The 72,089-nt window shown below is 46.1% G+C and overlaps 1 protein-coding gene across 2 annotated transcripts; it reads left to right on the top strand.

Moving 5' to 3' along the window:
* Positions 1–29,347: 29,347 nt before the first annotated feature.
* LOC543248 (superoxide dismutase [Cu-Zn], chloroplastic) lies at positions 29,348–62,243 on the top strand. Of its 2 annotated transcripts, XM_044578041.1 has the most exons (9): positions 29,348–29,651; positions 30,140–30,201; positions 30,277–30,316; positions 44,505–44,600; positions 44,709–44,740; positions 44,845–44,920; positions 44,998–45,051; positions 57,950–58,033; positions 61,979–62,243. In XM_044578041.1, exons 1-9 carry the CDS (start codon positions 29,432–29,434, stop codon positions 62,002–62,004), a joined length of 690 nt encoding a protein of 229 aa, XP_044433976.1. In that variant the 5' UTR covers positions 29,348–29,431; the 3' UTR covers positions 62,005–62,243. The 2 variants fall into 2 exon arrangements, with proteins under 2 accessions (XP_044433976.1, XP_044433977.1); XM_044578042.1 differs by lacking the exon at positions 57,950–58,033 and having other exon boundaries at positions 29,349–29,651.
* Positions 62,244–72,089: the final 9,846 nt, after the last annotated feature.

Here is a 72,089-nt window from a genome sequence, read left to right as displayed (position 1 = left end):
CTCGTTTAAGAGTTTTTGCAGGAAAACTTCTCTCTAAATGGGAAGGTCCTTGTGTTATCGAGGAGTTCTATCATTCTGGTGCCATAAAAATCAACAACTTCGAAGGCACAAGTTCGAGGGTGGTGAACGGTCAAAGAATTAAACATTATATTTCAGGTAATCCTATCAATGCTGAAACTAATATTATTGAAACCGTAACCCCGGAGGAATACATAAGGGACACTTTCCATAACATTCCAGACTCCGAAAAGGAATACGTATGTGGTACGGTAAGTAAACCGACTCCAAAACAACTCCAATGGCAATTTTTATTAGTTCTGGAATATTTAAGAATGTTAGGAAGAAAGAAGTAGTCCGAAAGGGACACGAGGCCTCCACGAGAGTGGAGGGCGCGCCCTCCCTTACTGGGCGCGCCCCCCTGTCTCGTGGGCACCTCGTGTGCCTCCCAAACTCTGTTTTCTTGCACGTTACGTATTTTGGTCGGTAAAAATTCATTATATATACTCCCGAAGGTTTTGACCACCGTATCACGCAAATATCCTTTATTTTCGTTTCGAGCTATTTCTGTTGCAGATCAAGAGCACCATGACGTCGCCCTCCTCCAACAACGAAGACAAGGATGCTTGGCTATTGAAGATAGAGCTGAAAAGAGAAGAACCGGAAGAGATCCACAAGGATGAAGGGATCAAGAAGGCCATGGAGGTCCAAGCTCCAGCGGTGAAAGAAGAGAACATCCCTCAACCTTTACCTAACCTCTTTACTCCAACAGAGATTGAAGCTTTCAAGATGATTGAGTTAGCTCGCATACAGAACAAGTATCTCACACAGGAGAATATTCTGTTGAAGGATCATATCTCCGGACTCAAGGGCATTATCCGCAAGTTGGAGGAGCTTTTATGCTCAATGTGTGATTATCCACCGTCATCATCACCACCTTCATCACCTCCGAGGACATAATCACATGGGTATGGGCACTCCCCTTGCCAACTGCCAAGCTTGGGGGAGGTGCCCCGGTATCGTATCACCATCACTCTCCTACCTTTACCGTTTTATTTAGCTCGATCCTTTTAGTAGAATCTTGATCTAGTAGATTGAAATTTTGATATCAAGTAGTTTTGAGTTTTGCTTTGTGATCTCTTTATGTAATCGAGTCAGTGAGCTATCTATAATAAAGATTAGTGTTGAGTCAAGGGCTTTGCTATGTTGCTATGATCTTGAGGAAGTAGAAAGAATAAAAGAGTTCATATTGATCTTATGGTTAGTGATGACTTCACACATATAAAGTATGAGGCATAAAAATTGTTGAGAGTTGATAAACATAGTCTTGGTCATCGTTGCAATTAAGAGGAAGTGATAAGGGAAGAGAGGCTCACATACAAATGTATTATCTTGGACACCTTTTATGATTGGGAGCACTCATTAAGTATGACATGCTAAAAGAGTTGACGTTGGACAAGGAAGACAACATAATGGTGTATGTTTTCTCACATCTCAGTTAAAGTACATTGTCATTGACCTTCCAAACATGTTGAGCTTGCCTTTCCCCCTCATGCTAGCCAATTTCCTTGCACCAAGTAGAGATACTACTTGTGCTTCTAAATATCCTTAAACCCAGTTTTGCCATGAGAGTCCACCATACCTACCTGTGGATTGAATAAGATCCTTCAAGTAAGTTGTCATGTTGCAGGCAATAAAAATTGTTATCTAAATATGTATGACTTATTAGTGCAGAGAAAATAAGCTTTGTACGATCTTGTCATGGAAGTAATAAAAGCGACGGACTGCATAATAAAGGTCCACATACAAGGGGCAATATAAAGTGACGTTCTTTTGCATTAAGATTTTGTGCATCCAACCCTAAAAGCACATGACAACCTCTGCTTCCCTCTGCGAAGGGCCTATCTTTTACTTTGTGTTTTTACTTTATGCTTGAGTCAAGGTGATCCTCACCTTTCCCTTTTTCATTTTATCCTTTGGCAAGCTCCTCGTGTTTGAAAGATCATGATATATATATATATATATATATATATCCAATTGGATGTAAGTTAGCATGGATTATTATTGTTGACATCACCTGAAGGTGAATACGTTGGGAGGCAACAATAAGCCCCCATCTTTCTCAGTGTTCGGTTGAAACTCCATAACCACAAGTATTGCGTGAGTGTTAGCAATTATAGAAGACTACATGATAGTTGAGTATGTGGACTTGCTGAAAAGCTCTATTGTTGACTCTTTCTGATGTTATGATAAATTGCAATTGCTTCAATGACTGGGATTATAGTTTGTTAGTTCTCAATGAAGTTTTTGAACCATACTTGACATTGTGAATTGATTGTTACTTGAGCATAAGAAATCATATGATAAAATCTATATATGTTGTTGTTATAAGAATGATCACGATGCCCTCATGTCCGTATTTTATTTTTATCGACACCTATATCTCTAAACATGTGGACATATTTATCGATATCGGCTTTCGCTTGAGGACAAGCGAGGTCTAAGCTTGGGGGAGTTGATACGTCCATTTTGCATCATGCTTTTATATCAATATTTATTGCATTATGGGCTGTCATTACACATTATATCTCAATACTTATGGCTATTCTCTCTTATTTTACAAGGTTTACCATGAACAGGGGGAATGCCGGCAGGTGGAATTCTAGCTGGAAAAGGAGCAAACATTGGAAATCTATTCTACACTGCTCCAAAAATCCTGAAACTCCACGAAACCTATTTTTGGAATTAATAAGAATTATTGAGCAGAAGAAATACATCAGGGGGCCCACACCCAGTCCAGGAGGGTGGGGCGCGCGCCCACCCCTACTGGGTGCGCCCCTGTCTCCTGGCCCCCTGGTGGCCCCCTGGTGTCCATCTTCTGCTATATGAGGGCTTTTACCCTGGAAAAAATTGTGGGCAATCTTACGGGACGAAACTCCGCCGCCACGAGGCGGAACCTTAGCGGAACCAATCTAGGGCTCTGGCGGAGCTGTTCTGCCGGGGACACTTCCCTCCGGGAGGGGGAAATCATCACCAACAATCCTCTCATCGGGAGGGGGTCAATCTCCATCAACATCTTCACCAGCACCATCTCCTCTCAAAACCCTAGTTCATCTCTTGTATCCAATCTTGTATCAAAACCACAAATTGGTACATGTGGGTTGCTAGTAGTGTTGATTACTCCTTGTAGTTGATGCTAATTGGTTTACTTGGTGGAAGATCATATGTTCAGATCGTTAATGCATATTATTACTCCTCTGATTATGAACATGAATATGCTTTGTCAGTAGTTATGTTTGTTCCTGAGAACATGGGTGAAGTCTTGCTATTAGTTGTCATGTGAATTTGGTATTCGTTCGATATTTTGATGAGATGTATGTTGTCTTTTCCTCTAGTGGTGTTATGTGAACGTCGACTACATGACGCTTCACCATTGTTTGGGCCTAGAGGAAGGCATTGGGAAGTAATAAGTAGATGATGGGTTGCTAGAGTGACAGAAGCTTAAACCCTAGTTTATGTGTTGCTTCGTTAGGGGTTGATTTGGATCCATACGTTTAATGTTGTGGTTAGGTTTACCTTAATACTTCTTTTGTAGTTGCGAACGCTTGCAATAGGGGTTAATCATAAGTGGGATGCTTGTCCAAGTAAGGGCAGTACCCAAGCACCAGTCCACCCACATATCAAATTATCAAAGTACCGAACGCGAATCATATGAACGTGATGAAAACTAGCTTGACGATAATTCCCATGTGTCCTCGGGAGCTCCTTTCTCATTATAAGAAATTGTCTAGGCTTATCCTTTGCTACATAAAGGATTGGGCCACCTTGCGGCACTTTATTTACTTTATTTACTTGTTACTCGTTACTATTTATCTTATCACAAAACTATCTATTACCTATAATTTCAGTGCTTGCAGAGAAAACCTTACTGAAAATCGCTTATCATTTCCTTCTGCTCCTCGTTGGGTTCGACACTCTTACTTATCGAAAGGACTATGATAGATCCCCTACACTTGTGGGTCATCACCCCCCCCCCCTCATTTATAACCGGAGGGAGGACAACCGCCGGCCTCCATGATCCCGCGCAATGATGTCTTCTCTGCATGCAGCATCGACTCGTCAAGTCAGGCAGTTGCCGAGGCAGCATGGGGAAGTGGAGACGCCCATGTCCCATTAATCGCCACACGTTGCCCAAGGCCGCGGGCGATTAGGGTCCGTGGTGCTCCGCACTTGCCCTTTGGCTTCGCCTAGAAGCCAAGTCCGAGTGCGCCTTGGGCCCGAGGGCTACTGTCAGCGTTCTGGATACAGGGGTACCCAGACTTGCCTACCCTTGGCCCATGGCGTGGCTCCATCGGCGGCCTGGTACGGCCCGGTTTCGACATCAATGACTCAAGACCCTCGCGAGGGGCCAAGCCTCGCGAGACGAACGACACCAAGACCTCCAAGGGGATCAGCCTCCTCAGGCTGGCTCCTGAGGAGCGGAGATTTCTATGCAAGGCTCACCTCGTGAGGTTCGGGTGACATGAGCCATGACGATCAAGGCCAGGCGGGCGCCAGCGGGCCAGTGTACCAGTTTCCTCTTTGGTGCAAAGGAGGCAAGCAGCAGACGCGGAGTCCCGAGGAAGCAGCCAAAGGTTTCCGTTCCCGTGCAACAAGACCAAGACCGCCAGGATGGCAGGACAGAGGTCATTGCCGAGCCCACCGCAGCGTCACGACCAGAGGCTTTTGCACGCGAAGACCACTTCAGTTAGGATAATATGTACTTGGTGTCCCCCTTCAAATTTGGCCGTTGTGGAATCCCTTCCTGCTTCCATTCGGGAAGAGGACCAAGGCCACTATAAATAGGACCTAGCCACCACCAAGAGGGGGATCGGATCCATTCCACCCTCACCAGCTCACTTGAGCCCAAGAACACGCCTCCCGAGGTTGTTCTCCACTGTACTAGTTCTTCCTCAGCCCCTCGAGGCAAATCCACCACAAAGTAGGAGTAGGGTTTTACACCACAAGGTGGCCTGAACCTAGGTAAACTGCTGTGTCCCATTTCCTTTGAGTTCGATGTGTTAGGATGTGAGATTAGTGAGTCAGTAGACAGGGGAGAGTGAGATCTTCGTACGCACCCCAGAGTTCAAACCTCTCAAGGGTTTGCGGAACCCATAATCTGACAATGTTCCAAGCTACAATTGGTCAATATGAAGCATCCTCGTCCCTAAAAGGTCCAACGGCTTAGCGACTCTGGCACCATTCAAGTGGAGCACACCATTCAAGTATCCTTCAAGATTGGAGCATACAAAGACACCTTGGAGTGTGATGTGGTTGCTATGTCCATTTTCCATCTCCTACTTGGATGACCATGGTAATTCGACCGCGGTGTCATCCACAATGGGCAAACCAATCACTATAGCTTCAAGATGAAGGGAAAGGAGTACGTGCTACGACCTATGTCACCAAGTCAAGTGATCACCGACAAGCAAGCAACCACCCATCATGGAGAGAATAGTGAGAGAGAGAGAGCCACCAAAAAGAGAGTGAGCCCCACAAGCCAAAATTGACTGCCTCCATGATGAGCGACAAGAAAAACTTAGTGCTATTTGCTACCAAAAGTGAGATGAGAGAAGTGTGTGAGAACCCATCAAGTGTTATGCACTATGTCCTAGTGTGCAAGGATGAAGCGACAAGGACTAACACCTCTCACCATCTACCTTTAGTGCTGTCTTCTTTATTGCAGGAATTCAAGAACATATTCCCTGATGAGCTACCTCTGGGTCCACCTCCACTACGAGGCATCGGATACCGAATCGACCTCATTCCCGGTGCACCATTACCGAACAAGGCACCTACCGTGTCAACCCCGAAGAAACAAAAGAAATACAAAGGCAAGTACAACAACTCATTGAAAATGGGCATGTACGTGAAAGCTTAAGTCCTTGTGCCGTCCTAGTTATTCTTGTGCCCAAGAAAGATGGTACTTTTCGCATGTGTTCCGATTGCCGTCCAATCAATGCTATCACCGTTCGCTATCGACACCCTATTCCTCGCCTTGACGATATGCTGGATGAGTTTAGCGGAGCCACCATTTTCTCTAAAATTGATCTTAAAAGTGGCTACTACCAAATCTGATCAAGAAGGTGATGAATGGAAAACCGCTTTCAAAAACAAGTTTGGCTTGTATGAATGGTTGGTCATGCCAATGGGTTTATCCGAAGCACCCGACACTTTTATGCGTGTGATGCATTATGTTCTTCGCCCGTACATTGGCGTATTTGTTGTGGTCTACTTTGACGATATATTCGTGTTAAGTTAATCTCTTGGAGATCATGTCACCCATCTTAGAACCGTTTTGCGAACTCTTCAAAAAGAGCAACTTTATGCTAATATGTACAAATGCCTTTTTGGTGTTGATAAGCTCATTTTCTTGGGTTTCATTGTGTCTTCTAAGGGTGTTCATGTAGATGAATCTAAAATTGTTGCTATTAAAACTTGGCCACAACCAACTAACTTGCAACAAGTGCGAAGTTTCCTTGGCTTAGTCGGTTTCTACCATTGATTCGTTAAGGACTTTAGCACTATTGCATCTCCTTTGCATGCTTTGAGTAAAAGAATGCACCATTTGTTTGGGGAACATCCCAAGATACCGCATTTCATGAGCTTAAGAATTTGCTTACACATGCTCCTTTGCTTGCCTTGCCCAATTTTGACAAAACTTTTGAAGTTCATTGCGATGCTAGTGGCAATGGTATGGGAGGTGTGTTAATGCAAGAGAAGCGCCCAATTGCTTATTTTAGTGAAAAACTTTCCTGCGCGCAACTCAATTGTCCCATCTTAAAGAGCTATATGCCTTAGTACGAGTTTTGCATGTGTGGGGACATTATCTCCGCCTTCATGAATTTGTCATCCATACGATCATGAAACGCTTGAGGGTCAAAGTAAACTGAATAAGCGACATGCCAAATGGAGTGAGTTTATTCAGTCTTTTCCTTATGTCATCAAGTACATTAAGGGTAAAGAGAATGGTGTGGTGGATTCTCTTTACCGCAAATGCATGCTTATTACTCAAGTTGAATTGAATGTCATTGGCTTTGAGTGCATAAAAGACTTGTATGCACATGACCCTACTTTTGCTATTCCTTATGCCAAATGTTTGACTCATACATCTTGGGAACGCTATTACATCAAAGATGATTATCTTATGAGAGCTAACAAACTATGTATCCCCGAGTCTTCTCTTCGTTTGTTACTTTTGCAAGAATCTCATGGAGGAGGACTTATGGGACACTTTGGACGCAACAAGACATTCGCTACACTCTCCAAGAACTACTTTTGGCCCAAGATGTTCCGCGATGTCTCTCGCTACACCAACCGATGCTCTACATGTCGAAAAGCTAAGTCTAAAGCTCAATCCCATGGTCTCTATATGCCACTTCTTATTCCATATCACCCATGGAAGATATTAGTATGGACTTTGTGCTTGGTTTTCCTAGAACTCGAAATGGCAAAGATTTTGTGTTTGTTATTGTGGACCGTTTGTCTAAGACGACACATTTTATTCCATGCAACAAGATAGACGACGCTTCATATGTTGCCAATCTCTTTTGTAGGGAAATCCTGCGTCTACATGGAGTGCCCAAGACAATCGTGTCGGACCGCGGCGTCAAGTTCCGGAGCTACTTTTGGAAGACGCTATGTGCCAAGCTCGGAATCAAGGTCCTGTTCTCCTCGGCATACCATCCACAAACCAACGACCAAATGGAGGTCACGAACTGGATGCTATCTACTCTCCTACGTGTGTTGATCAAGAAGAACATCAAGGAGTGGGAAGAGTCCTTACCCATCACCGAGTATGCCTACAACCGCGCAAGACATTCAACTACCAGCAAGTCCCCCTTCGAGGTCGTCTACAGTTTCAACCCATTGTCCCCATTGGACATTCTACCACTCCCACTACAAGAGCGCATCAACATGGACACGAGCGCACGAGCGAGCTATCTCAAGAAGGTGCATTAAGATACAAGGCACACCATCGAGCACCAAGTACAACACCTCATGACCAAGATCAACATCAACAAGCAATCCATAATATTCAACATTGGAGATCTCATGTGGATAGACCTTCACAAGGACCGCTTCCCCAATGAACGGAAGTCCAAACTTCTACCTCGAGCCGATGGACCCTTCAAGGTGCTAGCACACTACAACAGCAACGCCTACAAGATCGACATCTCACGTGACAAGTACTCTGTGAGCGACATCTTCAACGTCAAGGATCTCTCTCCCTACCATGGTGATGAGGCTTTCGATCCAAGGTCGGATCTTTCCCTGGGGGGCGGGGATGATGTCGAGCATCCTATGGTCATGCCCATGGACCTACCTTCGTCTCCCACGACACCACGTGGACCAATGACAAGATCTCAAGCAAGGGCTATCGAATCCAAGGTGAACTCTCTCCTCTCCGAACTACCACTTTCTACATGTGAGCCATGGCTACTACCTCAAGTGGAGACCCTATGTGTGATCAGGTACTTAGATGGAAGCCACAGAGCAACTATATCAATGGACAAGACAACAAGGACACCAAGTAGAAGGACCAAGAAGAAGAGCTGCCAAAAGCCTACAACCACCGGACATCCGACGCCTGGAGTCTCCACCAGCCTGAAGAGCCAGCCCGCGAACGCTATAGCGGCCCGAACGACCGACGCCTCCCAGCGCCCGGATGACCGAGCCCCTCCGGACAACCGTTGCCACATCACATAATGGAAATTAATGAAAGTACGAGTCCTCCGGTTGATCGATCACCTCTAGATGTCCGACGCCGCCTGATCCAAGCCGGAATGCCGGAAGTCTGGACTCTACTGGACAACTGGACCCTCATGAGCCACCGGACGTCTGGTAGCTGCCAGACGACCAACGCCTGTCCGCGCACCGCGTGTTGGGCCGAGGCCCATGTACCTCTTCGCCCACTTAGACTATATATACTCCTCCTTCCTCTTTCTAGGGTTAGCATTGGTTTAGCTCATTTTAGAGATAGAGCTTTGCTCATCCACTTGATACATACTCCATTGGAGATCGAGGCCTCCGCGGAGAAGATCCCAAGTGGATTCAAGACCCCGAAAGGGACGATCCCCTAGTGGATTCAAGACCTCCTCTTGGAGATGAACTAGCTACTTGTATCCTTCCTTTGTTGTCTTTAGATCTTTGTGACCTCTTTGTGTTCATGAATCTAGCGCATGTGTGATCGTGTCCCATTGATTTGAGTGTTTCCTCTTGTTTCCCCTCGTGCTTCCCCTCGTGTGTTCGTCGTGTTCTTCGTGGGATCCCCTCCAAATTGTGAAAGATCGGCCCTAGGGTTCCACCCTACATCAACATATTTCATTACTTAGCATTGCCACATAATGGATCAAGTCGATATCTCTTTTCTTATTTTTGGATAGGATTAGGATTTGTGTTCCTTGTGTATATACAGATTTACTACTACTACTACTACTACTACTACTACTACTACTACTACTACTACTACTACTACTACTACTACTACTACTACTACTACTACTACGGGATCTGGTTTGATCCTTCCTATATGTAATTGTGTTTGTCGTGACAGATAGAGATACCCTATGGCATTGCATTGCATTTGTTTGCAAGACAAATTTGAACTAGCTTAGTTCCTCTAGTATTTTTGTTCTCACCTAATTTTTCTTGTTACTGTTTTGTCCAAGAGAGGAGTATAGATTCCATTGTACTACTCCATCCATCAATGTGTCATACTTGCATTGTTGCGATAGAAGAGTTCTCTTGCGGACATATTGCGGAACAGAATGCCTGCAACATTTATGTTGGCAGATAATGCAGGGCATTTCATTTGGTACAGAAACAAGCCAACAACAAGTTGAGGATTCTTCTTACTTAGAAACAAAATAAAACCAAGTTGGGGAGAGAGAGGGTCAAGAGGTTTTGATATGGGGCTAACCCGGTGTAGGCCGATCTTTCACGATTGGAGTGGGATCCCTCCAAGAACACTATGAACACGGGGAAGAATGGGGAGAAATCACAAGGGGAAACACTCAAGAACAAGTCCAATCACACATCCACTAGACAATCAAACACACAAGATCCACAAGGTACATGAACAACAAAGAGAAAGATACAAGGTAGAGTTCATCCCAAATCCTATGAAGGATATGAGGGCTTGAATCCTAGAAGGATCTTCCCACGAAGGGGGCTTGAATCCCGCGGGATCTTCTCACATGGAGGTCTTGAACTCCATGGAGTGGTAGTCTCTCTCTCTCTCTCAAGAGTAGAGGTAGGAGCAAAGCTCACCTAAGAATGAGCTATCATATTTGCTAACCCTAGAAAGGAGGTGGAGGTGGTCTATTTATAGTCTAAGCCACGAAGGGGTAAGTGGGAGAGGGATACAAGGCCAAAGGCCCGCGGCTACGCACAGGCAGGGCGGTAGTACCGGACACATGAGCGGTAGTACCGCTTGGAGGGTCTGAGCGGTAGTACCGCCCTTTCTGGACTGGGCAGGTCCTTCTTCTTCTGTCTTCGCTTACAGGCTTCCCTCGCGGATGGTGTAGTGGTTCCTTGGCGCTTGCACTCCTCCTCGACATCTGTGAAGCTCCAACAATACCTATGCATGCACACGGGAGAAGTGTCAAGTAGTATACCATCCTCGAAGGGGTCAAGTGAACACGTGTAAAGGAGAAGATTCACCTTTATGTATGAGAAGTAGAGGTCGCATGTGTCACTTACCGAATGGACTCTTGACATGGTGATGACCGTAGGATGCTCCGCATCATCCCCTCCCCCTTGGAAAAGATCTGACCTCGGATCGAAACCAAATCACCATGGGAAATAGATGGCATCACCATGTAGGAGTGGTCAATCACCAAGTTCTCGTCATCTTGAAGCTCGAAATGGGCACTCTCCAATGTCGTACCATCTTGTGATTCCTTCAAAAGGAGCAAATAGAACAAACACTTGGAAAAACAAATGTGTTTAGCGTTAGTGCAAAACCAACCATTCAAGAGGTGATTCACCAAATATGTGTTGTCATCAAGCATAACATAGGGTGTGACAAAGGATTGTGACATGGCATGTAAGCATATCAATCGAGCACAAGCAAAGATATCATGGGGACAAGCATGTAAATGTGAGGTAGAGATGCAAATATGTGTGACAAGAGCATAAGCATCCACCTCAAGGTCATAGCAAGCATGCATAAAGCGCTCGACAAATGGTCAATGGTAGGCATAGGAATCATTCACAACACCAAATAAGATGAGATGTCTAAACACATGGGTCAAGTGCAAGACAATCCAAGCATAATGTGCATAGGGTGTAGTGAATATAGTGTGGCACTCAACACAATATAAAGAGCAATTGTTCATCAAGTGTGAGGCAATCAAGTGAATCGTGTGACAAGCAAAGGGACATGGCATATGTGAAGAAATGATATTGGTGCAACCAACCATATGATAGTAGCACGTAGTCCAAGAATTGGATGCAACACACAAGGTACATATGTCATGAAGAATGGAAATGTGGCAATCATGGGTGAAAGCAATATCTCGACCATGCATGCAAATGGTGCAAGCAACACATGAAGTATGATCCACAATATCCAAGGTCAAGAAGGATGTCACCTTGAAAGCGTGTCCTTGTGCATTCTTCACAATGCCGAAGTGGAAGCAAATACGGTGTAGAAGCGAGTCGTGGTAGGATGTATGAGGCTCGCTCTCAAGAGCTCTAATGGTCAACTCACGTGAAGTGGAAGTCGACACAAAGTCCAAATATCCTACACATGTACAAAACAAAACAAAGAACGTATGCGCATGGTAGATAAACACATCATCCATCATGATGGTTCTCTTCTCTTGCACATAACCATTAGAAGCACAAGTGCATGAATAATATGATGCAACAATGGCTATATTCATGGCACTAGGTATATGGTGCAAAGAGGGAAGACAAGCATGCTTCACAAGGAATATGTCAAAATCTCCAAATATATGTGAGAATGCTATGGGGGCAATCTCATGAGCAAGATTAACATCATTGTTGCACTCTATACATGGCAAGTCATTTAGCATGGGAGATGCAACACATGGAGATATATGACAAGTAGCAATATGAATCATGTGCAAAGCATATAGATGGTTGTCATCAACCGCATGAGATGAGCAAGTATGAATCATGGGTGATGCAACATAAGCAAGCATAGTAATCAAATCGTGTAAACTAGTGGAGCGAAGATGTAACACACTAGACTAAATCATGGCAATCATGTCGTGTGAGCAAATACTAGGCATAGACAATGCACATGACATATCGCAAGCACGGACACAAAGTAAGATGAAAGTATCATCATAGAAATGGGTCATGAATAGAACATGGCAATAACAAGTGATATCTCCACCAAGCTTGCAAATACACATACAAGTACTAGAGTCAATCGTCATGTGTAAAGCAAAGCATGGGTCACAAATGCATGGCAAAGGCATATTAATGAGCATATCATGCAAAATGAACATGGCAATATGTGCAAATGATACAAAATGGACAATGAGCCATAACCAAGTGAGGGCCATGTAGAAGAAATGCGTGAAGTCTTTGCGTGAAGAGAGCCGTGGGAAAGACAATTCATGGGATCCCAAGTCCTCATTGCTCTCTAGAGCTCTTTTTGTCAACTCGTGGGATTGCGAGGTTGACAAGTATTCATGGGTACCTACACAAAAGAGACACAAACCAAAGAAATTGTGCGCGTGATAAATGTACACATCATCCATCATGATGTGTATGTGCACATGAGAGTTAGCACAAGATAAGCATTGCTCAAAGAAATTTGATGCATGGTATATGAACATGCCATCCATCATGAAAGAATAGTTATTGTGTATGACACGATGGGGACACAAATTGAGAATGCAAGTATATGGCACATCAATAGCATGTTTCTTCATGGGGAGCATGTGGTGCACACAAGTATGGGGATCATGCAATGAATGGGATGGATCAAAATCTCCTAAAATGTACGAGGAAACTATGGGGTCCTCCTCATGAGCAATAGCGAAAATATCATATGGAGAAAATGGACAACATCCAAAACAATTCATATCCGAAGCTAGATGGGCATGGCATGGCATATGAGATAAATGATGCAAAGGGAGCATATCAATATCATCACAAGAAAAACAAATGCCAATAACCATGGGCTTGTCATCTATGCCATATGTGCAAATTGGGTTTATTTTAATGGCATATGCATAGTCACTATGAAGAGATTGCAAATAAGACATATGATTGATCTCATGCATAGCATATGACAAGTCAAGCAGATTAGCAAACATGAGGTGACCTAAACAATTGTCACAAGAAATCCTATGTAACATGGCATCACTACTAATAGACTCCACATGAGAATCATCATACTCATCATAAATGGGCAAATCATCATATGGGGAAATCATACTAGCATGAAGCATGGTACTAGGTGGATCAACATCATGCAAGCAATCAATGTCAAAAATGTCCACTAGTGGGACTAGAGCATCACCTTCACCTATGTTACCTTTGTCATTCCACTCAAGTGGTGTAGGTGAGGTGGGAAAGACCAAATGGTGGTCATCATCATCTTGATGGAACCATGTGGGGGGTGCATCATATTCCACCATGGCCATCGTCTTGTCCAAAGGGAGGACGAAGTCGTCGAGGATCGACACGTCATCATAAATGGGACCTAGCACCAAATGAGAAGACACAATAGAGGTAGAGGTCAAGTTGTTAGAAATGCAAATGGCCTGACGAGACCTATCAACTATCTCACTCTCTCTATGTGGTGGTTCACTCACTCCCTCAAATAGGTGCACTCAAAGTCACATATGGTGGAGTCACTCATCTCACTCAAGTGGTGGGGGTTGTGGCTCTCCTCACATGGGATTTGTGGCAACACATCATATATAAGGCTAGTGGTGAAGGCACTCTCACTCTCAATATGGTGGCACAAGTCACTCAAGTCATCATACGTCGCCGTGGTCGAGGTGAAATACTCAACCATCTCGTCGTCGTCGCTGTGGATGAAGGCCAAAGATGGCACATCATCACTCTCCTCCATGACCGAAGGGAAAATCCCATGCTCGATCATCTCATCACCGTCGTGGATGAAGGCCGAAGATGGCACATCATCACTCTCGCCTCCTAAGATGGAAGCATCATCCTTGCTCGCCACCTTGTCGCTTGCCTCCAAAGCATGGTCCTTGAAGGTCTCCGTAGTCGTACTTGTCGCCGTACCATCTTGAAAAAGAGTCAAGGTAGACTCGGCATCATCAATGCCACAAAGAGGGATGGCGGTGAAGTCACACTTGGGAGCATCGTCTTGGAGCTTGTCGGGCTTGGACATCATGGTGGTACTAGCCTCATGCTTGTCGTAGAGCTTGGTCGCCGTGAAGTTTGCTTGGGGTGGAGACGCCTTGGCCTTCATGAGTTCTTGTTCCGCCTTGAGAGCACCAATGTAGTAGTCGTCAATGGACTTGTAGTTCTCGAGGAAGTTAGTCTTGGAGATGTCGTTGTTCAATCCCATCATGAAGTGGAACTTCATCGAAATGGGGTCGTCCACGCCGGCTCGTCACAAGGCAATCTTCATCTCCTTGAAGTACGCGTTGATGGACTTGGATCCTTGGATGGTGTCCTCCAATTGGCGTCGAAGTTGTTCCGTGTAGGTTGGAGGCACGAACTCTCGCTGCAAAGCTCTCTTCGTCTTGGGCCAACTCATGTCATAGCACTCCAAAGGTGTGTGAAGCCACCATGCCAATGTGTAGTCGTGGAAGTTTCTTGTGGCGCACTTCACTTGATCTTCGGGGCGAACTTGATGTAGCTTGAGGTAGTCGTCCATCAAGCGCTCCCATTCGAGATACTCCTCGGGTTCTTGTGTTCCATAGAAAGGAATCGTGTGGTCGATGTCGAGGTTGTACTAGCTCGTGGAAGTCGCGGACTTGAGCTTGGGGAGCTTCTCTTGAGCATAGTCTTGGGGTGCTTGTTGGCGAAGATGCCGTATGTCCATAGGCGAAGATGCCTTGAAGTCGCTTGGTGAAGATGCCAAGGGAGATGGTGAAGTCGTTGAGCGGTTGTTGGTGTTGAGCTCTTGACCTTCACGTTCTTGTTGGTGATGGTGTCGATGCCGATGTGATCTTGCCAGAGATGGTCGCTCGGAAGGATGTGCTCTTGAGCGTCTTCTCGAAGATGAGGAAGATCGCTTGTAGGACTTGATGAGGGCTTTGATCTCCTCCATTTTAGCTTGCATCTTGGCATTGTAGTTGTTTTCCGTGGCATCAAACTCGTCGTTGTTGTTGTAGACCGGAGGTGAAATGCCTTGCCTATCCATCACAAGACTCGAGCAAAGGTGAGTAGGAAATGAGATAAACAATACCAAGTTACCTTTTCCCAAAGTTGAGGATGTATCCCGTTTCACTCAATGTGAGATGAAAGAATAGTGGAATTTGTACCGGACTTGTTCACTCACACCTATCAAGTAAAGATTATGGTAGAGCTCGGTGAGGATAGTGGCACAAAAATTTGATGCAAAATGTTAGCAAGAGTCAATAATGTTGAAAGAGATTCACAAATTTGCAAGTGAAACAAGTAGACCAATAGCAATATCTGGCACACAGAAACACACACACGGATAGATAAATGGGGTCGTGCAACCAAGGAATGAGCACAAAATGTGGAATCCACGGAAAACACTCGTGTTGCACAACTCAAGAGAGACGCTAGCACGATTGCTCAATAGGCGGATACGACACTTGTGCACAACCTATAAGATGCAAAATGGATAAACTTTCTATCCCAAGTATGCTATATATGTATGGTTCCCGGTGTTTCTCACACAATGATCCAAGATGATCAAGTATGATACCATATGATATATTTTGATGCTATGGCTATTGCTTACAAGCTCTTTGCTCTCTCTTTTTCTTTGCTTAAAAGCTTATTCTTTTTCTTTTTTTTGATATGGCCATTTTTGCACAATGCACAAACCAAGATAGCAATTGTGTATATGTGGGAACAAACTTGTGACACAAGATATGATACCAAGATGATATGGTATGTATGCTATGGGAAGTATGATCACTAATGTGCACAAGTAACGTTGCCGGCAATACTCAAAGGGCTAGTCTCGATAGGCAAGTAACGCAAAATGGGCTAAGGGGTTATCAATGCAATTGCAAGGGTAATGCACAATGGTGTCATCGAGGTTACCGTCCTTTGCGATGATGAGTGGCGGTGTTCTTGATGTAGAAACCAAGATGATGGAGACTCGTTCCTAAGTAGCCGAAACACCTTAGGAAACGGAAAAACCGCAAACTCAAAATCTCCAAAGGCAAAATGTCAAATGGTGGTAGCGAAAAAGCGGTGGTGGTTTGCACTTGGCAATGCGGAAGTGGAATGATGGGCTATACACGTGTCGGAGTTGAATTTTCCGTCCCTAAGTAGCCGAAACACCTTAGGAGACACAAGCCACAACTCAAACAAAATTGGGTTAGGTTTGGGTTATTGGTGGTGGTAATGTGGATGATATGGTGGAGGGCCTAGGCAAACTTTCCAAATTTTGGAAAAGTTGATGGAGTCAAATGGTGTTCGAACCTATCTAGATGGATGGGGGATGTCAATAGCTTCTCAACGAGCTAAATAACGCGAAAATCGGACTCCAGATGTGGAAGTTATGGGCAAAACGGTGAAACTCGGAACGCTGAAACTGGCCTAGGTGGTAGTACCGCTCGGATGGGCGGTAGTACCGCTCGTGTCGGGATTTTTCGACTGTTTCGGCTGAAACAGGGCCTAGCGGTAGTACCGTTCGCGGGGCGGTAGTACCGCTTGTGGTTCTCAGTGGTAGTACCGCTCGGAGGGCGGTAGTACCACTCGTGTCGGGATTTTCTCGATTGCTCGAATCGTTGCGCAATTTTGGGGCGGAAATGGATGATTTCGGGGTCAAAATTCGATGGATTTTGTGGATGGAAAGAGGTGAAACTTGGGGAGATGCTAGATCGACTCGAAACCAAGCAAATCCATGGATCAAAATCAACAAAACATCATCAAACCAACAAATCACAAAAAAAATTGGGGCTATTTTTGGTGGGGATTTTCGAATTTTAGGACGAAATCAAACAAAAGAAGGCTAGAAAATGGTGGGAGGGACTCCAAATACACGATAAACCTGGCTCATGATACCATATGATATGGGGCTAACCCGGTGTAGGCCGATCTTTCACGATTGGAGTGGGATCCCTCGAAGAACACGATGAACACGGGGAAGAACGGGGAGAAATCACAAGGGGAAACACTCAAGAACAAGTCCAATCACACATCCACTAGACAATCAAACACATGAGATCCACAAGGTACATGAACAACAAAGAGAAAGATACAAGGTAGAGTTCATCCCAAATCCTATGAAGGAGATGAGGGCTTGAATCCTAGAAGGATCTTCCCACGAAGGGGGGCTTGAATCCCGCGGGATCTTCTCACATGGAGGTCTTGAACTCCATGGGAGTGGTAGTCTCTCTCTCTCAAGAGTAGAGGTAGGAGCAAAGCTCACCTAAGAATGAGCTATCATATTTGCTAACCCTAGAAAGGAGGTGGAGGTGGTCTATTTATAGTATAAGCCACGAAGGGGTAAGTGGGAGAGGGATACAAGGCCAAAGGCCCGCGGCTGCGCACAGGCAGGGCGGTAGTACCGGACACATGAGCGGTATTAGCGCTTGGAGGGTCTGAGCGGTAGTACCGCTTGCTTTGGGCGGTAGTACCTCCCTTTCTGGACTGGGCAGGTCCTTCTTCTTCTGTCTTTGCTTCCACGCTTCCCTCGCGGATGGTGTAGTGGTTCCTTGGCGCTTGCACTCCTCCTCGATATCCGTGAAGCTCCAACAATACCTATGCATGCACACGGGAGAAGTGTCAAGTAGTATACCATCCTCGAAGGGGTCAAGTGAACACGTGTAAAGGAGAAGATTCACCTTTATGTATGAGAAGTAGAGGTCGCACGTGTCACTTGCCGAATGGACTCTTGACATGGTGATGACCGTAGGATGCTCCGCATCAGGTTTCCGTTGGTTCCCGCCAATCGCTCAAACTGATGGAATTAGGGTTTCCGGGTGTGGGCACCTTGGTGGCGGCGACATCCACGTTGTGATCATTTAGTCGACTTTGCTAAAGATAATCTTAGAAAATTATTGTTTTCTAGATTTTTAAATTAGTAAATTATGATGTAAACGTGGTTGCAGTTCTTGTTGTTTTGACGCCCATTATTCAAGTCACATGCATGAACAGATGAGCTTGGGTTACAGGTATGGACCTACTAAATATGAATGTCAAAAATACCCTTGAAAAATATGTATCCAAAATTTACAATATTGGGTGTTTGAACCCACTCCACTATATTATAAACATGGCAAGTTTTGATTCCAACTGCAACGCATGGGAACTCACGTGACGTGAGCGGGGATGAGCCACATGTGGCTTTTAGGCTCGTGATTCGGCAAAATTGACAAATTTGACCTCAAAGCGAAAGTATTTCATAGACTGAACTATTTTTGAAAAAAATTCACACCGCCGTCTCTTTTGTGCAGCACCCAACAGCAAGACGTTGCACTATACTGTGCAACTCCTTACAGCTAGCCGCTGCACGGATGTGGCGCCTTAGTGTTAGGTGTTGCACAGTAGAATGCAATGTCTTGTTGCCACGCTGCATATTAGGGATCGGCTGGGTGAAATATTTTTAAAAATAGTTTAGTTTGTGAAACAGTTTCGCACAAGGTCAAATTTGTTCCTTTTGCCTAAGAGCAACTAATTAAAGAGCGCTCCTTCGGGAGCCTCGCAATGATCAGCGTCACTTGGCGCGCTCTCAGCCATTCGTCACGTGTCATGCTCTGGGCGCTCCCTCCGGATCTTTTTTATTTTTCGCACGTGTTTTTGGCTATTTTAACGTTTTTTTCTATTTTTTCGACATTTTGGTTTTCCACCGGTCTTCCTTAGCTTTTCGATAAAAAAAAATTCGATTTTTTTGCATTTATTTTGCGAGTCATGGTTTTGCTTCCACGAGAGGCATGGTTTTGCTTTCGCGAGAGTCACGGTTGTGCCTCTCGAAAACGAAGAAAAGATGTTTTATGTTTTTTTCCATTCGCGAGGCACGCTTTTGCTTCCGCGAGAGGCACGGTTGTGCTTCGCGAGAGTCATGGCCGTGCCTCTCGGAAACAAAAAAACTCATTTTCTATTATTTTTCCTTGCGCGAGAGTCACGGTTTTGCTTCCGCAAGAGGCACGGTTGTGCTTTCGTGAGAATCACGACCGTGCCTCTCGAAAACGAAAAAAACGCGTTTTTTTCTTTTTTTTTCTCTTTCGCAAGAGCCATGGTTTTGCTTTCGTGAGAGTCACGTCCGTGCCTCCTCTAAAACGGAAAAACCACACGATTTCTCTTTTTTTCCTTTCCACGAGAGTCACGGTTTTGCTTCCGCTAGAGGCACGGTTGTGATTTCATGAGAGACATGGGCGTGCCTTTTTCAAGTTACCTACAGAGGAAGACTTGGTTGTTCCTGACCCGAAAGCACAATTGGTGGCGGCTCTTCACATCATCCCAGATTGGACAATGCCATATCTGGCTTACATGACCCGAGACGAGTTGCGTCAGGATGAAACCTTGGCTAGGCAGATAACCCGGCGATCTAAGTCAATGACAATTGCCAATGGTGAGTTGCATCATCGCAGTGTCACTGGGGCTTTTCAGCATTGTGTCTCTCCTGAGGAAGGTCAAGAAATTCTTCGTGAGATTCATGAAGGAGATTGTGGCCATCATGCAGGTTCAAAGTCCCTTGTGGCCAAGGCTTTTCGTCATGGATTTTATTGGCTGACGGCTCAGGCTGATGCGAAGGATCTGGTCAGTAAATGTGATGGTTGTCAGAAATTCTCACGACGAGCTCACGTGCCAGCTCAAGAATTGAGGATGATTCCAATTACTTGGCCGTTTGCAGTATGGGGACTCGACATGGTTGGGCCTTTCAAAAGGTCCAAAGATAAAAAGACCCACCTCTTGGTGGCGGTTGACAAATTCACAAAGTGGGTTGAGGTAGAGCCAGTTAGTTAGTGTGATGCAGTCACGGCGGTTCAATTCATGAAAAATGTGATCTTTCATTTTGTCTTTCCACACAGCATTGTAACTGACAATGGTACTAATCTGTCCAAGGGTGCCATGGAGGAGTTCTGTCAACGTGAGCATATCCGGCTTGATGTTTCATTAGTAGCTCAATCCCAATCCAATGGTCAAGCTGAAAGAGCCAATCAGGAAATCTTGAAAGGCATCAAGCCCCGGCTTATGGTTCCTTTGCAATGGATGTCGGGTTGTTGGGTGGAGGAGTTACCTTCTGTGATATGGAGCATCAATACTACCCCCAATAGGTCTATGGGTTACACGCCTTTCTTCATGGTTTACGGAGCAGAGGCAGTTTTACCTAGTGACATCCGTCATGACTCGCCCCGCGTGACGGCTTACGTTGAAGCTGATAACGAACAAGCCCGTCAGGATGCACTTGACCTGTTAGATGAAAAGCGTGACTTGGCAGCAGCCCGCTCGGCGATTTACCAACAGGACCTGCGTCATTATCACAGCCGTCGGGTTAAGTCCAGAACCTTTCAAGAAGGTGACTTGGTGCTCCGGCTCATCCAGTATCAAACTGATGCACACAAGTTATCCCCACCTTGGGAAGGGCCCTTTGTGGTCAGCAGGAATTTGAACAATGGGTCATACTATCTTATCGATGTTCGAGAGCACAAAAACTCACGTAAGTCGAAGGAGGAGACCCGCCGGCCGTGGAATATCGCTCATCTTCGGCCTTACTACACTTGAGCCACCGGCTCTCATGATGTACATATTTTTGACGATGTATAAGATAAGTAATAAAGCAGGACCTCTGTCCTTTTCATCCTCAATGGTCATATGTCTTCATCATTATGATTCCAAAGACCAGTTGGGGGGCTGATCGTATTCGAATCACAGCTTTAACCCCTCTTGGTCCGGCTCATGATCTTATTCAAATCATAGCCGTTAAAACTCATGATCACTTGGGGGCTTCCTGTTCAAACATAGGTCATATTCGAACCAAAGAGAACATAGCTGTCGGTACCCTCTTGATCGGCACTATGCCAAACCCACAAGGGGGCTTCGTGAACGTATTAGAATCATAGCTTAACCAATTTTGGGTCCGACTTTGATCGTATTCGAATTAGAGTCGTTAAAAAACTCTCAAGGTCATTAGGGGGCTTCCTGTTCAAACATAGGTCGTATTCGAACCAAAGAGAACATAGCTGTCAGTATCCTCTTGATCGGCGCAACGCCAAAACCACTAGGGGGCTTCATGATCGTATTCGAATCTTAGCATAACCCCTTTTGATCTGGTTTACTGATCGTATTCGAATCAGAAGCCTCGATTATTTCTTTCTGTTCAGCTTAAAGTTTCTTTTGAAAACAATTTTTAGTTTTGTCTTGAGACTTTTTTGTTCAAATCTAAGTATATGTGTGGTTTCTATTTAACCCGGCTTGGCTTTGGACGGTAAGTCACCAGCATATGACAATCATCAAACATTTGGAAGTGTTGGCTTCTAAAGATTGGGTTATCACCCTTACTGTTCCGGTCACATAAACCGGCAGTGCAAATTCAAAATCACAGGTATGATATTATAGTTGTGTTTCAAAGTTATGATTCATAACAGGCTTATCTGTGACTCCTTTTTTCCATATTAGTGGTTGTACGTAAGATATTATGACCCGCCCTGCGGTAAGCCGCCAAGGGTTCTTGTGATCTATTTTTGTGTGCAGGACAGTTTAAGGACTTTCTTATGCATAAGGAAAACATATGATAAGTATACTAAGGGCGAATATAAGATGGCGGCTTAATAGTGTTCAGCACGAAAATGTGCATGATGGCACGACAGAGTAAAGTCATTTCTACCATATTACATGACTCCCCGAGTCCAAATGATTAAATTGTTTTTCAGAAGGCTACAAATATGAGCCGCCCGGCGGATCAATTCTCTTGTTGTCCTGAAGCTTCCGGATCAACCCTCTCTGCTCCTTTGTCCTGTTCCCTGTCCTGGAAGGTTGATGACGACCAGTCAATGTCATTCAAAGCTTCAAATTCAGCTTCATCATCAATTAGCCTAGCCAGATCAACTTCAGGGGCGAAGGTATGCTTACGGATTGGGGGATCAGGCTTGTCACTTTATAACGCGGCGTCGGCATCCTCTGATTCCCCGCGTCATAACCTGGATGGTACTTGGTGAGGTCCGCCTCATCAGCAATCAGTGTGGCCACAGGGCGTATTTCCTTCACACAAGCAGCGAAGTCCTCCTATTCAAATGAAGTGCCATCCTCCTTAAGGCTTGGATACCCAATGGCGATGTCGGCCGGGTCTAATTCCGGTAGCCAAGCTTTGGCCCGGCTTAAGGCAGCCACGGCTCCGGCTCTCACAGACGATCGCCTTAATTCATTGAATCCCTGGGGCAGCACAGAAAGCTTTTTTAGCACATCCGCCAGGAGTGTGGGGACTTCGTTTGACAGGGCAACTGTGGCTAAGGCACGTTGAGATCTAGTGTAAAGTTGTTCCACGAGCGTGTAAACCGCCTTCAGCTTCACCAGCATGTCTTGATTGAGGTTTGTGCTCCTAGGGCCTGCATAGCAATGTCAGGTGAGTTAAATGACAATTCATATGATCACTAGAAAGATTCAATACTTGGCACTTGTAGGGCGGCTTACCAAATATTACTGCGACCATCTGAGACACATGGCATTTTAAGACGGATAATTCAGTGGTCACCCCTTCAAGAGCCACCTCTGCTTTCTCAGCTCGATGGGTTAAGGCAATCTTTTCCTCAGCCAGGCCTTTTTCTCAACCTCAAACTCAGATTTCAATTTCTCTTGTTCAGATACACTGAATTCAAATTTGGAATTTGCCCTTTGGGTTTCAGTCTCCTGTGACTCCAGGCGATTCTTCAATTCAGACAGCTCTGATTGAAGTTGAGTAGTGGTGGCATGTACAGATACCGGCTCAAAATCATGAATATTAGCATACAGTATTAAGTCCCAAGCCTTTTGCAAGCAACAACACTTGGCACTTGGGGGCTAATGCATATTGTTGTTAAAGCTACACAAGTACTTTATTCTACACAAGCAGGTGAAGGACCGACTTATTCATGCTAATTAAACCGGCCCTTGGGGACTACAGATTAAGCCGGATTTTTTATAGGTTTTACCAAAGGATGTTATTGATGCTCATAAGTTTGTTCTAAGTCTACAACATATTCATCATAAGCAATAGACTTGGGGGCTGGCATAGTAAGGATAATTTAATGAATAGAAGAGTTTATACCTCAAATTTCTGGTGCATTTGTTTCACCATATCAACTTCAAGATCACGGCTGCTGTGCACTTGGCTAAGATAGCCAGAAAAAACTTCCCCAATACTCATGTGAGTATAATCAGCAACATCAAATCTGACCTTACGGCGTTCCAGGTGCTCCTCCTTGGCAGAACACTTGGCTAGCACAGTAGGTATCCCCGGCTCAGTGTAACCTGTCTTGGTAATTTCAACATCAGCATCTTGTGGGTCGGCTGTCTTGGCCGGGCTAGAGGCTTCAGGGTTTATAGAGCCGTCGGCGGCTTGATCGACAGGCGGGTCAGCAGTTGACATTGGCGTATCATGAGCTGGTTCAAGCGGCGTCTCAGGAACAGAGGCCTCAGGCGCGGCCATCTGGAGTTCTGGCTCGTTGACGGTTTGCTCTTTGGCCGGCTTGTTCTTCTTCACCCTCTTGCTGGGTTTTGCTTTTCCGTTGCATAAGATCAAAAAGATTAGTACAAATATAAAGAATTGAAATGAATACAGGATAAGTAAATCATCATTACCCTGGAGCGGTCTTAAAAGTCGGCATGTTGGACTAGATTGAGTCGCCGGAGGAAGGTGAAGTTTCCTGATAATTCGAATCAGAAGAGTTGAGTGGTTGACGAGTGAGACCTGCCAAAGGATAAACAGGATTTAAGTCGGAGGTGACCTCGTTCTGGCGCTTCCTTGGTGTATTTGGTAAGCCGGAGGAGAGTTATGCGTCCTTGCTGGTCCGGGTCTGCCTCCGGCTCTCATGAATCTGTTGCTTCAAAAGAAATTGAGGATCTTGATAAGCTAAGGGATGTGAAAATCTTACTTTTTGGGTTACTCTTTGGATTTTCTGTCTTGGCAAAGGCTCGGAGTCAGAGGAAATAATAGTTACCTCTTCATCCACTCTGTGACTCGTTCCCGTGTCATCCTGATGATAATCAGTGTCAATAAGGTTGTTAAAAAAGGACCCAAGAGAGTCAAGAGCTACCTCCGACTCAGAGGTATCTTCTAGTCGAAGCAAGTCAGAGGCGCTGGTCTTCTTTCCTCTCTTCTTAGCGGCGGCTTTCCTAGCGGCTCTCTTGGCCTTCCTGGCTCTCTTTGCACCTTCATGATCATACTTTTTCTTCCAAAATTTGTCGTCAGCCTATGAAAATCAACACAAGTTTGAGTAAAGACAAAACATCAAGGATGAAGGTAAATTTACTCAGTTTGGCGGCTTACCACTAGAGCCGGGTTAGCTTTGCAGAAAGGGCTTAAGCCCACCTTGCCACAGTCTGCTAGGCTTTCGTTCAAGAGCGACTTTGTCATGTCATCGATGACGTCGTCAGGTAAATCGTCAAGGCTGTGCCGCAGAGGATCATTCTTCTCGCCCGTGTAAGTGCACATCAAACCAGGGCGACGGCTCAACGGAATGATCCGCCAGGCAACCCAAACCCGGACCAAGTCAATACCATTTAAACCGTTCCCCAAAAGAGACTTGACTTTAGCCATGGTGGGGGTGAGTTTCTAGCGATCAGCAGCTGACAACTTGTCTGTAAGAGGATGATTAGACTCGAGGCACAGGGCGCGAAAGCCGGGGAAAGGGTTCTCATCAACCAGAGAAGTGTCTTGGCAGTAGAACCATGTCTGGTTCCAGTCTTTGGGGTGACTTGGTGGATTCACATAAGGAAAATGGCGTCTCTCTGTCGTTGGATTGAGACCCCACCGAGTTCCAAACTAGGTCCTTCGGCACATTCAATCTGGCGGTTCAAATAAAACAACTCTCTAAAGAGTAGCAAGCTGGGCTCTTCTTCAAGATACACCTCGCAGAGTACTTGAAAATTGCATATGTTGGACACGGAGTTGGATCTGATGTCTTGAGGACGGAGGTCAAAAAAGTGCAGGACGTCTCTAAAGAACTTTGAGCCAGGTGGTGAAAAGCCCCGGTTCATGTGATCAGTGAAGACAATGACTTCCCCCTCTTTGGGCTGAGGCTTTTCCTCCGTTGGGTCAGGAGCACGGTATGACATGACTTCTTTCTTTGGCAGATAGCCGGTCTTCACAAAATCATCAAGTGTACTATCTGTGATGATGGATTTGACCCAATTGCATGAAGTAGCTGGTTTGGGCAACATTGTGAAGAAGGGAGCCTAACAAAGAGTAAAATTGCCAGTTCAAATTTAAGCCGGAGAGAAAGTATTACAATACATATTCTAAATGGCGGCTTATGAAGGGGCCTAATGGTATATGGCTAATTATGTCAGGTTATTTAAACCGCCATGAGCAGTCAAGTTATTTAAGCCGCCATGAGTAGTTGATGTTATCTATTGAGCGTTGCAACTTAAGCCGGTGATTTGAGCTGCCATGGCTGGGTGGATCTATCAAAACGCAGATGTTTGGCTAAGTGTCACACAAACAAGTTTCACAGACTGCAATCATTATTTTGGATCAACGGATGCTCAGAAAAGGAAATTATTCTAGACCTAAACAACCAGTGCAGATGAGTTTGTAAGTTCCAAATAAGATTTCTTTCTAGAGAAAGGGGTTTGCTGGTATCAAAAGTGGAAACAAAACAACCACCGCGTAAGTTCTGTATTAGTTTTGGATCAAAAGAGGCTGCAGTGGAGGAACTGCGAAGAAACCGTGAAGAACACAACGAACAGTCAGAAACCCTAATGCAGATTTGAGGTGCGGGAACGCAAAAACTTACAGGTGCAGATCTATTGCGGAGGGTCGCCGCCATTCTCTGGTTTGGTTCAGGGTGATGCAGCGGCCTGGGACGAGGACGACGGTGCACACTGTGGTGGCGGCGGAGCTCGAGCGGTAGAAGGTCACGAGAGGAAGAAGATGATGAAAAGGGGGAGAATGAAGAAAGACCAGTCGTGCCTATTTATAAGGGAAAGACTGATAAGTGGGCGTAAAAAACGAGGAGGCCAAAAATATGGTTATCCAACTATTAGGACACCTCAATTCTCGGGATGGTCATTAAGATAAGGATCCTTGAGATATGTTGGACAAAGTGTGAACTAATGACAGATGACGTCATGGCGGGTTATCACAGATCCAGAGGATGACGTCATGACGGGTTATAAAACTTTCGTACAAACGAAGAGCAGAATATTTTTTTCTAAGTTTTGAAGATTAACATGAACCAGTTCAAATCAATCTGGGGCCTAATATTGGGGATATAACCATTAGGTATGACCTGCCCAGGAGAGGCCGGGTTATACCTATGACGATTCATAAAGCCCAAGACGATACTTGAAGATGGCGGTTCAGTTAAGGGCCCAAAGCCCAAAGGCAACTTAAGGCCCGTAGAGATAATCCGCCATATGTATATAACTTGTATTGTAAGGCACGAATAGAGAGAAACCGAGCCAGACATTGTTTTATGAGCCGACCGGGACTTTGTAAGATGCTGGGCGTCGACCTCCGTATATAAAGGGACGACCCGGCAGTGGTTCAGGACAAGTAACATCAAATCGAGAACTAGGTCAAGCGGATTCGCTTCCTGGTAATCGAGACATAAGCAATCACACCTCAAACTGAATTAAGCCATTACCTTCATCGCAAGGGGCCAAACCAGTATAAACTCCTGTGTCCTTTGCCCCGTTTTAACTTCTGATGAGGACATCAATACCATTGTTACACCCACAGCCCCTACTGCTATATATACGGGACCAATTACTAGAGCTCGCACACGCCAATTAAATTATCAGGTACTTTCGTTTCTTGGTAATGATTCTAATGTTCATGAGAATATGATGCTGCCTAAATTGGATACATTTGTTTTGCTTACAAATGAAGGGCCTAGCTTGGAGAAGGATGAACATTGGAGCAAGAACAAGCATGGAGATGATGCCATGCGCAAGGGGAACAAGAACGGAGTTACAAGTGATGATTTCAGGACTTTGAAGCCATCATAATGGGTGCATGAAGCCTTGGACGAAATATACAAGATGCCACTTCATAAATTTCGTCCCGAGGCTATTATAGGTGCTGCGTCACCTTTTTATTGGGCCAGGCCCATGTAATTTCGAAATACATTAGTATAAGCTATTTTTAGAGTCCGTATGTGTGGGGAAACAAGAGATAGGGTTGATTTCGGACCCCTCCACCAAGGGCCACGAAATTCCCCCTCTCTTCCTCCATATATACAGCCCTTAGGGCACCGTTTAGACTTTGGGTTTTGTTTAGATTAAAGTTCGCCATAGCTGCAACTTCGCGTACTTCGTTTGTGTTCAACGACCAGACAAAGGCGTCACAGAACCCCACATTGATCAATAAAGCTTTCATCTTATATTCGCAATATCCAGATTGCAATCTCAGTTTCTTGCTTGTTCTTCGTTTGCTCGCAGGAAACAGACCCTCGTGGTTAGGTTGATCGTGCTTCGGCGTGGTCAATAACCTCTCGGAGTTGGTTTAGCGATTGCTAAGTCGCGACGTCCTCGCACGTTCGTAGTCGGATCGTCAAAGTCGACTTCCACCAAAGCGAAATCCATCATCTCATCGAAAGACGGGACACCTCCGCCTGTATCAGCTTCCTAGTTGCAATGGCTCCACGACCAAGCCTTTCACTATGACATCTGTCGTGACAATTTCACGACAGAAAGGAAAAAAACCTGTGCTCCGAGTTCGTTTTCTCGTTCATTTTTTTTATGAAAAGAAAGTTCATCAAAATCTATCAACATGAGATCTAGTTTGAAGATCTCGACACGAAGAATTCAACGGTGAAAGCGATTCGAGATTTGGACGCACGGTTTAAGAGATAAAACATTTTGATAAACGAATTTACGAAAAAAGGAAAAAACTCACATGTCGCGAGAATAGTGCGACAATTAAAATTAAAGTAATCTTCACAACGAATACTCGTGATTTCGCTTTGAGTGAAGTGCACTGTAGGTCCTTGAACTATTCCAGGGATGTCACGTAGGTCCTCGAACTATGAAAATCGTCATCTAGATCCTCAAAGTGCAGTAAGTGTGTCATTCAGGTCCAAAATCTCCCTGACAGGCTCTAACTGGCCAGCTGGCACATAAACAGTAACCGTAAAAGTACGCGGCAAACAATCATGAATTCCTGTGCGTGATGAACAGTACACGACAAAGAATAAATATAAAAAAATATCAAAAAACTGAGATCCTCTGTCATCAAAGAGACCCTGGCGCGTGAACAGTAAAAATGTCATTAATTCAAAAAAACTTCGCGAACGATGAATTTGGAAAAATATTTGTGACTTTAATAAAAAAAAATATTCGCAACTTTAAAAAAATATTCGCGAGTTTAAAAAAAGTTCACGAACGATGAATTTGGAAAAAATATTCACGACTTTAAAAAAATGTTCGCGAACGATGAATTTGGAAAAAATATTCGCGAGTTTAAAAAAAGTTCGCGAACGATAAGTTTGGAAAAAATATTCATGACTTTAAAAAAATGTTCGCGAACGATGAATTTGGAAAAAATATTCGTGACTTTAATAAAATGTTCGCGAACTATGAATTCGGAAAAAATATTTGCGACTTTAATAAAAAGTTCACTAACATTTTTTAAAGTCACGAATTTTTGTGGTTCGCGAACATTTTTTCCATACCCACGAACAATATTTGTGGTTCGCGAACATATTTTCAAATTTATTGTTTGTTAACTTTTTTAAAGTCGCGATTATTTTTCCCATATTCGCGAACATTTTTTTGAATTAATGAACATTTTTACTATTCACGCACCAGGGGTATCTTTGATGCCAAAGTTTTTCAGATTTTTTTGTTCATATTTTTTTATTTTTGGCACTGTTCACCATGCCAGCTGGCCATTTAGAGGGTGTTAGTGAGATTTTGGACCTGGATGACACACTTACTGTACTTCAAGGACCTAAATGACGATTTTTATAGTTCGAAGACCTATGTGACACCCCTGAAATAGTTTAAGGACCTACAGTGCACTTCACTCTTTCGCTTTTGCCCTCGTGAATCAGTCCCAATAAAGCCCGCGCGGCCCCGAGCCCACCTTATCGCCAGTCACCACCAACCCCCAAAAGTTCTTCCGCTCCCGACGACCGCCATGGCCGCGCAGAGCCTCCTCTTTGCCGCCGCCGCGCCTCTCTTCCAGGTTCCTGCCTCTGCCCGCCCTTTCCAGTCGCTCCGAATTGTCTCCACTCCAGGAGGCGCCACCGCCGCCGCCAGGGCGCTCGTCGTCGCCGACGCCACCAAGAAGGCAGTCGCGGTGCTCAAGGGCACCTCCCAGGTCGAGGGCGTCGTCACGCTCACCCAGGAAGACGACGGTGCGTGCGCTCCACTTTCTCTTCATTCTCTGTCCGCCTCTGTCTTATACTCTTATCATCTGTTTACCACCTGTTGACTGTCCAGAAGCTTCGCCAGTTGCCTTTGCCTGGACACACGGCGAATTTGCCTCTTCTTACAGCATACTCGTTCTTGCGAACTTAAATCTGAACTCTTCCATAGTACATTTCAATAAAATATATCTGAACTCTTCTTTCGTTACAAGCATTGCATATGACTAAATCTAGCTGCAATCGAACGGAGTATTTTTGTAGGGAAAGTACCTTGGTAACTTTTACTTTTCAGTTCAAATACCAGACAAATAGTGTGCCGAGCTTAGATGATGGATTGCTAAGGTCGTTGCAGTACAAATCCTAACTGAAATATCCGTTAAATCTCAAGCATCAGCGTCACTGCAAATACATTTAAAAGGGTAATACGGTTGTATCTTACTTCTCTATTTACTCTTCTAACTGCTTTCCTATAGCAGGTCCCACGACGGTGAACGTTCGTATCACTGGACTTGCTCCTGGACTTCATGGCTTCCACCTCGTGAGTCTTGTTCCTTGAGTACCTCTGTTTTGTATTTGTTGGTCCGTAAGAATGACATGATCATTCATTTTGCAGCATGAGTTCGGTGACATGACTAATGGGTGCATATCAACAGGTATGAGTACACATAATTTTTCAGTGAGATAAAATAGTACAATACTATCAAGCTTTTTGTTCCCTGTTTATTGCTTCGAAGGTTTTTTCTCGTTGCAAGATCCCATCAAATACAAAAGATACTAATAGACAAGCCTTTGGCTGTCAGAGGAAATTGCGTAGGTAAAAGTAATATATATGCAGTAGAAACAATATATTGATAGAAACCACTGCATCCACAGGAAATGCTAGATTGTGATAATGTTCTGCATAACATTGAATCCACTGCATCTTTTTTTTAGCTTGAATCCTCTGTATCCGAATAATGCACAGACAAACAAATCACACTTAACATGGATCGGTGATGGTAAAGCTATGCAATGGTAGAAAGAAATATCACTTCACTCTTCAGTTTCATTCATACTGTAAGCGTAGTCAGTTTATTTCCCTTATCATAGACTCATTTTGGCTTATATACAACGATCTAATCACAATTCTAAAACCTGAGAGGCCTTACTGATAGATCATAAGAAGCTCAATCGAAACATGGAAATTGCAAAATATCATAGAAAACTGTCAGCCCCCTTGCTATGTTGGGCTGTTAGTGAGGGGCTGGGCCCAGCCGGCCCGTTACAACAGCGACTACAAGTACGAGGGCCAAGGGACAGACGAGGCATCCAGTGGATCAACGAACCCGGCGGCGGCGGCTCTTCCCCTACCTCCAGCTCTCTCCCTTCCTCTTTCTCAGTTCCTTGTAATGGCTACTCTGTCATCGAATCCTCTATATGTAGTGAGTAATCGAGAGATCCATAGTGTGTCCCTAACATCTGGTATACAGAGCCAGGCACCACCCTTCCCACTCAATTTCCCCCAATTTTTCTCTCAATTCCATTGGCGACGACGCCATGCCGGCTGTCAAACCACCAGAGTGGGATGCAATGTTTGCCAATGAGCAGCTGTTGTGGTATCTCAAGCGATTATGCGCTCAGGCGGAGGAGGTGAGCTCTGTGTTGGGGCTTGCACGGGTGGGTGATCCTCCCATGGCCAGCCCGCTTGTCGATCCGGCGGCCTCAACCACGACGCATGCCTCGTCGGCTCCCGCCCCCGACGTCCCCAGCTCCACCACCAAGGCCCAGGGGAGATCCCCCCGGTCGCCCATGATGCAGCCCCGGTGTGCATCGCGATGGTGCCCATCACGTGTTCGACGGAGTGCTCGACCCAGGTCGACACCACCAACAACGTCGGTGAGGTCCATGGTGTCGCCACCGCCGTGCACCTCGAGCCAATGGTCGACCCCATCCACCAAGCAGTCGAGCAGCTCACTCCGGTGCAAGCAACGGCCTCCATCGGCACCAACACTCCCTCTAGTGCCGAGGTCGTTTCTCCCGTGAAGACCACCACCGACATCGACCCCAAGGCCGGCGTGCAGGAGCTCAATGCCCTCTCTGTCAACACCTCCACCCGAGCGACGAACAAGGTGGACCACCGCGTCGCCCTCATCGTCCCCAACGACCTTGCTGCACCGACGCTGACCGGGTGTTCGATGAAATGCTTCCCTCGCGACACCAACCATTTCAAGTCAGTGCTCCACCCAGCCGTTACTCCTTCATCGCCCACGGCCATTGTCAACACCTTCCCCGACCAGGCATCTATGTTGGGCAATGGCACCAAGGACATCATCGCATATGTGTTGCCCATAGAAGAATTGCAAGCGGATGAACTACAATGGCAACCATGGCCGTCACCTACACGAGCGAGGGTCAAACACATGGGACTCCTGTTCAGGCCTAGACCGTGGCCGTCGTTCAAGTCAGATTCGGATGCAGGCTACCCGCATGAGCCATATTCAGTTTCTTGTGAGCTGATTTCCATAGAAGAGACTTCCAATTTGCAAGCTGATGAAATTTGGCACCATATACCTGATTATCCAAGGTTGCTCATGTGGCCATCAACTAGTCCGAAGAGTTTAAGCAAGACAATGGTGAAGGAAATACTTTGCAGTGGAACCTTAAATACATGTTCAGGCAACTACAGAGCAGTACAGGTCTTGTTTGAACTACCAAAAGGGGAATTTAAATTTAGTGCTCATGGTTCTAGTGATCTACATATCATGAGAGAATCCTGGTGGTGTCTGCAAAGTGCGCAGCAGAGAACATTTCTTTTAGAGAAGGTTATTTGTTGGATCCCTCTGGTGCCAAGATCTCTTCCTACTCCGAGTCAGCAGCTAATGCAACAAAAAGACACTGTGAAATTCACTGATGCAGAACGGGTGCCAGTTATATCTTCTTTGCAGTCATACTATGAGTTTCATGCTCAAGCTCGACAAACTTCTTGTACCCGTAGGTTCTTTGTTTCATCCGAGCTGCAGAGTTATCATGGAACCAAGCTACGACCAAAACCATGGCCACTGTTCGACTTCAATCAAGACACCACCCAGCTGAAGATAAAATGGGCATCTTTTTCATGCAATTGCCGAACAGTACATGTGGGGTTCGAGCACTGCATGTGTGGTCAGCTCTATCCAAGGGTAATGAGCGTGCCAATGCACTGGCAATTTTTTAGCCAAGAGCAATTGAAGGGGAGTGGGCGTTTTGCTAGAGAATGCAAACCTGAACAATTAGATGGTGGTTCAAGAACCAAACTTCAGCTTGCCATACTGACCAATTTTCAGTGCTGCTTCTTCAAACGTACACCAGATTGGATACTATTGATTAGGCTACCTACAGAAAAGAGAGCATCAGAGGACAAAAATCCATTAGTATGGGCACTTTTCCAAGATGCTCGAGCATATATGAAATTGTATGAAACTTATGCTGTTGTTGTTCACAAGTGTGAGCAGAGAACTTATCACGACCGAGGTTTGCTACTCTCTTTCAATCAGAGATCACCTGGTGCGTATTTTGGACAAATGGCAAGTCTAGGTACTCCTGCTATATCTGTAGATGCTTTAGTGCAGCCCTGGGTGATTCCCACTTATGCAAGCGTACAGATTGGTAACACTCAGTGCAAGTGTGTGCGCACTACCTCAGGCTTATTTGGCAAATGGTTAGAGAAGTATGGGAGCAGTAAAGACAACAAGGTTGTTTGGCAAGCATCTGGACCGGATGGTCGATCCGGAGTAGCAGACTGCAATGCTATCTGCCATACTACTTCCAGCAATAGTCTAACTAGAGAACTTCCAGTACAGCATGTGTCGTATGAGCTTGTGCTATTTCTGGCGTGTCTGCTGGACATTTTCAACATGCAGCTTGATGCCTACAACAACATCTGTTTCCTGTTTCAGCTCTATTCAGCTTCTCCGCTCCACCAGCGGGGCGGTTCTTGGGATCCTGGAGGGCTCGCATTGCGTTTGTCACTGGAATTGGCTCGCCGGGAGGTCTTTGCAGGAGGGATGTGTATCATCATCTTAGTTGTCCGTTTCCTCATCCACATGAGCGGCATTTCACTGCATCGATTGCTTGGACTCCAATCGACTCAAGGGCATTTTCAAGAAGGGATGGATGTCATCACCGTCGTTGCCATCTTTGCGCAAAGCTCCACCCACCACAAGTGCTACCTCGGCTTCGACCGCGACGGTGTTAGCCACGACTACGCCATCACCACGTTATTCGACGAGATTTTCATCGGCCGCAAGTACTACCTCCCCATCATTGCAGTCTACCTTGACTTCGGCTACCGTTGCGGCTCCAACCAAGCCCAGGAACATCAAGCACCATGGGACCCAGGCGATCCTCGGCGATGTCGGCTTGGGGTCAAGCTGAGTCTCACGGAGGGAGGGATGTCGGCAACTGGATCATGCAGGGTCCTTGAGTCGGCGAAGAAGCAACACGCGATGCATGCATCGTGCACGCTCTCCCGTCCCCAGATACCCGCTACCGGCTTGAGGGCAAGCCAGCTGTTAAGGGGGAGGGGATGTCAGCCCCCTTGCTATGTTGGGCTGTTAGTGAGGGGCTGGGCCAAGCCGGCCGTTACAACAGCGACTAGAAGTACGAGGGCCAAGGGACAGACGAGGCATCCAGTGGATCAACGAACTCGGCGGTGGCGGCTCTTCCCCTACCTCCAGCTCTCTCCCTTCCTCTTTCTCAGTTCCTTGTAATGGCTACTCTGTAATCGAATCCTCTATATGTAGTGAGTAATCAAGAGATCCATAGTGTGTCCCTAACAAAAACTGTTTTTGAGCAGAAAAATATTCATACTAATTTAGAAGATAATTCAACATTGTTCAGTTATGGTCATATGCCAATATATATAATCAGTAAGTACAGAAACTCGACCTATTATTGAATCTTCCTTCAGTAACATCCCTCCAGTGTTGTCAACACAACAACATAAGCTAGAATAAGAGAAAATGGTAATTATGGAAACTGCAAAAAATAATCACACCGCTACATGATATTGGAGAGAACAAATGTAAATATAGGATTTTTCAACCATACAGCCCAGCCTCACTCAATCTATCGTTTTTAGGGATTACTAATTGCAACCATCTTGAAAATACATGCAAGTCGTCACTTCACTTAAATCATCTCGAAATTATCTGCAAACGAGAAATACAACCAACTGAATCGAGATTGAGAAAGATAAAGGGGGATGGAACCTATGGATTGGAACATTATGATGTGGATCCTATATATGGAGTCTTACATGCACCCGACACATGTTGGCCTGTATAGCGAAATAGATCTAGCACACAAACAAGAGGTTTAATATGATAGACCATGCTACCATGTTGAGAAATCATGCAAAAAAGAAAAGCAGTGAAACCCCCATAAAAAGCATGATGCACAATGAAACTACGACTTGATATCTTTTATCCACATCTCTTCAATGGCACTAAACAAAATAAATCATTTTCTTGAAAACTTTGAGACCAAGAGATAGGCAACAACAACAACAACAATAACAAAGCCTTTAGTCTCAAACAAGTTGGGGTAGGCTAGAGGTGAAACCCATAAGATCTCGCAACCAACTCATGGCTCTGGCACATGGATAGCAAGCTTCCACGCACCCCTGTCCATAGCTAGCTCTTTGTCGATACTCCAATCCTCCAGGTCTCTCTTAACGGACTCCTCCCATGTCAAATTCGGTCGACCCCGCCCTCTCTTGACATTTTCCGCACGCTTTAGCCGTCCGCTATGCACTGGAGCTTCTGGAGGCCTGCGCTGAATATGCCCAAACCATCTCAAACGATGTTGGACAAGCTTCTCCTCAATTGGTGCTACCCCAACTCTATCTCGTATATCTGTTAGACCTTTCAACCTGAGCATTGATAGTTGTGGATGACACTAGGAGAGTTGGGACAATTTTCGTTGGTTTATTTCTCACACAATGCCATGCCAACCCGAGGGGTTGGGGATACATATTTATAGGCTGCTAGCCAGCCAAGGCATATGCTAAGATGCTGCCAAGATGCCAGTCTAAGATGCTAGTCTAAGATGTTAGTCTAAGATGCTAACTGACAGTCCTTGATGGTCAAGAACAGAACTCTATCCTAACAGCCAGTCCTTGATGGTCCAGGACTTTATCCTCCTAACTGCCACAAGGACCATGTGCTGCAGCTCCACAAGGACCCTAGTACACAGACTTATCCATCATTCTCCCCCTAAGTCTTGTACGTCGTCTTGTGGGAGAGTTGAATCATCCCAATCCTGGAGCAAAGTTCGAGGAACTTGACCCTCCCAAGGGGCTTGGTGAGCAGGTCTGCGAGCTGATCCTTGGTGTTGATGTAGCTCGCCTCGATGCTCCCTTCTTCCACACAGCTGCGGATGAAGTGATACCTCAGTCGGATGTGCTTGCTCCGTTCGTGGAACACGGGGTTCTTTGCCAGGGCCAGGGCGAACTTGCTGTCCACCAGGAGCTGCACCGTTCTGGTGTCTTGAACGAGAAGATCACCAAGCAGTCGAGCAAGCCAGAGCGCCTGAGTACAGGCGGTGGAGGCCGCTATGTACTCAGCCTCACAGCTGGACAGGGCCACCACCTGCTGCTTGACTGATTGCCAGCTCACGAGACACTTGCCGAGGAAGAGGAGGATCCCGCTCGTGCTCTTGCTGGTGTCGATGTCGCCGGCGTGGTCGCTGTCGCTGTACCCGACGAAGTGTGCCGCCCCAGGACACCTAGGGTAGTGGAGGCCGTGGTCGAGGGTCCCTGCTATGTAGCGGACGATCCTCTTCACTGCCTGCTGGTGTTCCGACGTTGGTCGCTCCATGAACCGACTGACATAGCCGACGGAGAATGCCAAGTCCGGCCGTGTGTGAGTGAGGTAGCGAAGGCTCCCCACAAGGCGTCGGTACTGCGTAGCATCCACTTCCTCCGTCGTGCTGTCACGGCTCAGTTTCAGCCTCTCCTCCATCGGAGTGAGAGCTGGATGGCAGTCGGTGAGCCCAGCTAGCTCAACGATGCGCTTGGCGTAGGCGGACTGTCGAAGCGCGATCCCGGAGTGGTCCTGGTGCACCTCAATCCCTAGATAGAAGGAGAGGAGCCCCAGGTCACTCATCTGGAACGTGGCCTTCATGTCTTCCTTGAACGCCGCCACCTCTACATCTTTGGTGCCGGTGATCACCAGGTCGTCAACGTAGACGCCCACCAGCAGGGCATTTCCTCCACTCCCCCGTCGGTAGACGGCAGCCTCATGCGGGCTCTGCTCGAAACCCATCTTCTTCAGCGTGGAGTCCATCTTGGCGTTCCACGCCCTGGGTGCCTGCCGCAGGCCATAGAGAGCCTTGCGCAGGCGGAGCACCTTGCCCTCCTGGCCGGGAATCGTAAACCCAGGTGGCTGATGCACGTAGACTTCCTCCTTCAAGTCGCCGTTGAGGAATGCCGACTTAACGTCCATGTGGTGGACACGCCAGCCCTCCTGGGCAGCCAGCGCAAGGAGAAGTCGCACAGACTCCATCCGTGCCACGGGAGCGAAGGCGTCGTCGAAGTCGACTCCTTCCTGCTGCAAGAAGCCTCGGGCCACCAGGCGAGCCTTGTGCTTGATGATGGCGCCGGCTCCATCCCTCTTCAGCTTGAACACCCACTTAAGGGTGATTGCGCGATGACCACGGGGGAGGTCAGCGAGCTCCCAGGTGCGGTTTTGCTCGACCGCATCCATCTCTACTACATCCCCGCGCTAAGGAATTCCATCATCAGCTTGGGACAGCTGGATGAGAACGGCTCACGCGTGCTGATTGAGCATGGGGTCCTACGCATCTGGGATCGCCAGCGTCGCCTTCTCGCCAAGGTGCCCAGAGGTGAAAATCGACTCTACGTCCTTGATGTGCAGGTGGCACAACCGGTCTGTCTCGCTGTCCGTCGAGACGACGAGGCGTGGCAGTGGCATGAGCGCTTTGGGCACCTTCACTTTGAGGCCCTGAAGCGTCTAAGTGCCAAGGAGATGGTGCGAGGCCTGCCATGCCTCGACCATGTGGAGCAGTTCTGCGACATCTGCGTACTAACAAAGCAGAGACGACTCCCCTTTCCCCAACAGGCGAGTTTTCGGGCTAAGGAGAAGCTGGAGCTCGTGCACGGAGACCTGTGCGGCACGGAGCTCTGATACCACTTGTTAGACCTTTTGTAGACACCGGTGAGCAGCCGGTGCTCTCCCATCTTGGTGGTGAAGATGACGGAGCCGACGCCCTTTATCTCCACAGCGAAGGCATCCCCGAACTTGACGGAGCCTCGCGCATCGGAGTCGAGCTCGGCGAAGAATTCCCTTCGACCGGTCATGTGGTGGGTGGCGCCGGTGTCGAGGCACCACCCCGTAGCCTTGTCCTTCTCGGAGCCATCGCCGAGAAGAGCGTGTGCTTTTGGCTCATCGAGGTGGATGAAAGCCTTTGCGACTGGAGTCGCCGAGGGTAGCTCAATGCTTGCATGCGCCATGAATAGAGCCGTCTCCTCCTTCGCCTGTGCGACGTGAGCCTGGCCTTGTCGTGGTTGCCGACACTCATTGGCCCAATGGCCAAACCGGCCACAGTTGTGGCAACTGTTGTCTTGTGCCGGCTTGGGCTTGCCGGCGGCGCCGTCCTTGGCGCCTCCGCGGGCGTCACCTTCGGCACGTCCTTGTGCCCTGCCCGGGGGGCCTCTTCGCGCCTTACGCTGCTTGCCACGCTTGCGGCCGCCCGTCGAGGAGGAAGGCTCCTCCTTCTTCCTGTCACCAAGGCTGGGATCCCACTGCTCCCGAGTTAGGAGCAGCTTCCCGCTGGTGGTGACGGGCCCCGAGGGGGGCTGTGGCTCGTCGGTGTCGACGACCTTGAGTCGACCTATCGCCTCCTCGATCGTCATCGTGGAGAGGTCCAGCAACGACTCGATCGAGCGAGCCATCTGCTTGTACTTCTCGGGAATGCACCGAAAAAGCTTCTCAACAGCTCTCTCCTCGGTGTAGGTGGCATCGCCAAACTTCACCATCTTCCGCAGCAGAGTGTTGAGACGAAGAGCAAAGTCATCAACGTCCTCACCTGGCTTGAAGCCCAGGTTCTCCCACTCCTTACGAAGTGCCTGCAGGGTGGACTTGCGAGCACGGTCGCTGCCGATGCGTGCTGCGGCGATGGCGTCCCAAGCCTCCTTGGCAGTCCGCTTGTTGGAAAGCGAGAACTGCATCTCGGGCGGGACTGCGGCGATGAGGGCGTCCAGTGCCCGTCGATCCTCTAGGTGGTCGACGTTGCTGTCCTAGATTGCCTCCCACATGCGCCGCACCTGGAGCCTGACCTTCATGATCCCGGCCCACTCGACGTAGTTGGTTTTAGTGAGGGTAGGCCACCCAACACTGGAACCAACATCCCTGACCACAGTCCGGACCTCGTAGAGGCCGCGGTCCTGGTCGTTGCAGCCGCCGTCGCGGTGCGCGCCTCCACCTGGAGCGCGGGCGTGCTCGGCTGCCCACTGCGCCGTCCGCTCCTGCGCCACTTTGGCGCGATCTGCGTCGGCGCCGTCGTCCGCAGGCGCGGTGCTGCTGGAGCTGCCGGGGCTGCCGCGGAGTGCCTTGGCATCCGCCGTAGCCTCACGGGCTGCTGCTGCTGCTGCTTCTACCTCCGCCCTGGCTGCTTCTACCTCCGCTCTGGCTGCTGCCAGCTCCGCTGCAGCCAGCCTCGACACTCTTGCCGCCGCAGCAGCTGCTGCTACAGCCGCTCGCTCACGCTCCTCTGCCACGGCGCGCTCGGCCTCTTGCCGGCGCCGCATGCTCGAGGTAGCCGTGTGCTGAGAGCGACCTGCAGACATGGCTCGCTGCAGGGGGGCTGTTGCGTGAAGAGGAGGCTGATGAAGACGAGCTGCTGCTCGACAGTCCGGAGGGAGGAAGGTAACCAGAGGCAGACGGAGCAGCTGCTGCTACCGACTTGGGCTGCTCACAGAAAATGCTCAGGGTGCAGGTTAACCTGGCTCTGATACCACTTGTTAGACCTTTCAACCTGAGCATTGATAGTTGTGGATGACACTAGGAGAGTTGGGACAATTTTCGTTGGTTTATTTCTCACACAATGCCATGCCAACCCGAGGGGTTGGGGATACATATTTATAGGCTGCTAGCCAGCCAAGGCATATGCTAAGATGCTGCCAAGATGCCAGTCTAAGATGCTAGTCTAAGATGCTAATCTAAGATGCTAACTGACAGTCCTTGATGGTCAAGAACAGAACTCTATCCTAACAGCCAGTCCTTGATGGTCCAGGACTTTATCCTCCTAACTGCCACAAGGACCATGTGCTGCAGCCCCACAAGGACCCTAGTACACAGACTTATCCATCAATATCATCATTCCGGACTTGATCCTTCCTCGTGTGGCCACACATCCATCTCAACATACGCATCTCCGCCACACCTAACAGTTGAACATGTCGCCTTTTAGTCGGCCAACACTCCGCGCCATACAACATTGCGGGTCGAACCACAGTCCTGTAGAACTTGCCTTTTAGCTTTTATGGCACTCTCTTGTCACAGAGAATGCCAGAAGCTTGGCGCCACTTCATCCATCCGGCTTTGATTCGATGGTTCACATCTTCATCAATACCCCCATCCTCCTGTAACATTGACCCCAAATACCGAAATGTGTCCTTCCGAGGTACCACCTGGCCATCAAGGCTAACCTCCTCCTCCTCACACCTAGTAGTACTGAAACCGCACATCATGTACTCGGTTTTAGTTCTACTAAGCCTAAACCCTTTCGATTCCAAGGTTTGTCTCCACAACTCTAACTTCCTATTTACCCCCGTCCCACTATCGTCAACTAGCACCACATCATCCGCAAAGAGCATACACCATGGGATATCTCCTTGTATACCCCTTGTGACCTCATCCATCACCAGTGCAAAAAGATAAGGGCTCAAAGCTGACCCCTGATGCAGTCCTATCTTAATCGGGAAGTCATCGGTGTCGACATCACTTGTTCGAACACTTGTCACAACATTATTGTACATGTCCTTGATGAGGGTAATGTACTTTGCTGGGACTTTGTGTTTCTCCAAGGCCCACCACATGACATTCCGCGGTATCTTATCATAGGCCTTCTCCAAGTCAATGAACACCATATGCAAGTCCTTCTTTTGCTCCCTATATCTCTCCATAAGTTGTCGTACCAAGAAAATGGCTTCCATGGTCGACCTCCCAGGCATGAAACCAAACTGATTTTTGGTCACGCTTGTCATTCTTCTTAAGCGGTGCTCAATGACTCTCTCCCATAGCTTCATTGTATGGCTCATCAGCTTAATTCCACGGTAATTAGTACAACTCTGAACACCCCCCTTGTTCTTGAAGATTGGTACTAATATACTCCGTCTCCATTCTTCTGGCATCTTGTTTGCCCGAAAAATGAGGTTGAAAAGCTTGGTTAGCCATACTATCGCTATGTCCCCGAGACCTTTCCACACCTCAATGGGGATACAATCAGGGCCCATCGCCTTGCCTCCTTTCATCCTTTTTAAAGCCTCCTTCACCTCAGACTCCTGGATGCGCCGCACAAATCGCATGCTGGTCTCATCAAAGGAGTCGTCCAGTTCAATGGTAGAACTCTCATTCTCCCCATTGAACAGCTTGTCGAAGTACTCCCGCCATCTATGCCTAATCTCTTCGTCCTTCACCAAGAGTTGGCCTGCTCCGTCCTTGATGCATTTGACTTGGCCAATATCCCTCGTCTTCCTCTCCCGGATCTTAGTCATCTTATAGATGTCCCTTTCACCTTCCTTCGTGCCTAACCGTTGGTAGAGGTCCTCATATGCCCGACCCCTTGCTTCACCAACAGCTCGCTTTGCGGCCTTCTTCGCCATCTTGTACTTTTCTATGTTGTTTGCACTCCTATCCAGGTATAGGCGTCTGAAGCAATCTTTCTTCTCTTTAATCGCCTCCTGGACATCATCATTCCACCACCAGGTATCCTTATCTCCGCTTCTCCTTCCCCTGGACACTCCAAACTCCTCCGAGGCCACCTTACGAATGCAAGTCGCCATCTTCATCCACACATTGTCCGCGTCCCCTCCTTCCTCCCAAGGGCCCTCCTTAATTACCCTCTCCTTGAACACCTGAGCTACCTCCCCCTTGAGCTTCCACCACTTAGTTCTAGCGACCTTGGCACGCTTATCCCGCTGGACACGAATCCGAAAGCGGAAGTCAGCAACCACCAGCTTATGCTGGGGTACAACACTCTCCCCAGGTATCACCTTACAGTCTAGGCACGCACGCCTATCTTCTCTTCTCGAGAGGATGAAATCAATCTGGCTAGAGTGTTGGCCACTACTAAAAGTCACCAGATGTGATTCTCTCTTTCTAAAGAGGGTGTTAGCTACAATCATGTTGTAGGCTAGAGCAAAGCTTAAGACATCTTCTCCTTCTTGATTCCTGATGCCATAGCCAAAGCCCCCATGCGCCCCTTCAAAACCTGTGTTAGATGTACCCACGTGGCCATTGGGGTCTCCTCCTATGAAGAGCTTCTCACCAATCGGTACACTCCTAACCATGTCTTCCAAGCCTTCCCAGAACTCCCTCTTGGTGTTCTCATTGTGGCCTACTTGCGGGGCATACGCGCTGATAACATTTTAACCAAGTCCTCAACTACCAGCTTGACCAGGATAATCCGGTCCCCACGTCTCCTGACGTCTACCACTCCATACTTGAGGCTCTTGTTGATCAAGATGCCTACGCCATTTCTGTTTGCAGCCGTCCCCGTGTACCACAACTTGAAGCCGGTATCCTCCACCTCCTTCGCCTTCTGTCCTCTCCATTTGGTTTCTTGGACGCAAAGGATATCAACACCTCTCCTCACTGCTGCATCAACTAGCTCCCGAAGCTTCCCTGTTAGAGACCCTACCTAAGCGAATCCTCCTAGGCTCGGCTAGCTTCCTTACCCTTCGCACTCGTCGAGTCAAATGCGAAGACCCTTGCTCATTTTCCACTACATCCGGGCGCCGATGTAGCGCGCCACTAAGGATGCGACGACCCGATCCTCGCTCACTTGCCACCGTATCCGGATCAAGATATGGCGCGCCACTTGGGGGGTGACGGCCCGGCCCTTGCCCATTTTCCACCACACCCGGGTTCCGATGTGGCGCGTCGCTGAGAGGGTTACGCCCCAATGAAAATCTTTTGGGTTTCATCTCCATAAGAGTGGCTGAGTTTTTACGTTGGCTTGCCAAGCCTATCACAACCCTCCTCCTTCACCCGGGCTTGGGACCGGCTATGTTGAGACAACATAGGTGGAGTTGAGACCAAGACATAGGATGCTTAATAATTAATAGATCAGAAAGGAGTTACAGAAGACTAACCTCATGTCATATAGATGCATTCTTTGTGCGAGAAATCATATGGATCAAAATTAACACCACGTAGTGATGAAACTCTCTTGATGAATATAATACTTGCTGTTTAATATTAAGATGTCTTCGAGAGCGGCAACGGCTCGGGGTTGGTGAGTTATGCCATCGGGCGAATACATGACTCTCCCGGCTATACTTACATGTTCAGCAGCACTCACTGTCAAGCAAATATATATTCAGATTCATGTCATCAACGCATACATGTAAAAATCGAGAAAACAAACTCATGAATTAAATTGATAAAACGATGGTTAATATAAAACGTAGACAATTGCAGTCGTGAGGTAATCAGGAAAAGATGCAAGCAGGTCACATACCAGGCCAGTTACTGTAGACAACCTCCCAGGCTTCTTGGCCTATCTTTTTTTCCTCACAAGATCCACATAATCACTTCACTGAACCAAGAAATGAGATCACTTATTGATAGTTAAACATGATTTCCTGATCATCAGCTCACTTGCTAGGCAACGGAAGAAGCCTGAAAGGTAATCTTGATTAATTCTAAAATGGCAGACCATGATGGATGCCGGTAAGCTGCCTAAACGGACGTAAACATTGTTCATCACAAAAATTCAGAAATTTGTCATTCACTAATGGAGCACACACATGCTAGCGATCCAGGCATAGAACCCGCACAAACTGAACACCCACGCAGCGACGCACACAGCGGAAGACACATGCGAAGAGGGGGAAGGGATCCATACCAGAAAGAACAAAAGCGACGCTCGTTCAGCTGGTTGGGGAGGCAGAGGTCGAGGCGGAGGTCTGCCGACGCGTCGAGGCGGAGGTCCGTCAGTCCGACGTCGCCTTGGGAAACAGGTGAGGGCGGGAAACATGTTGGGGCGGAGGTCCGTTGGTGCCTCGAAGCGGAGGTCTGCCGGCGCGTAGAGAAGGTGGTCGCCAGTCAGCCGACGCGTCGGGAAAGAGGTGGTCGGGCGGAGGTCGTCCAGCGCGTGGAGGCGGAGGTCCGCCTGTCCGCCAGCGCGTGAAGTCGTCGAGCCGTGGGGCTTTGGCGGGCGGGGCATTGTGCGAGGTGCGTGGGGAGAGGATAGCCGGAGGTGGCGTTTTTTAACTTGTCAAAGAGAGAGGCTAGCAGCTAATGGCATGGTGGGTAATTAAACGTAAACATGTTTAGTATGTTGGGACGATGTAAACCATCTGATCGCAAGATTTGATGGATAGGATGAATTGGTTCTCCGCCCTTTCATGCTTTTATATGGGTAGTAGAAGATACTTGCAAAAATTAATTAAACCATTTTGTCGTTTAACATACTACTCCCTCTATGCGAAAAAACTTGTCCCTCCAATGGATGTATCTAGCACCAAGTTAGTGCTAGATACATTCATTTGAGGGACAAGCTTGGGACAAGTTTTTTTGGACGGAGGGAGTACATACCTATGTCCCATCACTTAAAATGTAATTTTTTATCTTATAGGTCCACATTTTAACCCAAACGGCCTGACACATGGTGCACCAGAAGATGAAGTCCGTCATGCGGGTGACCTGGGAAACATTGTTGCCAATGCTGAAGGTATAACCTGCAACAATCACTGACACATTTCTCATGTTTCTTTCAGAAGTTGTCTTGTTGGACCTTAACTTATTTTATGGGTTCTGTCTTTTAATTGTGGTGGTTTAGGTGTGGCGGAGACAACCATTGTCGATAGCCAGGTAAAGATCAGACATCTTGTTCTTACTCTTAGAATAAGTTGCAGTGTGGTAGGTTTAAGTTCCAACATTTGGTTTACCAACTTCTGAGAATTACTTCTACACAGATTCCTTTGACTGGCCCTAATGCAGTTGTTGGGAGAGCGTTTGTTGTTCATGAGCTTGAAGATGACTTGGGAAAAGGTATGCGTAATTCTACTTGTTTTAAATCTTTGTCCCCTTCAGTTTCAGATGCTTCATTCTTTATTCTTTCATTATAGGTGGGCATGAGCTCAGCCTCAGTACTGGAAATGCTGGTGGAAGACTTGCATGTGGTATGTTCTCTGATACATTTCTTACATTTCTTTTCAAATGATTTTATAATAATTTTGCCTGATTATACATGTAAATCTATAATCGATCTGATTATTTCGTATAGACTCCTCTTGCTGTTAATCAGAAAACATGAAAGTTAGTTGTAGTATCTAAATATTTTCTGTTCTGAATTTATTGCATCTGTATGAGCCATCTAATTTTCAAATTGCAGCAAGGTGAATGAATATTAAAGTCCTTGTTGGTTAAGCATAACTTACAAATTATTTGGTATATGTCGGACCCTGGGATCAAGACTATACTAATCTAGCACATGAATCATATGGGAAGCCGAGATTAGCGCCTGAACCCAAACTGCACTGACCAAGCGCCATCTCCTATCGGAAAGCCTGAAATCATTGGTTCAGCAATCCCCTCGGGAGCAACATTCCGACAGGGAACCAAGATTCCCACACAAGTCCTAGAGGAGATGGTTAATGCATTTCCATCTCATAGGCAAGTCGCTTCACCCCGTAATTTAGATAACCCGCTAGTAGAAGTATAGTGATTCCGAGAACCTATCCACAACGTGCACATTATATCCATAGTTCAATACACACCGTGGGATGGAAACAAACGGTATCACAACACAACTCTATGACCAAAACATATATATATGCCTGAGCTAAACTATGCCTGAGCTCATAGTACATTGTAATGCGCTCCGCCCACGCCATGCGAACGAAGCAGTTAATTTAATCCACTGCGTGGAAATCCTTTCCGTGACCTAGTGGGTGATAATAGAATCTATTAAATTTACTATGGAACACATATTGTATTACCATCAAGAATCAATCCAAAATTTAGTCGTAAGGAAGTCTACCATTTTACTATCAAAGTTTCTCCCTATAGCAGTGGGTGGTAAGACAATCTATTATATTTACCACCAAGCACTAAGCATATTACCATCAAAAGTCAACCCAAAATTGAGTTATAACAGAGTGTGGCATCTTACAAAACACATAGTGGTTTACTATCAAATCTCATGCCTAGTTTGAGTGGTAAAATAGTATTTCTTGTACTAGTTTACAATGATATTACTACAAGTTCTTTTCTTACTATCAAATTAGGTTATGTAAAACATGTAAAGAGTAAGAATTGACATCATATGGATGCAAATTACGAGCAAACTAGGCTCAGGGTTGCATGGTAAAGAGTTTACAACATTACTAGAAGGTGTTGACCTTTTACGGGCAATCCTAAGGTTTAGGAGAAGGTGTTTCGTGTGCTGGTAACCGAATTAATTCAGTTACTATATTTAGCAGGAATTTTACTACAAGTTGTTAGGAGAGTAGGTAGTACAGGGCGGGACGGAGGGTACGGCATGCACATAATAACGAATTTAATTCCATTACTTTTTTTTTGCTAGGGATTATACTATAGAATGGGAAAGATGATTAGTTGGTATGGCCGAGCAGCGCGTTTACCCTGGCCGAAGCGCAGGATTAGCGTTTTACGCTCACGCTCACTTTAGCGCCACCGTATATAGGGATTGACTATTCGTCACCCAGGGTGAAGAATTCTTATTCTTCACCCTAGCCAGACCGTGGTAGCAACTCACGCCAAGTAAACTTAGCACACAGGTGAGGTAATATTACGGCATGGAAGGTGGAACAATCCCGTGCGCCTACTCCACCGTAAGGAAAATAAAGCTTGAGGTAAATTTACGGTGCATGACGTACAGTTACAACATGAGCTGAGAAACCAATCAAGCTCCCCTGGACCACTGTAAGATTAAGTGATTTACGTAAATGTGCGGCCAAAAATGATGGCTGCCTTTCTGATATTTCCTTTTTGAGATAGGACTCTGTTCCTTACTTGAATGGGAGGTCTGTTACTACTCCAGTACACCAGATAATCAGATATGAATCAAGAGATAAAAAACATGAAAGATGACGCTCGTTTTGGTTACCTACAGATCACGAACCATCAAGGTACGCACTGTAGATTTGCATGCAACATAAGACAACTAGAAAAGTGACAGGCCGCCTCTGGACTCCATCAATGACCAACGTAAGAGAATACCAAGGCAATGTAAAAAAATAAGGTGCGCCAGCGAGGCTTTGCTGCCGTCCAGCAAAACCATCCTGAGAAAATGTGGGTCCAACATAAACTAAATGAACAAATTTTCACAATTATTTTGAGAAAGTATACTATCAGGAGCGGCAGTACAAATTCCTGCAACCAGTATACAACTTTAACTAAACCAGCAAAGAATTATCTTGTGTACCGCCACATGACTGGTGTTGTGCAGACGGCTTACTTGTTTCTTCCCAGTTGCCATAATTGCCAGGCTAAATTTTTGAGGGTCGTTGTTGGAGATTCCTTAACACAATTTTTTTAGAGAACTGACAAATTGTACTAATTAATTCATATAGGACTACAAAAATTATCACCATGTCATTACAATGAAAGGGTGTATCAACGCACAACACATTCGAGTGCCATAAGGGCCCCATGCTTGGGTAAACAATGTGCAACACAATTACATACACACTTAGAAGACACATTCCTCTTGTCAATAAAATTAGTAAGGGTGAACTTCACTTCCCTACAAAAGAGCTTGCTTTAGTGTCTTAGCATCAGTTTCTAGTACCACTCTTTGCATTCCAGAACCTGATGCAAACTAAAGTGCTTGGAGCACACAATAGCTTCTGCATGATCAGCACTAGATCCATATATGCAACCCAGATTGTCGCGTGACGGTTACGGTTGCAGAAGCCCCACTCTCCATTCCTAGCAGCCCCGAGAAGAAACCACCATCTATCTTGAATTCTTGATCTTCAGATACCCTGGCAGAGATTTTTGGTTTGCCTACGTTCTCCAAAACTTCTACTACCTGACTTGAAACGTCGACATCACCATAGCAGGTAACACTGAATTCTCTCCTGCATAGAAAATCATCGCAAGCAGGCCAAATTTCAAAAGTAGCCTTATGCTGTTTATTATTTTTCATTTGGAGGCTGAATCGACAAAACATATATATTATGTTAAAAGTATCCCAAAAAGGGTACAACAAATGGAGTCTACAAAGAGAGAAGTATATTAAAAAAATACATGACCAAAGAATGCACATAAAAAACAAGAATCATATGCCTAAACAGAAGGAAGTATATTTCAGAAAAAAAATGTATAACCAAAATTTTCGATCTTTAATTCTTTATAAGCAAGCAGCGAAGTGCAAAATGGTTTGATCTTAAAAAAGGTAAGGAGATTGTTACTTTAAACTACACAGTACTACTCCCTCCGTCCGAAAATACTTGTCATTAAAATGGATAAAAAGGGATGTATCTAGAAGTAAAATACGTCTAGATGCATCCCTTTTTATTCATTTTGATGACAAGTATTTCTGGACGGAGGGAATAATATCGAAGAGCTAAACTGCACAGCAAAAAATAAGCATTGACTTGTGGCTTTCGAAAAAGGCCAAATAGTTGTGGGATCTAAGTTTTGCTTGCTAGGTCAAATTGAAAAAAGTGTCTGTCCAATAGATCATCTAATTTAAGTACACATACAAAATTGACGGGATAATCTCCCTCCTTAAGAGCACACAACTGATCTATTTCATATTTTCACACACGATGCTAAAATACTGTTGATCTGCTTACCAAGCTTTGTAGTTCAATTGCATTTTAATGTGTGGACTTTATGAGCTTAGAAAAATTTAATGAAAGGTAGTTCTTCACTTAGTAAGCTCATGAAGGCAAAACGCTAGCATCAATATAAAAGTAGATTGCACACACACACATACTACAATTCAAAGAAACGGTTCAAAAGGAATTGAGTACAATTCCAAGGTGCTACACTATAGTAGCATCACTGCCGCACTGCAGTTAAATACAAAAAAGTTTTTTTTTTACAAAATGAGCATCCAATATATGCACCTGCTTAATATTCATTGGCTGGGCCTTTTTATTTTGTGTTCTCATACTCTTGACAACAAGGGAATTAATTGTTTTGAACTAAGCCCTGACAAAACCACATAATGCAACCATCTAATGAAATGAAATAATGAATATAAAAAAAACAAGGACCTCAGACAACAAGGATACTAGTTAACCAGACAGTTCTAGCCTCTTATTTCCTATGTAATCCTACAAGGTATTCAACAAAAGATGTTAGATCAAATAGGTCATAAACATGCAAATCTGATGTTTTAGATGATTCACATGAGTCTATAAACTTTGTAAACTCATGTGCCTACACATTTAATGCTTTTAATGATGTTACAATCAGCACTTGGCATTCTGAATATCAGGATATCAGTATCAAATGCAACCAATTCAGCTTAACTATATCCCTCTACTATCTAAGCCAGTTAACAAAGTGATGCGCAATTTACCAAACCTTTGATTCCAATTAGACTAGGCAAATGCCATGCATTCTCTACCGTCCAACATAAGATAGGCTAGAAGTGTTGGCGTGAAGTGGCTAGAAGTGTTGGCGTGAAGTGTACTACAAATATCTAACAGGAATGATGATCATACCCATTGTTCAACACATTAAAATGAGAATCATATGCCTAAACAGAAATAAACATATTTCAGTTTTTTTTACCAAAGTTACTCACTCTTCCTAAGGAAGTGGCTACATACAAGGTAGGCATTGACTCTTTAATACGTTATTGCACATACATGTGCACGACGAACATATGACTAGTCAACGGCCAGAGTTTTTCTTCTTTTGTTTACGTCATAAGGCCCCCCTCCTGCAAATTATGACCACTGAAGACATTACATCCCTGTTCGAGGTGGCCTTCTCAATTCAAGCTCACGAGCTGTAGCTGCAATTCGCTGAGCTGATACAAAATAATGCACTCTTAATAAAAATGTCACGTGGGTTAGTAGTTGAAATTCAGTGCAAATGTACAAGCATTTAAGTGGGAACTCACCCACAGAAAATCAGATCACATGGCTTCAGTAAAACTGCTATCTACTGTACCATAATATTTTCGTCTGGCTTCTCATATAACATAATGATTTATCTATTCCATCCATATTTGATGGGAAATCATTATGCTATAGTTTTACTATTCTAGAGACTAAAATTCGAAACTGAAAGCCATCATAAATACACCTGAGGTGTGGAGCAGATTTGACAATTACAACGAGAATTTTCCATCTCAATACTCGTCAGACAACTTATCCTCATCACATAAGACATCCAAAGATGGTGAGAAGGAGATGCGTTTAAGGATAACATTTAGTCCAGTGTACACTTATCTACATGATTGTTAATTTCCAAGCATCCAAAGATGCCCACGGATATCTGTGGAGATGGAAAGTGGAAAAATGACTGCTTGTAGACATTCCAGCAAACAAATTGTAACCAAACAAACTGACTACGGACTGTTTGTAGATATTTTGAAGCTTATCCATGCGGATTTACAGCTTCTTAGCTCGTACTACACTGAATCTCTGCTAGTTGCTACCATCTACAGCACTGCAACTTTGCAGGTAGTTCGAACTTTACATATTTGAACTTGACTAACTATTTATTAGATGGATAAGTACTTAAGGTAACAGTCTGATGCTAAACTTAAAATAACTATCTGGAAGATATGAAAATTAGGAACTGACAAATAGGGCTTTTTGTTTCGGTAATAAATGGTGATGTATGTAGGACACGAAGGGAAAAAAATCAGCAATTTATCCATGAAGGATCAGAAATTATTCCATAGTTTGACGATGAAATTAGTCCCTGAATCAGCGTACAAATTGACCAAAAGTTCTATAACTGAGAAAAAAAAGGTCCATTTTACTACCCTGAATAAAGTGGATGGTTCACTTTACCCCCCGATAAACATTTCTGCTTCTTCTAGCCCCCAAACAAACCCAAACCAGACAAAACACCCCCCCTCCCCCCGACTGGTTTGTCTCCACCCGCTGCTAATGTGGCAGTAGCCAAAGGCGGTATTTGACCAATGGGGCCCACTCGTCAGGTGATCCATCAATGTCTCCCGGCGGCGCTGTAGGTGGTTGTGGTGGCGCAGCTGACCGGAGCAGCAACTATGGGCGCGGACCGGAGGTGGTGGCCGATGGTGGGGTCGTTCGACGGCGGCGAGGTGCTGCAGGAGGCCCGGAGGTGGCCGACGGTGAGCTCCTGGTTGGAGTAGGAGCGGTAGACCAGAGCTGGGCGTGAGAGGTTGTGGCCTCCCGTCGACCAGATGCGGCCGACCATGGGGGGGGGGGGGGGGCGGGGGGGGACGGGGTGCAGGGGCAGTGGCGCTTCGCACCACTTCTCACCCTGGGCTGCGCGGGGCAGGAGGTGCTGGGCTGGGCCTTGCGGGGGCGTCGGGCTAGCGGATCTGGCAGGGCGACGCGGGACTTGGCGCTAGAGCGAGCGTCGTCCTCCTGGCGGCGCAGTGCAGCTCGGGCGCTGAGGTTTGGGGAGGCCGGCGGGCGCGGCTTCTGGCAGGGAGGAGGAGACGGGGAGCATCCGGATCCGGGCGAGGAAGGCCGGTTCTCACCGGAATCTGCGCTGGCGGCGGCGGACGGAGCTCCATGGCGGCTCCTGGTGCTCCTGCGAGAAGAGAGGAGAGAGACATGAGGGAAGGAAAGAGAGAGAGAAGAGAGAGGAAGGGGAGGAAGAGAAAGAGATAGCAAGGAGGAAGAGGGGCGCGACTGGAGCTGCTGCTGATGCGGGCGCTCGCCGGCTACGTCAGGGAGCCACCGGCGTGAGGAGGAGAGAGCTCGGGGGATCTGAGGGCACTATTGTCGGCCGGACAATGTCCAGGGACACAGGAGCAAATGTCCAGGGGGCATTTTGGACGATTATGGGTCAAAACACCGTTGACTAGTGCCACGTCAGCAGGAAGTCGAGACAAACCACCCAGGGGTCTCTTTTAACCGGTATGGGTTTGTTCAGGGGGTGAAGGGAGCAGAAATATTGATTGGGGGGTAAAGTGAACCACACACTTTATTCAGGGTAGTAAAATGGACTTTTTTCAACTGAGAAGCAAGATTCTACTACCTGCACGTTTGTTACAAACCAGATTGGGGACTGATGCAAATGAAAATGATTGGAGCAGACAAGGATGAATGCATACCCACGTATGTGTACCTGCACATGTCTAGATGAACGATTTGAGGTAAAGTTCAAGGACGCTTGTTGTGGTGGCCTCCCGCTTGCTGGTCACGTTGATGTCCACACGCCTACCTTCAACTTCACCATCGGCGGTACCCAGATCCACCGGTCTATAGCCAAATTAGGGGCTCGAGAGCCGCCGGAGCGAGCGGACTGGGAGCGCCCAGATGCATCGAGGGTACAGATCGCCTGACCGATTCAGCGGCTTGCAAGTGACGATGGGAGGATGCATCCATGGTTACCAGGGGCGGGGAAGACGGATTCGAGGAGGCCCTATCGAGGAAGCTGTCGACCATGGCAGCGGTTCACGAGGAGAGAGAGAGATGAGTGTTTTTTTAGGGACGAGTGGTTGGAAAACGGGGTAGAAAAGGAGGTGGGGTAAAATCTTTCTCTTAACCCAGACGTAAGCCTTTTTGGTCTGTGCGCAGCAGAAACGGTAACGAAAGGCCGGGTCGTTCGACCGGGGTGAAGAATTTCCTGGGTTAGTAATAGACTTTTATATATATATATATACCTCGTATACATGTTGATTATACTTCTTTATCATTCTCAATTTACTTAATTAAATATTCTAAGATACCTCAATACGAGTTCCGTTGAAAAAATATCATTTGCAACGTACTTCTTCTAATATACCTTTTTCACGTACAAACAAATCAGTATATACGTAAACCTTTAAAAATATGTAAACTTGCATGAATTTTTTCATGAAACGCATTTTAGGGTATCTAGTAATTATTAATGAAGTATATTGAAAATAATAAAGAGGTATAGAAGATTCATCTATGTGGTATATGAGGAGCGGGAGTATGTACTTCCAGGAGTATACAACCATATATATATATAGGTAAAACTGTGTCTATCATAACTTGCCACGGAACTAGTTAAGGCTTGCTAAATATTTAACGGTTTAAAAGTGTCTATCAAGCTTGCCACATAACTAGTTAAGGCTTGCTAAATATTTAACGGTTTAAAAGCAAGTAAAAAAATATGAAATAAATAGATCTATAGTGATACTATTCATCATCCAGGGTGCAAAATAAGTTATTCTTCACCTGAGGTAATGTTACGATCACTTCATAATTAAATTACGTTTGGTATTCAAATAGTTACATTCCTATTGGTTCACTACGCAAAATTTGGCATAAGAAAATGAAAATATAGGTCATAAGACAAGACAATTTACAGTTTATGTATATTTTACACTATATTTTTACGTTTGTAATTTTAAATAACATAAAATATTTTTTACGACGATTATATACTTTCTTACGGTCTCCTTTTACGTCGGAAATAAGATAGAACTTACAAAACATAAAATTACGGTGTATTGATGGTAAAATAGAGGGGGTGAAGAATAACTATTTCTCACCCAGGATGATGCAAAGGCTCATAAGTGCAAGCAGGATAGCGAAATATTACATCCAGAGGTCATGACCCAACATAACATCAGTACATTACGAAAGCGAAGTAGGTCTGAGTACAGACACGTTTAACAATATTCGCCTAAAGAAGCCGGAAAGTAAAGCAAACAATCCCATCCCACGAGGACTCAGGCTGCCACCTAGGACCTCACTCGTCGTAGAGCTCAATGGTGTATCATGTCTCGGAGTCATAGTAATCCTCTCCAGCGTTGTTTGTAGAAGTGTGAGTAAATGACATACTCTGCAAGACTTACATTAGATCTATACTACACTACATATGCAACATTCTCAAAGGGAAGGGGTAGGGGGTTGAGCGGCTAAGCACCAGCAACCTAGAGAGGCACGCTACAACTTGCATTTACCAGAGATAAGGAAAGAGAGCGTTAAAAGGTAAAGGAACATTGTAGAACAACTACTCTATTCACCTACCTAACCGCAGTCATAGCACAACTTTGCATTCCCCTAGTACCATACAATTATCGTACACAAGGTTTTGTGTGCCGACGGAGAAGGATCGACTCGGCACTTCTGCGGAAAAGTGCAGGGAGCCACCCAACTGAGTTTTACCAGAATCGAGAGTCCGACCGTAGCTCCGAGTCGGACCTACCTGTTGTGCAGAGGGTGCAAGATGTCTAGAACCATATAGGATAACCACTTGGCGGCGTTCCTATATGTATGCAAAACATCAGGGGGTAGAGCCATATAGGATAACCTCCCCAAATGGTAAAATTAACAGCATCATATACTTACCGTTGAAGACCATGAAATATACAACTACGCGTATTCCAAATGGAAAGCCTGAACTAAAGTGGCACGCGAACTGGTCTATGGGCAGGTAGTAGGTCAAGGGGGTGATAGAGGCGAAGGTGTCCCGATGTTTCGATGAGATGATGACTATCGTTTTCTGTGGGAGTCGACCTTGACGCTCCGACTACGAACGTGCAAGACGTCGTGCCTTAGCAATCGCTAAACCAACTTCCGAAGGGTTATTGACCACGTCGGAGCACGTTCAACCTGACCACGAGGGTCTATTTTCCTGCGAGCAAACGAAGAACAAGTAAGAAACTGAGATTGCAATTTGGATATTGCGGATATAAGAGGAAAGCTTTATTAATGAAGGTGGGGTTCTGTGACGCCTTTGTCTGGTCGTTGAACACAAATGAAGTACGCGAAGTTGCAGCTATGGTGAACTTTTAATCTAAACAAAACCCAAAGTCTAAACGACACCCTAAGGGCTGTATATATGGAGGAAGAGTGGGGAATTTGGTGGCCCTTGGGGGAGGGGTCCGAAACCAACCCTATCTCTTGTTTCCCCACACACACGGACTCTAAAAACAGCCTGTACTTATGTATTTCGAAATTACATGGGCCTGGCCCAATAATAAGGTGACGCAACACCTATAATAGCCTCTGGACGAAATTTGTGAAGTGGCATCTTGTATATTTCGTCCAAGACTTCATGCACTCATTACGGTGGCTTCAAAGTCCTGAAATCATCACTTGAAACTCCGTTCTTGTTTCCCTTGCGCATGCCGTCATCTCCATGCTTGTTCTTGCTCCAATGTTCATCCTTCTCCAAGCCAGGCCCTTCACTTGTAAGCAAAACAAATGTATCCAATTCAGGCAGCATCATATTCTCATGAACATTAGAATCATTACCAAGAAACGAAAGTACCTGGTAATTTAATTGGCTTGCGCGAGCTCTAGTAATTGGTCCAATATGTATAGTAGCAGGGGTTGTGGGTGTAACAATGGTATTGATGTCCTCATCATCCTACCTTCTTGAAATGAAGTCGTCCTTGATGGAAGCTCATCTTCCTCATCCAAATAAGGCTTCAAATCTGCAATGTTAAAAGTGGGACTGACCCCAACATCTCCAGGCAGCTCAAGTTTATATGCATTATCATTTATTTTCTCTAACACCCTAAAAGGACCATCGGCACGTGGCATTAGCTTTGATTTGCGCAAATCAGGAAATCTATCCTTGCGCGTAACCAAACAAGATCTCCAGGTGCAAACACAACATGTTTTCTACCCTTATCTCCAGCAAGTTTATATTTAGCATTCATACGCTCAATGTTTTCCTTAGTTAACTCATGCATTTTTAAAATCAATTCAACACGTTGTTTACCATCAAAATTAACCTTCTCCAAAGATGGAAGAGGCAGCAACAGATCGATAGGTGCAGGAGGTAGGAAACCATATACAATTTCAGAAGGACACATCTTAGTAGTAGAATGCAATGAACGATTATAAGCAAATTCAATATGAGGCAAGCATTCTTCCCACATTTTCTTGTTATTCTTCAAAACAACCCTAAGCATAGTAGATAATGTTTTATTTACTACTTCAGTTTGTCCATCAGTTTGGGGGTGACAAGTAATAGTACTAAAAAGCAGTTTAGTCCCCAAATTAGCCCATAAACATCTCTAAAAGTGGCTAAGAAATTTAGTATCACGATCAATAGTACTTGGCACACCATGCAAGCGAATAATTTTACGAAAGAACAAATCAGCAACAATAACAACATCATCGCTTTTATGACATGGTATAAAGTGTGCCATTTTCGAGAATCTATCCACGACAGCAAATATGCTATCCCTCCCCTTCTTCGTTGGAGGTAAACATAAAACAAAGTTCATAGATATATTCTCCCAAGGAACACTAGGTACAGGCAAAGGCATATATAAACCATGAGGATTGAGTCGTGACTTAGTTTTTTGACATGTAGTGCAGCGAGCAACAAAACGCTCAACAACCCATCTCATCTTTGGCCAAAAGAAATGTGTAGCAAGTATGTCCTCCGTTTTCTTCACGCCAAAGTGTCTCATTAATCCTCCTCCATGCGCCTCCTACAACAACAAAAGACGAACGTAGCTAGCTGAAATGCATAGCTTGTTAGCACGAAATATAAATTCATCATTGGCGACGAACTTGTTCCCTGTTCTTCATTCTTTACAATTCTGCAATACATCTTTGAAATCAGCATCATGCACATATTGATCTTTAATGGTTTCCAAACCAAATATTATGAAGTCAAGTTGTGAAAGCATAGTATTGCAACGAGACAATGCATTGGCAATAACATTTTCTTTACCCTTCTTGTGTTTAATGACGTAAGGGAAAGTCTCAATGAATTCAACCCATTTAACATGTCTACGATTCAGTTTAGCTTGACTTCTAATATGTTTCAAAGATTCATGATCAGAATATATAACAAATTCTTTGGGCCATAAATAATGTTGCCATGTTTTTAAAGTCCGAACAAGAGCATATAATTCTTTATCATAAGTAGATTAATTCAGACTAGGCCCACTCAATTTTTCAGAAAAATATGCAATAGGTTTGCCATCTTGTAATAACACTCCTCCTAATCCAATTCCACTAGCATCACATTCAAGCTCAAAAGTCTTATTAAAATCAAGAAGTTGGAGTAAAGGAGCATGTGTCAACTTATCTTTCAATACCGTGAAGGCTTCTTCCTGTGCGGTACCCCAAACACAAGGCACATCCTTCTTTGTAAGCCCATTGAGAGGTGCAGCAATGGTGCTGAAATCTCTCACAAAACGCCTATAGAATCCAGCGAGGCCAAGAAAACTCCTCACTTGTGTGACCGTTTTGGGCTGCGGCCAACTCTCAATAGCTTCAATCTTGGCTTTATCAACTTCAATTCCCTGTGAAGTAACAACATAGCCAAGAAAAGATACTCGGTCGGTGCAAAAGGTGCACTTTCCAAGGTTACCAAACAAACGTGCATCACGTAGAGCAATAAAAACAACACGTAGATGTTCCAAATGTTCTTCCAAAGATTTGCTATAAATTAGTATATCATCATAATAGACTACCACAAATCGTCCAATGAAAGCACGTAGAACTTTGTTCATTAATCTCATGAAAGTACTAGGTGCATTAGTTAACCCAAAAGGCATGACTAACCACTCATATAAACCAAACTTGGTTTTAATGCTGTTTTTCATTCATCTCCCAATTTCATACGAGTTGATGGTATCCACTACGCAAATCAACTTTAGAAAATATTGTAGAGCCACTCAATTCATCAAGCATATCATCTAGCCTAGGAATAGGATGATGATAATGAATAGTAATATTATTAATGCCTCTACAATCAACACACATACGCGACGTACCATCTTTTTTTGGCACTAGTATAATAGGAACAACACAAGGACTAAGAGATTCACGTATATAACCTTTGTCGAGCAGCTCCTGTACTTGACGCATAATCTCCTGTACTTGACGCATAATCTCCTTCGTCTCCTTTGTATTGGTACGGTATGGTGCACGGATGCACCGGGAATTAAGTCAATCTGATGCTCAATCCCTCGAATAGGTGGTAATCCCGGTGGCACGTCCTGTGGAAAGACGTCAGCAAACTCCTGCAAAATGTTAGTGACAGCAGGAGGCAAAGAGGAAGGCACGTCCTCGAATGAAAATAATGCCTCTTTGCATACAAAAGCATAGCAAACAGATTTGCTAAAATCTAGCTCATCAATATCAGATTTGGTGGCAAGTAAACATGCACTTTTCAATTTAATTTCAGAAGCAACACTAGACGGTTTATTATTGGGCTTCATTTGTTGCTAATTTTTTTTGCCACAATCTAATTTTCACTCTTATTTTTCTCATGTTTTGCTTTATTAGCTCTATTAATATCATCTTTCAAAATGAAATCAGGAGACATAGGAAGCAAAGTAATATGTTTATCCTTATGAACAAGAGTATACTGATTGTTTCTATCATGGTGTACAGAATTTTTATCAAATTGCCATGGTCTACCAAGTAATAAGGAACATGCTTGCATAGGTACCACATCACAATCAACATAATCAGCATATGTAAAGATACTAAAATGCACACGAACAGTACGTGTTACCTTAACCTTACCGCTGTTGTTGAACCATTGGATATAATAAGGATGTGGATCTGGTCTTGTCAAGTTGTTGCAACTCCCTCCATCAATGATGACGCGGACAGAACGTTTCTTCACAACTCCCTTTGTATGGAGCAAATTATGCCTCTGATTTTGCTCAGCTTGTGTCACCTGCACACTCAAAACATGTTGATCAACTACACATTCATACCTGTCTGTATTGCGTCTCATGATTAGAATCATATCCACCGTGTTCTTCACTTGTAATAAGAGCCAAAGTCTCCTCATCATAGTCGCTAGCGGACTCATACCCACCATCCTCCCGATGTAATATGATACCACTTGATAGAGGCGAAGGTGTCCCGATGTTTTGATGAGATGGTGGCTATCGTTTTCTGTGGGAGTCGACCTTGACGATCCGACTACGAACGTGTGAGACGTCGTGCCTTAGCAATCGCTAAACCAACTTCCGAGGGGTTATTGACCACGCCGGAGCACGTTCAACCTGACCACGAGGGTCTGTTTCCCTGCGAGCAAACGAAGAACAAGCAAGAAACAGAGATTGCAATCTGGATATTGCGAATATAAGAGGAAAGCTTTATTAATGAAGGTGGGGTTCTGTGACGCCTTTATCTGGTCGTTGAACACAAACGAAGTACGCGAAGTTGCAGCTATGGCAAACTTTTAATCTAAACAAAACCCAAAGTCTAAATGACGCCCTAAGGGCTGTATATATGAAGGAAGAGGGGGGAATTTTGTGGGCCTTGGGGGAGGGGTCCGAAACCAACCCTATCTCTTGTTTCCCCACACATACGGACTCTAAAAACAGCCTATACTTATGTATTTCGAAATTACATGGGCCTGGCCCAATAATAAGGTGACGCAACACCTATAATAGTCTCTGGACGAAATTTGTGAAGTGGCATCTTGTATATTTCGTCCAAGACTTCATGCACCCATTATGGTGGCTTCAAAGTCCTGAAATCATCACTTGAAACTTCGTTCTTGTTTCCCTTGCGCATGCCGTCATCTCCATGCTTGTTCTTGCTCCAATGTTCATCCTTCTCCAAGCTAGGCCCTTCATTTGTATGCAAAACAAATGTATTCAATTTAGGCAACATCATATTCTCATGAACATTAGAATCATTACCAAGAAACGAAAGTACCTGGTAATTTAATTGGCGTGCACGAGCTCTAGTAATTGGTCCAATATGTATAGTAGCAGGGGCTGTGGGTGTAACAATGCTATTGATGTCCTCATCAGGGGGCCCCCATTAAACCTCCCACGAGTGATTAGCACGCTCAGTCTTGGACCAAGACAACAAGAATTTGGGTCCTAGGGCAGCTCGAGTGGAACAAAACACCAATGCACTAGGCATGACCTCCCATCGTTGCCTTTATTACTTGTTACATATAAATTATCTCCAGAATACTGTAACATAAATATATCAGGACCAGGTTAATATGTGTGATATCCTGCAAGTAACATCAAGCAGACATGGCATAACTTAAGCATAACCCTAAGCATGGCATACTACGGCATGATAAGCAGGGCTATAACATAGCATCAACACAAGCAAGTAACAGGTGGTTAAAGGCATATCATGGTGACAAGAATCATGCTACGCATCGAATAGCCATCAAAAGACTCACTACATCATCGAATATGCAAGCAATAGGGGGAAAGCATGGGATCATAAATGATCAAGGAGGTTTTGCTTGCCTGTCGGCACAGCCGCTTGGTACTGTGCAAGATCCTCACAAGCGTAGTCGGAAGTAGCTTCGTAACCAACGTCAATACTACGATTTATCGGGAAGAAGCAAATATCGACAAAGAAGAAAAGTAACAACCATAAGCTTCAAGGCAATGCCCAATCAACATGATGCATGACATTCGAAAGTGATTGTATTAACCTACAACCTCACTACCCACAAAAGACATAATGCAGTTGGTTTTCCAAAAGTACTTCATATGCAATTTGAAGTTAAAATTGAATTACTACTAAACAGAATGTTAAAGTTATTTAACTTGCATAAACTGGCATAAATGGATTCTGCATTTTTCTGGTCATTTTAGATATAAAGTCTATATCTTTCTGCGCTATATTTATTTGTTATGATTTTAACAAATTGAACAATGCATTATTGAAATTTAATTAAAGGAAGCAAAAAAGAATGCAAATGACATGAACAGAGAGGTTACAATTTTAGGAACATTTTGATATGCAATATGCGTTTTACAGATTTAAATTGAATTTGGGAAAAACTGCAGTTTGCAAAAAGATTAAATAACAAACGAACGGGCATCGATATTGGGCCCAAGTGGTGCGAGGAATAGCTAAGCGCCGCACGCCCGCCAGTGTAGCACGCTACTGGGCTGAGGCCCAGCTGCGGCTTGATGATCTGACTTGCGGGACCTACCTGTCAGCCACACAAAGAAAACCAAAACAGATAAGGGGAGGCTTGCTCCGATGGAGATTCGAACCACAATTGCACTAACGAATTCGAGTGGGGCTAGCCATTTGGATCAATTCGTGTTCGTGCTGAAAGTGTGGACCAATCTATTTTGATCTAATCCTAGAAAGAAGTGGTGTGTTCTGTCATGGCCATGCGGTGCCGCTCACCAGTGCCGGCAACCATTCTTGCGGCGGCAGCACCCCTGCTCGACGCTACGGTGCCCAAGAACGAGCGGCGTGTGCATCAAAACGATGCCCGCACAAAGGCAAGTTGAACTACATCATCCAGGCAAGCTAACAGAGGCTATCCTTGAGTTTGACCGGAGCCGAACGTCGTCGGCAGCGGTGCTACGAAGGGCCTCGAAATCGAGCGAGATCTGCAAGGAAAAGTAGGCCCAGAGGCTCACCTTGAGAGTGCCGGTGAAGAAAAACGGGCCAGAGGATCACAAAGTCGAGCTGTGGAGGCATTGCCGGCGAGGAAGAAGACATAGCCGAAGTCGCCGTTCCCGGGCGCCATGGTCTTGGGCTTGGAGGCGATGTTTGAGGTGGACTAGGCTAGTTCCAGATGGTGCAGAAGGGCTTGGCGTGCTGGTTATCCTGCTGCCATCGAGCTCGACCTCGACTCGGCCATGGCGCTGGTGGATTGCTTGGAGTGGAAGAAAAGAAGAGTGGCACAACAGCGGTGGCGGACATGGGAGAGGAGCTAGGCTAGGGTTTCCGCGCGGAAGGGTGACTTTATAGGGGCTGATGTCGGCCACGGGACATTCAGTGATATGATGACATTATTCATGATGATGCCAAAATAAAATTACCCTGGGCTGTTGCATTATAGAATTGTTGTTCACTTTTTTTTCTATGATCATAAGTAAATCACTGAAGCTGTTTTACATAAACTGTTCATGTGAGCTGTCAAGTGTTTACATAAATCACTGAAGCTGTTTTACAGAAACTGTTTGCTGTTTTTAATGTTCTATAAGTGCCAATTGTTGGGAGTCAGAAATGCACCTGTTTCATGATTATGCTTGTTTTGCAGGTGTTGTTGGCCTGACCCCGTTGTAGGTCGCTGGTTTCCATCTCTGGTTTTGCATCTCTAGTCATACTTGTAACGACGCCATTCTCGTTTTACCTGGATTTCAAATATCGGATGCTTAATAGTTTCTGTTGATCGTTTGTATCAGTGTAAAGTTGAGTTTATCAAATAAATGTTTGCACACTTTCGTCTTGTTGAGCTATGAAGCGTGAACTTGGGAATTTTGGTGTGCGTAAGCTATAAAATGCTAAGGAATTATATTTGTGGATGTCCTTATTTCCGAACTTGGTGTCAATAATATCATTTTTACTCCGCAAAAAAAAACATTGTTGTTTCTGATTTATTTCAAAGTGAATATTCCAGGTCAGCGTTAAAACAAAAGCGAGAGGGCTTTATAAAAACCAATTCTCAGTTTTTTTTAGAAAATACAGTAGGTGATGGCTATGGCGTTTTGATGACGATTATGACTGTTGGGTCTGGTTTCCGCTCTTGCCAACGTGGCTTACCGGTTCGCAGGCGACATATAGGGCTAGGTCTTCTTTCATTTACCCTTCCTGCCTCTCCTGTGACTCGATTTGTTCCCTCTTGTTCTCTCATCTCTCTTTGATATGTTGACGGCGAAGTGTGGTGGCGGAGGCGACGACGCAATAGGCCTTGGTGGTGGTGGAGACCCTATGGCGCCGGAGGGGGCTCTAAGCCGACCTAGTTGGCGCACACCATGATGCCACATCCATCGCTCGAGTACGCGGAGGCGACAACTTGGGCCATGGCTGTCAAGGCGACTTCGACGGGAAGTGATCGGTGGGCCTCGGCATTCGGCAACATTGAGTAAGCACCTCCTCTTTTGAAACCTAGCCTTCTTTGTGTGTGCTTTAGATTCTAGGGTTAAGGTGACTTTGACGGGAAGCGACCGGTGGGCCTCGCCATTCGACAGCATCGAGTAAGCACCTCCTCTTCTGAAACCTAGCCTTCTTTGTGTGTGCTTTAGATTCCAGGGCAAATAAATAATTTGTTGATATGTATTTGTTCATTACACTAGGTTGTTTATAAATAAATAGGAATTGAATTTGTTAATTTACAGAAAATATCTTGCTTTTATGCACATTGTTATGTGTTTATTTAACTTGATGTATTAAACAGTAAGTTATGGTTATCTTGTAGGTTGTTTTTCAAAGGTAATGTATATTGTACACTGTAGGTTGTTCATAGGAATTTAATTTGTTGATTTACAGAAAATACACTATTTCTAAGGTAGTGCTCTGTCTATTTAACTTGATTTGTTAAGCAGTAATGTTTATTGCTATTAAACACTAGAGTATGTTGTTATTAATTTTATAAACAACAATGTATATTGTACTTGTACACTCTAGGTTGTTCATAAATAAATAAGAATTGAATTTGTTAATTTACCGAAAATCCATTGGTTTTGAACGGATGTTTTTGTCTATTTAACTTGAATTATTATGCAGTCATGTATATTGTAGGTATTTTTGTAACTAAATTAGCAATAGAGGTTAGTGTAAAGGCATTGTTCTGTTTATTAAACTGTTTGTTTTTCCATCTTTGTCTTAGGTTTGGATGATGATGTTTGGGAAGTTAAAGTACATTTTCATGATAGAGATAACCTTGAGAGGACCATGTGCATTTCAGACATAACAAATCATAATCTGATAGAACTCATAAAGACCGAAGAATATGGTACTAGGGATTACATGTGTTTTGTTAGAAATGTTGGTGTGGGGATAACATGATTGGAAGAGACTAGTGATGCTGATAAGGTGGATGAAATGCTTAACCATATTGCTAATGAAGATAAGAAGATAGTTAACCTCACAGTCACTAGGGCCACCGATCCAAGACATGTTGATCTAAATAAATGCCATGTTTGTGAGCATCAACTTCCTTTTAGTGATTTTGGAGAGCCCACCGCGTATGAAATAAATAGTGATGGAGTGTGATGGAGTTCTGTTCATATCACCATCCAAAAATTTAGAGGGAGCAACACAAGTTCAACACACAAATGCACTCTAGTTCTACTCCACACAACAGAGCTCAAATCATGGTATGGAGGCTGGGCATGCTATGGAGCAAGATCATCTTGAGAAAGACCATGTGGTTATGGAGGAAGGCAATGCAACAGAGCATGATCTGGATCAAGAGGATTTGGAAGAAATGCTGGAGCAAAACATGAGAACACAAATTTAGAAGTTTAGGAATCATGAAAAGCCAACAGAGAAGGTGGAGTTAGTCAGAAGAAAGCTTCTAGTCCTTTTTGACTTAATATGATTCTGATTTGAAAGAAGATGAGGAAATAATTGCTAGGCTAGATGACATGAGGAGGCAGAGAGAGGACCCGCTCTTTCACTTTGAAGGAGACACTGATGTGGATGAACTGTATGAGCCAGATGAGGAAGAGAAGGACGAGGAGGAAGTGGGTGCAGAGGAGGAGCTTGATGATGGTTAGTATGATCATATGATGTTTGTTGATGGTTTATATGCTTAGGGTGCCTTGACGTCGATGAAACCACTAAACCCTAGAATCACTTACTTAGGGTGCCTCGACATCGACGAAACCAGTAAACCCTAGAATCATCGGCTCAGTGTGCCTCTACGTTGATGGAACCACTAAACCCTAAAATCACCGACTCAGGGTGCCTTGATGTCGAGAGAACCACTAAACCCTAGAATCACCGACTCAGGGTGCCTTGACGTTGACGGAACAACTAAACCCTAGAATCACCGACTCAGGGTGTCTCGACGTCGACGAAACAACTAAACCCTAGAATCACTGACTCAGGGTGGCCCCGCATCGACGAAACCACTAAACCCTAGGATCACTGATGAAAGGATCAGTATGGTGCACTAGACACTATTGCAGGAATCCCTAGCAGTGGTGGGCGGAAAAAGCCTAGTAGTGGCGGGCAAGGCTCTCAGGGGCACCCGCCATTGACCTTGTGCCACTGCTAACTGATGGGGAACGAAGCATGAAAATCAAAAAATTTCCTACAAACACCCAAGATCCAATCTAGGAGATGCAAAGCACCGAGAGGGGAGTGTGTCTAAATACCCTTGTAGGCCGAAAGCGTTAGCGTCATAGCACGGTTCATGTAGTCGTACTCTTCACGATCCAATCCGATCTAGTGCCGAGCGGATGGCACCTCCGAGGTTAGCATAACACACGTTCAGCTGGATGGTGTCCTCTCCTTGATCCACAAGCGAGGGAGAGGAGGTAGGTGAGATCGGAACTAGCATGGAGGTATGGTGGTGGTGGTGGCAGCGGAATTCTGGCAGGGCTTCGCCACGCGCGTACCGGAGAAATGTAGGAGTTGGGAGAGGCAACGGGCAAGGGGTGAAGTGGTGGCTGCCCCCATGCGCCTCCCCCTATATATATAGGCTAGGGGGCGGGGAAGGGCATCCAAAACCCTCCTAGGGCTGGCCACATGGGAGAAATCCCTTTAAACTTGGAGATAACATCTTATCTCTAGATTCAATCCTTTAAATTTAGAGATAAGACCTTATATCTAGATTTAAATGACATGTGCCATGGGGAATGGTGCGGCAGCCCATGTGAGCTGTAACCCCACCCCCCGGTCCATGTGGGCCTGTAACGCCCGGATAATTAGGCTACAGTAAAACTCTACTAATGATGCCATGTCATCCGTGTTACTGTTGCTAATCAAGTGGTAGTTCAAAATCATTGCAAATTCAAAATATGAATTAGTGACAAACACCCTAAGTTTTCAAAAGGCAAAGCGAAAATGTTCGGGGGTTGCCAAATATTGCACTGGTAATTATGGTGAAGCAAACACCATTTTATAAAATGCCTAAATGCCCTAAAACTAAATAAAGCAGAAAGGGAAAATAAATAAGAGAAAGAGATTACAAAAAAAACAAAAAAGGGGGGGAAGCCCCCTGGACCAGGCAGCCCAACCCACCCGCACGGCCACCGCCCAACCCCCCTGGCCCGCAGCCATCCTGGCCGGCCCAGCCGGCCCAGCTCCCGCACCGCGTCCCCTTCCCCTGTTCCCCCGACCCGGGTCGGAACAGGGCACGTCCCAGCCGAACCCCCCTCGCCGGCGACGAGACGAGGGGATAAGGACGCCGACGCCGCGCCCCCTCGGTCTCTCCTCCCACTCGCCCCCACTCTCCCCTCGGTCCTTGCGCCTTCCCCCTCAGATCCACCGCGCTCCCCTTCGTTCCCCTCCGTAACCGAGCGCCGCCGTCGCCATGGCTGCGCCATAACCGCGGCCACCGGCCACCCCGCGCCTCGCTAGCACGTCCACGAGACGTGCCGACGACCTCTACTTCGGCTACGCCTCGCCATCGAGCTCGAGGAGCACCGCATGCCACGGATCGAGTCGTCTGCTTCCTCGACGGCCGCCGGCGATCCCCTTCCTCCCCGGCGAGCTCTGCTGCTCCTAAGCCACCACGGGTCTTTCTTGACCGCTCGGTGAGCTCCACTCCGTCCTCTCCCCTCTCCTTCTTCGCCTCACTTCGCCCTAGCTAGCTGCCGCCGAAGCACCCGACCGCGCCGCCGCCTACACGCGTCGCCGGCGCCCTTCCGGTGACCAAATGGTCACGGGGCCGAGCCCCTTGTGCTCAGCTCGTCGCGCAGCTCCCCCTTGGCCTTCCCGTTAGCCCCAAAGCGCGCTGAGTCGCCGTGGTCGTCTCGCGCCCGAACCACCTCACCGCCGATGAGCTCGCCACGCTCGTTTCCGGCCACCACTGCCCGCGCAACCACCACATACCGACGCATCGTCGTCTCGCCGTTCTAACGCGCCCGGCAGCGCTCGCTTTGGTGCTCCGTAGCACGATTCCGGCCAACTCCGGCGGGGCACCGCCACTGTTTTGGTCGCCGGAGTCACTCCGGCGCCGGCCGCTGACGTGGCTGGCCTGGGGCCACCCCAGAGCCACTGCCAGTGGGCCCTGCGGGTCCTAGTTGACTGGGATGACCCAGTCAACTGCTGACATGGCAGCTACTGCCACTGACATGCGGGCCCCATGTCTTAAACGAATAAAAAGAAATAGATAAATTGCTAATTAATTAAATTAGTTAATTAAACACTAATCTCTCACTGACTACCAGGCCCCACCCACTAATTAACCCAATTTAGTTAGTTTTAGAATTCTGTTAATGTCCCTGACAATGACATGTGGGTCCCACTGGACCCACCTGTCTGGTTTGACTGGTCAACTGACCAGTTGACCTGCTGACATCACTCTGATGTCATGCTGACGTCATCATTCACTGTTTTGGATAATGTTGGAATTAAATAACTAATTAAAATCAGAAAATGATTTAAATCTTTAGAAAATCATATCTTTTAATCCGTAACTCGGATGAAAATACTTTCTACATGAAAGTTGCTCAGAACGACGGGACGATTCCGGATACGCAGTCCGTTCGTCCGCCACACACCCTAACCTATCGAACTCGCAACTTTCCCCCTCCGGCTCCTCTGCCCGAAAACGCGAAACCCCGGGAATACTTTCCCGGATGTTTCCCCCCTTCGTCGGTATCACCTACTACCGCGATTGGGCACACCTAGCATCGTTACTTGTCATGTCATGCATCGATATGCATTTGTTTGCATTGTATTCATTGTTTCTTCCCCCTCTTCTCTCCGGTAGACTATGAGACCGACGCTGCTGCGGCCCAGTTCGACTACGGAGTTGACGACCCCTCCTTCTTGCCAGAGCAACCAGGCAAGCCCCCCCCCTTGATCATCAGATATCGCCTATTCTCTTCTATACTGCTTGCATTAGAGTAGTGTAGCCTGTTACTGCTTCCCGTTGATCCTATTCTGATGCATAGCCTGACATTGTTGCTACATCTGTTGATACCTTACCTGCAATCCTAAATGCTTAGTATAGGATGCTAGTTTATCATCATTAGCCCTACATTCTTGTCAGTCTGCCTTGCTATACTATTGGGCCGTGATCACTCGGGAGGTGATCACGGGTATATACTATATACTTTATACATGATACATGTGGAGACTAAAGTCGGGTCGGCTGGTGGAGCACCCGCGAGTGGATCTTTGAGGCGGAGCGGCAGGGCAGGTTGAGACCGCCTAGGAGAGAGGTGGGCCTGGCCCTGTTCGGCGTTCGCGGATACTTAACACGCTTAACGAGATCTTGGTATTTGATCTGAGTTGGCTACGAGCCTATACACACTAACCATCTACGCGGGAGTAGTTATGGGTATCCCGACGTCGTGGTATCAGCCGAAGCACTTCAGACGTCAGCGACGGAGCGGCGCGCGCCGGATTGGAACGTAAGCCTGCTCTTGTATTAAGGGGGCTAGTTCTGCTTCCGGCCGCCCACGCAACGTGCAGGTGTGCTATGGGCGATGGGCCCAGACCCCTGTGCGCTTAGCTTTAGACCGGCGTGCTGGCCTCTCTGTTTTGCCTAGGTGGGGCTGCGACGTGTTGATCTTCCGCGGCCGGGCATGACCCAGGAAAGTGTGTCCGGCCAAATGGGATCAAGCGTGTTGGGTTATGTGGTGCACCCCTGCAGGGAAGTTAATCTATTCGAATAGCCGTGATCTTCGGTAACAGGACGACTTGGAGTTGTACCTTGACCTTATGACAACTAGAACCGGATACTTAATAAAACACACCCTTCCAAGTGCCAGATACAACCGGTGGTCGCTCTACCTCAGGGATATGAGGAGGGGATCGCCGGGTAGGATTATGCTATGAGATGCTACTTGGAGATGCTACTTGGAGGACTTCAATCTACTCTCTTCTACTTGAGGCAAGACGGTGGCTGCGAGAAGCGTAGTCTTCGACATGATTAGTTATCCCCCTCTTATTCTGGCATTCTGCAGTTCAGTCCACTGATATGGCCTCCCTACACATATACCCATGCATATGTAGTGTAGTTCCTTGCTTGCGAGTACTTTGGATGAGTACTCACGGTTGCTTTCTCCCCCCTTTTTCCCCTTTCCTTTCTTTCTGGTTGTCGCAACCAGATGCTGGAGTCCAGGAGCCAGACGCCACCGTCGACGACGACCCCTACTACACTGGAGGTGCCTACTACCACGTGCTGTCCGCTGATGACGACCTGGAGTAGTTTAGGAGGATCCCAGGCAGGAGGCCTGCGCCTCTTTCGATCTGTATCCCTGTTTGTGCTAGCCTTCTTAAGGCAAACTTGTTTAACTTATGTCTGTACTCAGATATTGTTGCTTCCGCTGACTCGTCTATGATCGAGCACTTGTATTCGAGCCCTCGAGGCCCCTGGCTTGTATTATGATGCTTGTATGACTTATTTATGTTTTAGAGTTGTGTTGTGATATCTTCCCGTGAGTCCCTGATCTTGATCGTACACGTTTGCGTGCATGATTAGTGTACGATTGAATCGGGGGCGTCCCAAGTTGGTATCAGAGCCGACTGCCTGTAGGAATCCCCCTTCCACACTCCTTGGCCGAAGTCGAGTCTAGACATTACAAAAACTTTTACTAACTTGGCTGTGAGCCTTACGGGCCCACGTCGCCATCGGGTGGTACTAGGATCTTTTACCCCTCGACCTTTACTCTGGGACTCTGAACTCTTTTCTACTCGGGTTAAACGAATTTACTAACTCTGACATTAGGATCCCGTTACCACGTTCACCCCAAAGTTGGATAAGCCATAGTTATTCTGTAGGATAGTATTTTGAATAGTGCCCATGTTGTCATTTGACTCCATTGAAACATCTTTGTTTTCAGATGGAACCCACGAGGCAGGTCGTGCGCCACACTGCGGCCATTGGTGCCTCAGGATCACCTGCTGTGCTAGCTGATATGATGACCTATCTGGGTTATCGCTGGCACCCTGAGTACACCGTCTACGAGGAGTACCAGGACTTTAACCAGGAGCAGTACCGTGCCATCGTCCACCTCTACTCTCGGGAGTATGAGTCCACTACCGTGCTGCACACCGCTCATGGTGTTGGAGTGACCATCGAGATGGCAGTCCATGATGCTGCTCATGCTGCTCTGACACGTCTTCGTGGAGAGTATCAGGCGTTGGACACTTCCCCTTTCAGACACATTCCTATCGCATCTGACGTTGGTGCGGAGGGATACTACACTGCCGCCTACTCCACCGTCACCCGAGAGCCCTTCCACCATCAGCGCCTGGTTCTGCATGCTGATGGGCTGGACCGAGCTAACAGAGCTCTTCGCCACGAGTTGTACACCACTCGTCAGCACCTTTACAGGGCTCTGACGCTGTTGCACCCCTTTGTCCGGTCTGGACAGCTGCCGCATTCTGCGATCTACCCAGCCAGGACCGTGATGCCCCACGGTGTCGTATGGCCAGAGGTGGGAGGCTACTCTCCCGCACTTGGTCCTCTTCTGCCACCTGAGCGTCGGGTTCTACACCAGAGTATCCGTGGCCCCCAGGCCACTGACGTGGAGGACTATCCGTTGCCTCACTACCAGCTGTCAGGTTACAGCTACCTTCACAGTACCTCCTGGGACTGATGTAGTCTTGCTCATTAGTATTAGATGCATTCGCGAGCCTGCGTGCCGCCTATAATGACTTAGTCTATGTACTGGACTCTGTGTACTGAGCTCTATGTCCGACCCCTTTTGTAAGTTATGCCGACTATCTATGTGGTATCTGTCGTGCTCCTTTCATTATGCATGTTTCATCATGAATGATTCTTGTCTATGCAAATTTCTCAATACTGAGCTACCCCTGTTATATACTAGCAGGATGGTTAGACCAGCTGGTCGTGGTCGTGGTGGCAACTTCCCACCACCGCCTGAGTACATGGCTGATATGATCCAACAGCTTGAGATGAATCGCCAGTTCATGGAAAACGTGATGGCTCAGTTTCCTCGCCCCAATATGAACCAGCATCCAAACACAACAACTCTGCAGGATTTCATACGCCTCAACCCAAGTGTGTACCGCAGCTCAACCCAGCCGCTGGATGCTGATGACTGGCTCCGTGACATCACCTATGAGATGGAGTCTGCTGATGTAGCCCCTGCCAGCTATGTCACTTTTGCTTCCTTCTTCCTGAAGGGACCCGCAGCTCAATGGTGGGACAGCCACAGGCGTACTCTGCCAGTTGGAACAATCATCACCTGGCCAGACTTCCAGGCTGCTTTCCGTGCCCGCTTCATCCCACAAGGAGTCATGGACCGGAAGAAGCGTGAGTTTCGCAACCTCACCCAAGGCAACAAGACTGTTGAAGCTTATCAGCGAGAGTTTCTAGACTTGTCTCGCTATGCTGAAGAGGACATTGCAACTGATGCACGTAGGCAGGAGAAGTTCCGTGACGGCCTTCAAGCTGACATCAAGCTCGCACTTCTAGTGCACGACTTTGCTGATTTCGCCACCTTGGTGAATAAGGCCATCAATGTTGGGACTGGTCTGCAAGAACACCAGAGCTCTCAAAGGCGCAACCGTGACACGGGCTCATCTTCGGGCCCGCCCTCGCAGAAGCATAAGATATGGATCCCGAACAGCATGTACCGTCCAAATGCACCAGCCCCAAGGCAGTCTTACGCTACACCTCGTCTGCCTACTGCTCCAACTAGGCAGCCAAGGCTTCCAGCTCCGCCACCCCAAGCTCCTGTTCCCACTCCCAATAATGGCCTGTGCTACAAGTGTGGTCAACCAGGTCACCGTGCTAGGGATTGCATTCAGAATCAGAATCAACTGGCCCTTCCAGCCGCTGGCCGTGGAAACAACCAGACCCGCAATAACAATGCCAAGTCTTATGGCCGTGTTCATGCCAACCACGTTGATCTGAATGAAGCTCAAGACCAGCCTACTACTGTGATGGGTACACTCCTCGTCAATTCAGTACCTGCATCTGTTTTATTCGATACAGGTGCATCGCATTCATTCATGTCAGAAGATTTTGCATGCTTGCACGACATTAAATGTGAGGACATGAATGCTTCACTATTAGTACACACTCCTGCGGGCCAATGTCGAACCTCCATGATTTGCAACGACGCCCCTGTAGAAATCGAAGGACTGGAATTCCTTGTCTCTCCTATCGTACTGAAGTCCTGTAGCATTGATCTCATTCTGGGAATGAATTGGTTAAAAGCGCATACTGCTTCTATCGTTTGCGCCACTAAGACCGTCCATCTGCTACACCCTTC

Source organism: Triticum aestivum, chromosome 7B (genome assembly GCF_018294505.1).
Source record: "Triticum aestivum cultivar Chinese Spring chromosome 7B, IWGSC CS RefSeq v2.1, whole genome shotgun sequence".
Classification (NCBI taxonomy): domain Eukaryota; kingdom Viridiplantae; phylum Streptophyta; class Magnoliopsida; order Poales; family Poaceae; genus Triticum; species Triticum aestivum.
This window is presented reverse-complemented; position numbering and strand designations above follow the sequence as displayed.

Coding starts and splice junctions, on each gene's coding strand:
- LOC543248 (XM_044578041.1), top strand. CDS start 29,432: ATGGCCGCGCAGAGCCTCCTCTTTGCCGCCGCCGCGCCTCTCTTCCAG. Junction 29,652..30,139: donor GCTCACCCAGGAAGACGACG/GTGCGTGCGCTC, acceptor TTCCTATAGCAG/GTCCCACGACGGTGAACGTT. Junction 30,317..44,504: donor TAATGGGTGCATATCAACAG/GTATGAGTACAC, acceptor TTTATCTTATAG/GTCCACATTTTAACCCAAAC.